General features: G+C 40.8%; 1 protein-coding gene across 1 annotated transcript; it reads right to left on the bottom strand.

The window, feature by feature from the left end:
• Positions 1–34,006: 34,006 nt before the first annotated feature.
• Positions 34,007–65,812, bottom strand: MYL3 (myosin light chain 3; the record flags this gene model as incomplete). The annotated part of the gene is made up of 6 exons (XM_084306875.1): positions 34,007–34,035; positions 35,676–35,753; positions 37,551–37,724; positions 38,857–39,006; positions 44,093–44,120; positions 65,690–65,812. The coding sequence occupies 6 exons, from the start codon at positions 65,810–65,812 to the stop codon at positions 34,007–34,009; spliced, it is 582 nt and encodes a 193-aa protein (XP_084163001.1).
• Between the last annotated feature and the right edge of the window lie 6,277 nt (positions 65,813–72,089).

The following is a 72,089-nucleotide window of genomic DNA, read 5'->3' as shown; positions in this document are numbered from 1 at the left end:
TCTCCAGCAGATATAAAGCTGCACTAATTTACTAATTTGAGGGTTCTTGACATGTTTCATGGTACTTCTGATCCAAAATAGGCATCTCCTTGAATGTGTGTTCAAGTTTCCCTTCAAGTGATAAAAGACAGAAAGGTTATTTTAGTGTGTGGCTTCATCCTGGAAGCAGAAGAATCCTAACAGAATGAAATCAATCCTTCAGTGAACCCAAAAAGTGGCTGCAAAAGAACGTTAAACAATCAGTTATCATGTGTCAGGTTAAGAATTTGGCAAATAATGAATAACTGAAATAGGACATCTAGATTTGGATAAAGGACCTTTGTTTTCAAGGCTAGCTCTGATCTGGCAGTGTAACCATATAAAGGTGATGATGAAGGACTGTAGTTTATAAGATTCAGGTGAAGTTTTCCTGAAGGACAGGTTGGATGGGGCTTTTAGCCTGATCTAGTGAGAAGTGTCCCTGCCTGTGTCAGGGGGGATGGAATTAGATGATCTTTAAGGATGCCTCCAGCCCAAACCATTCCATGATTCTATGATTCCTGCACTGGCACAGGATCTCTGTGCAGCCCCAAGATGACTCAGCTGCCTACACATAGATCATTTGCTGCTTTATGATACTTTGTGTGGGCCCCAGGTACTGCTCCAGGAGGATGCATGTCTCCTGCAAGTCTCATGTCATAACCCTCACCCTATCTTGAAGTTACCTCTAAAGTATCTCCAATGACACAGGATTCCTTTGTATAGATAACCTCATAAGACCCTTAATTTTTGCATTTCTCAACTTGCAATAATAATTCTTATCTTTCACTCTCCTGTAGGTAGGTGAGGAGTAGGGGGAGCAGGGGGAGAGTTTGTTGCAAGGATGCTAAAATTGGTGATTCTGAGGGACTCAAGTACAGGAGGGACTCTTGGCTGCTTCCCTATTCCTTTATCCAGATATAGGCCATGATAATACAGGGATAAAGCACAGGTAAGGTTCAGTGGCATTCAGAAAAGAAGCAAAGAGCTGTTACCAGATATACACTATGGCACAGTGCAGTCAGAAAATATCTTGACACCCCCCCACACCCCCCCCAGAAAATAGTTCCAGCTGCATCTCTGTGTATCAGATGCAGAGGAAAGCGTGGGAAGAACAAGGAGCCAGTGACATTGCTCTGAACCTCACCCCAGGAGGTGATAATCTGCAGCTGGCCTCTAGCTACAGGCTTTGGTAGAGCACCTGCAGGGCTGGACATTGCCTGCAACAGAGCAATAAAAAACAGAGCAATCAATAAAAAGCAGGATCTCCGCTGCACTGCACCAGTTTGCCTGATGAACCTGGAGCTCCAGATAACAATTCCACTTGAAATAGGTAATGATGGTTAGCAAACAGCAGCCCAGTTACCCGAGACAATGCTGAGGGCGGCTTGTGACCGAAGAAAACAGCCTGATCGTGTTTCTCCTCTAACTTTTCCAGACCAGTAACTGCCAAAGAAGAGAAAGAGAAAAAATATTAGAGGGCAAGAGTGAGGGAGGGGGGTGGAAAGACAAAAATGAAAGATGCAAGGAGTTCTAAAATTGTTATACACTGGAGAACTGGAGCAAAACAATGTTTTCAAAGGTCTCCGGTCCTGTACCCAGTGGGACAGATCCAAGCCTTGCGGGAGTCATTGGATAGACTCCCTTTGACTTAGTAGGCTCTGGATCAGACCCAAGGTTCCCATAATAATGGCTAAGCCTGACCTGCCTACTGGGATGCCTTTAGGCTTAACAGAGCCAATAAAAACCTTGTCCTCCCAAGACCATTTTTGTTTTCACGAGGTTAGACTAAAGTTAGCTGCTGGAACCAACACAGCTTCCTCACATCTGGACTGATGTCCTTGCAGCCACAGGCTGCTTTGCCATGTGACAACCCCATCCGAGACTATTTCTGGACACCAGGATACATACAATTATTTCAGCATTAGGTGCCACGTCAACACAGCTGAATGTATGCCACAGCAAGAACTGCCCAGACTTCTGTAGGGCAGATGCTTTCCTTTAATCCTGCCTTCCTGAGCCATGTTGGTGTTAAAAAAAAAGCTCTCAAGAATGTAGCCAGGCACCCTCCAGTGGGTTATTTCCTGAAGGCATGTCTTTATCTCCATTTGCCACATTAGCAGTGTCATCTTTTTCTACCTTTTTAACAGTTGAATTAGGGGGTACTGTGCTCTTATATGGCTCACTGGTTCCCTCAGACCATGGTGTCCAAGTGCTTTGAAATTCAGCTGTTTCCAAAGCGCACAGCAGACCCTCGAGCAGAGAGCCCAAACCATATCACCAGGCCATCTGCTGTTTCTGCAGCTATGCATTAGGAGGCAGAAACATAGCCCTTATAGCAAGGAGAGAGAAGATATCAAAGTTGCCTGAAAAGGACAATCAGGCATGGACTGGAAATCAGCAAAACATAAAAAAAGAAAACAACTTCCCTTCTGTCTCTTTGCTCAGCTCAAGGGTTATTATTCAACATTGTTTGACTGATTTTAGTTCCCATTTCTCTTCATAGAAGATGATTGTTGTTTGTACCTAATATATAAATATATATATAGAGAGAGAGAGAGAAAGAAAGAAAAAAAAAGAAAATTAGGTGGGATTCACGTGGAATACTTTAGGCACATACTTTATAAATTAATCACTTCTTGACTAAATCACTACAAACTATAGAAGATGCTCTCAGTAATCAGCACATGTGGAGATATTTGCATTACAAAGTCTTGAGTGAATTCCACTCTATTAAGAGACATGGTAGTAGCTGCAGTGGTCTGGGAAAGAGGAGCCTCTGGGCTGCTCACACAATAGAACACATTTACAGGCCACAAAATTTGTTTCAGCCCTTGGGAAGCTTTGTCCCCTTTTTCTTCACTGCTCTTCACTAAAGTGAAACATTCTTCCCCGGCATCCCAGCAGTCATCTATCAGGCCTGACTAGATATATATCTGCTATTCATATGGTCACTCTTGGCAATTTGTCTGATTTTACAGCAAGGAATGTTATGTTCATTGAGATATTTATTTCACAGACAAGTCAGTGGGTGACCCTTTCAGGGTTGCATTGCTCCAGTGAGACTGGGGAAGTCAGATTCCTGTCCAATGTAAAAAAACCTAACTGCAGTGAAATCCTTGATTTTGTAGGAACCAAGAATTGACCCAAAGGAACCCCAGAGCCCAGGGAGATGAATCAAGAATTTTCTATTTGGCCACAGGCTATGAATCATACCTGAGTGAGAAAAAGTACCTGTAATTGGAAAATGCATTATTTTGGAATATTCATGATAATTTATAACTTCTTTGTAAACAAATAAATATCTCCTGATGTGTTTTCAGTTGTGAGATGCATCCTTGAAACTGTTCTGAACATCCTAGTAGCGTATAGGCCTGCAGGCCTTCAAAGTTCACCTCCGCATAAATTTTCTCCTGTTGGAAAATGAAAAGAGGTTGTTACAGAGCCATGTCTCACAACTAAGAAATGTGACAATTGTGAAGAAAAACTTCAGTGCCATTCTTCAGTGTTTTTACAACTGACATTTTGATGACACTCAGGTGCTTTCAGAAGAAAGTCAATTTTAATGTTTCTCCAGCCCTGGAAGATATCACCAGACACATGAGATAGGACTGATTAGCAGGGGATCACACACAATATTTTATTTTTATTTTTATTTTTATTTATTTATTTATTTATTTATTTATTTATTTTCTGTTCAGCCCAGGAAGAAAGTTTTTAAACTGGAACGCCCTCTTCTCTAACACTGCCAAAGTGCCTTTTTTAAGCAGCCCATTGATGGCCTCCACTCATGGTCAAAGCCAGTGGTCCCAAACACCCAGTTTGTAAGCATTTTGTCACCTGTATAGTCAGAGGTTACAAAAAGTCACTGCTGCAACAGGAATATCTGGTAGATTGAAAGTGAGATGGGATGTTCTCCATGGCAAGTTGGAGTACAGGTCACAGGATCCACTTATGCAGTGTTTTCATGGCAAACAAAAGAGCATAACCTTTGGTGACACTGTCAGAGCTACACAAAGCGTGTGACTGGAATATGTTCCACTTTATGTCCAAAGCTTCTCTCAATGGGGTCTTTACTTCAGCTATTATTTCTTGGTGCTAATGTGACTGCTAAAAATGTACAACTGCATTCCAAGCTTTGGCCTGAGTTTGAAAAAAGGGTGAACCCAAAGCAAAGTACAGTATGCCAGTTTTGTGTGCTAGTGTATGCGGTTTGGAGAGGAAGAGGAGTTGTTATTACTATTACAATTCTTTTTTTTTAATTTATTTTAAGTACAAATATCTAGCTAAGATCCTCCAGGAAATGAATATGAATGAAAACAATTGAAATCACTGGAGAAACCATCGCTTACAATTTGGGAAGAAAAAAAAAAAGACATACCAAAAATATTCATTTGGCATACACATGCAGTTTTAGGGCATTCCTTCTTGACTGGTCCTAGCAAGATCATTTAGCTTAGTCCAATGTCTGAAGGAAGTAACCAGCCAGATGGGCCAACATGGCTAAAGCGTGTTGAATTACAGTGCCAGAAGTACACAAGGCAAGGATGTGGCTTGCTCCTGAGCCAATTATCACTAATCCCTCATAACAAATGTCTATCCATTATCAAGCCTGGTGCAGAGAAGAGAAATCATGCTTTTCAGCACAATTCCTGAACGGGGCTGGAAGCTTTCAGATAAACAATTACTTTTTCTACAACCCTTTTCTTGTTTACCTGCAATCTTACCCTGTTTTTGCAAGACAATAACAGGATGTGTTGGTGACAATCCAGTTGCGTTTGTGTGCAGCAGATGTTCTGAAGCATCTGCTTCCCAACGCAGAAGGAACTTCCAAAGCTCCCAAGAATGATAATTGCTTGTAAGAAATATCTTTTTAATACAAGTTTTATTTTACCCAGTCCTTTCAGTGGCAGCTTCCTGACACTGAGCTTTATTCTCATTCAATGAACAGAGTGTAAACATAAATAAATAAATAATAAAAAAAAATGTTGAGGCCAAGTCTTACAAAGAAAAGGTCAAGTGCACAAAGGTGTGAAAGCTCCTGGAGGAGCCAAGGTATTACTGGCCACAGCAGCTCAGTGAGCCAAACTGAAAGCTAGCACGCAGACTTGACGTCATCCATTGACTCTTGGTATTTTGAAGGGACAGGATGAGCTAAAGAAATTAGTCTTGGTTATTTACCAGTCTGTAATTTATTAGGCTGTGTCATAGGCAGAGCTCCTCCTTTCAGAATGAGAGCTGGAAAGTTGATGTTTCTCATTTTGGATGCTTAGACTGGGTGTAGATACAGCTATGCAGTATTTCATTAAAAAAAAAAATAAAAAAATTCCCGGGGAAGTGAAAGGCAGAATATGCACCCTTAAGACTGCAGTTTTGAGCCTTCAAGTGGATGTTCATTTAGGTAATTGGGGATTGGTTACTGGGGATAAGGAAACTTACTGGGCTGGAAAGAACTTCCAAATTCTGGAACATTAAAGTGATTTTTTATGTTTGTTTTGCTATGCCTTATTTTGTTTGCTTGTTTTGTTTTGTTTTAATTTTAATTCCTAATGATATGATAAAATATAATGAAAGAAACAAGTTCAAAAAATTCACAAATAACCCACAATGATTTGCTTTGCCAAGGACTATCTTTCCTGTCCTCTTACCATCACAAATTCATTTACAAACTGTGAGTGAGTAGAAAAAAACATTTCCAAGAACTGCTCTGACCTTTGTTCTCCAGATTCCTGGTAGAAACCTGTCTAAATCCTCCAGACCAAGGCAGGCTCCATCCCCCAGTGATGCTTACATAACATGAGGTGGAGTTCTGGCCCAAAACTTCAGCTTTTTTGCTATGGTCCCAGGGAAATCGATTCAGATCTTGAAGTCCAGCTGAACTCCACCCAAATGGCCTGTCGGTAAGTGAACCCACTGAAAGGCTGGAAAGTCAAAGGGTAAGTAGATGATACTTTCACATACACAGGTCACAGAATCACAGAATTTCTAGGTTGGAAGAGACCTCAAGGTCATCGAGTCCAACCTCCAACCTAACGCTGACAGCCCTCCACTAAACCATATCCCTAAGCTCTACATCTAAACGTCTTTTGAAGACTTCCAGGGATGGTGACTCCACCACTTCCCTGGGCAGCCTGTTCCAATGTCTAACAACACTCCTACCTACCTGGCTAAACATCAGCAGTAACTCCTGGGAAATCATCACACCGATTCTGATTTGTCTTGCATGTATATGAGGTGGGTGTAATTGGAATTTGGAGCTGGTTGTGGCTTAGCTCAGCATACCCAGTGCTAAAACCTGCTTCAGCAGGGGACTCTCATGTTTCTATTTTGGACAGTTAACCTTAAATCAAAATAACTGGTTCATTTCCATGAATTCCCACTCTATCTGAAAGTTTGCTATGTTTGATCATTCTCTATGCAGAATTTCATACTAGAATGTTGCAAGTTTTACACAATTTCTTAATAGGTCTTGAAGTTTCCATCTCTACTCTTTCTTGGCTCGTTCCTTTTATTATTTCATTCAAAGTGAATGAAGAACTTGAAATGTAGTTTTCAGATATTTCGTTGATCCATGTCTGCACTGAGATTGCCAAAAGCATGAAGAATATAGATTACTGCTGAAATCTATATGGTGGAATCTACATAGTGGAACACACCGAAAATGTTGGGTAAGCTGAAAAATCCCATTTCTCTTCCTCTTCACCTATTTAATTTCCTTATAAAGTAAATCACCTCTTAACCCCATACTGAAAGGAGCAGGAACAATCTCTCAGACCAGAGCACACCAATGTCTGCAGACAGGACCACATTTCCTATGCACATGCTCTAAATTAACAGCTTGTGCTTCACATTCAGATATCGGAGAGACTTGCAGACAATATTTTCTCAGTAGTTGAGAAGCTAAACCTTCTGAGCTGTGGAAGTATAGTGCTTCAGAGCACTCATCCTAAAGGAAGTTGGTCCTGTAAGAATGCCTTACTCATTGAGAACATGAAATGGAAAATGCATTACAGAGAAAAAGAAAATTGTTCGCATATTTTTGTAGTGGCATTTATAGACTCTTGTCTACTACATCTCTAATATAACACAAAGAAGAAACAAGAAAAAAAAGGTGTATGGGATATAGTCAAATAGCATTTCCCTCTCACATTGCTTCCACAGGTCTGAGAACTTTTGAATTAATTCCCTAATGATGATCTTAAATCATAAAAAGTCACCCTCTTATAAAGTCTTCTGCATGCTGTTTACGACTCTTTAATAGTCAACACATTGTTCTGCTTTTCTTTAGGTAAAAGGAAATTAAACCAGAAATATTTTTGAGATGCTTTGTACTTGAGGCTGAGAATGTGCTGTGAGTGGCATAAGTACATCACTGGTACATGGATGACTATAGAGACTCTTACTTGTAAAAGGCCTGTCCAGCATCTTGCTGGCCACTATTCAGGGCAGAGTATTAAAACATGACATCCAGCATGATTCTGAAGAAATTTTTGCAGAACACTGAGAGTACAAAAACTGTTCTGGAGAGCCACCCATGGGAGTTAAGCTCATGTACACAGCGTGGGTAGCTTAGACACCATTATTTATTTATTTTGTAATTGTTGTTTTGTTTTTTGTTTTTTATAATCTTGAAATCACACTGTAAATACATGAAGACCCATGAATAAGGTACCCTCATCACTACAGTTCATCACATGCTGATTTAGAGCTGGGAAACTGAAGATTGAAGATTGAAGGTTGAAGAAAGTGAAAGATCTAAGTCCTGAATTTAAAGAACACTTGAGGAAGGAATTTGTCTAGATGTTGGGCTCTGAATTCCAGAAAAGGTCTCTGTTCATTGCCCGTGGGAATCTCCTCTTTGACATGAATTCAGTCCAAGAAAAAACAAAAACAAACAAACAAACAAAACATATTAGGATTTATCTTTCATTATCTTATCATCAAATATAATACTTTAAATCTTTAAATGGATAACAGAGATTTATTTATTTTTTCCCCCAGTCTGGGCTGTCCTTGGCAGCAGATGGAAAATCTCTTACTTCTATCTCATATCTGACATTTCTCACCACACTGCTTTTCCTTTTTAGCCTCCTTGTTAAATGCAACTACCTAGCTGTAAATGCCACTGTATTTAAGGCAAGGTGAGCAGATACTCAAATTATAGAAGCAGCAGAGAGAAAATTGAACATATCTTGTTCTTTCTCCAATTTCCTCACCTGTAATCCACACTGTCTTTTGCAAGGCAATTTCATTGTGCACCTTTAGAAGTTATCACATCCCATAAAGAGGATTTCTACTGGACTCATCTCAGTGGGGTCGTTGTCCTGTCACTGGTCTTTTAAGTTTCTCCAGCACAGGGAGTGTTTGCATGCACACATGTGTGTGTAGGTTTTAGGTCTGGAACACTGCTGGATTCCTGTCATGCTCCATGATGACACCAAGTTGTCTAATTCTGCTTTGGAAACAGATAAATGTTATGAACTTAACCCAACTGGGACCAACACACAAGACTCCATGTCTATGCTATTAAATAATAGCATATTATTTAATAAGCCTGTTCTTGGTCCCTGGCTGATACAAATGAACTATCTCCCTCCCACGCCCTAAATAAGTGGCCACAGGCAATCTTCATGCTGGGAATAAGCTCATTTGTGCTATCCCCACTGTGCTCAAGCATTGTCTGGGCATTTGCTCTTGGACACAGGTCAAAGCAATGCTAGGGGCTATGTTAACAATGTAATAGTGTGAGCAGCTGTGGGACACTGCCCACATCCATGACTTGGCTCTGTTAACTTTCTATATAGACAGGCTGACTTCAGCACAAACAAAGTCTAGCTTCACAGGAATAATTTAGGTAGTATCCAGCTACAGTACAACTATCATGCAAGCAGGAGTCCTGGAGAATATTTCTTTTTTCTTGATTGCGTCTCTGTATTTTTCATAGATATAAGTGTGTATACAACTTCTGCAGAGGACTCAAGTGAAAAACAGTTTGTAGAATTTAGGTTTTCTTCTTGTCTTCTGTGCTATTTGATCAGTATCACTTTTAAATTTTTAGTCACACAACATTTAAATAATTATATAAATCATATAAATACTTATTTATAAATTATATAAATACTTATTTAAATAATTTATTCCATTAGGAGTTTCTGATGTGATTGAAACCATTTGAAAATCTTTTATACTGCAAGCTGTGATTCCTATTACAGTAGGTATAATGCAATGATTTGTTGCCATCACATAACAGTCAGTTCATCTCCCATTTTGTAAGGTCCCAACCCACAGAATTATCCTGTTGGTTTTAAACAGCTTTGCCTGAAGAACAACCTCACTGAAATTACGGTGACTTTGGTAAAGAAAGACCTGCAAAAAAAGACACAGAGCCCCAATATCTTACAGAGCAAGAACTTAATGAATTCCCTCTTGTTCTTAATGATGCAAGAACATCTGAAACCTCTATATGCTGTTGGGTCTATTTCTTGTACAGGGAGATTGAAGTGCTCCAAATGAGGATGCGTGGAGCTGGCTTGCTGAGCTTCCAGCTATGATAGATCAGCAGAAACACAGGGATAGTGCTGATTTGAGTCGTCAAAAATATTGAAACACGAAATTTCAGGCTGGTGGAAAATAAACTTCTTTTGTATCAGATTTATAGCTGGAAAATATCTCCTAAATTTCTGTACCTAATCTAATCCAACTGCATTCAGATGAAATGCAGATAAGGAAAGGACCTATATGAGGCCTGAACTGTTATATGGCACCTGATGAAGTAGGAACACGTTTGCAGCAGTTCTGTAAAATCACGTCTGGTACAGCTATAGACTTTCACAGCTCAAGTCACTCAGGCACATCTTTGGAAGATGTGGATATTTCCAGAATTTAGGACCCAGCTGAGCATGCGTTTTGAAGGAGCTGTTTCACATCAAGCTGCTTACAGGGCTCACCAAACTTTTGTGTGCCCCATTTCAAGCTCCATGTACACATTTTGATCTCCAGTCCCAGCTTCAGTCCCTAGAAAAAATCTTCATTTTACCTGTTGGTTTTCCTGTTGAGGAAGGAGAATATCTATAGTGATGCCTTGAAAACACATATAGAGTCCCAGGACATGCTCCTGGTTTAGATCATCCCTAGTTTAGATTTTTCTCCCTAGCTTAGACTTTTGCTGGGACCAATAAATTAAAAGGTATGTTTAGCCTGAAAAAGAGAAGGCTCCAGGGTGACATCATTGCAGCTTTTCAATACTTAAAGGGGGCTTTAAAAAAGATGGTAAACAACTTTTCTCTTGGGCAGATACTGACAGGACAAAGGGAAATGTTTTAAAAGTAAAGGAGGAGAGATTTAGATTAAGAGTTAGGAGGAAAAAAATCTTCACGCAGAGGGTGGTGAGGCACTGAAACAGGTTGCCCAGAGAAGCTGTGGATGCCCCATCCCTGGAGGTGTTCAAGGCCAGGTTGGACAATGACCCGGGCAACTTGATCTAGGGAATGGCATCCCTGTCTATGACAGGGGATTGGAGGAACTGGGTGATCTTTAAGGTCTCTCCCAGCTAAAGACATTCAATGATTCTGTGATTGTTTGTCCCCACCACAAAGAAAATAATTTTCAGGAACTTGCAGTTGCTCCTAGTTTAAATAAATATATATATATAATACCTGTATATATATATATATATATATATATATATCTGAATATATCTTATACCTTATACCTTATACCTGAAGCTATACCTTCTTCCTTGAGATTATAATCAAATCAAATAAAAGGGGTACATCAGAACCTGTGCCATCTGCTCCTCATGGGTTATCTATGGATTTGGTATCTGAAATGTTAAATTCAGATGATTTAGATTCAAATGTTAAATCTTAAACCTCTATAAATTGGCTTGGGATACTGAGGCTTGGAAACTCATGGCTGGCTATACATCTCAGCCTCCACCTTCTCCAAATTATATGCAATTACATTGCAAATGGTGGAAAAATATCATATTCTTCATTAACATTGCACCTGTATTGTTGACTCCAAGTGAAGTACTGACAAAGGCAGTTGAAAGTTACAGTCTTCCAAGACTGTTTTGTTTGTTTTGTTGGTTGAAAATTTTTAATGCAGTGATTTTCCTAGCACAGCTCATCTTCTGATTTTTAAAAGAACTTACAAAACCTTTAACTGAAAATAATAAAATTTCTTAGTGCTTTGAAAATGTATTTTTTATTTCAGTTCCTCTTTTCCCAGGTTTTGCTGTCACTTGCTTCTTTTACTGTCATGGGAAGCATTTAGAGGATGAAAAAAAAAAAAATGGAGAAAAGAAAAACAAATGGGGAAGAAAGACTCCATTTTTGCTTGAGATCAGAAGAAGAAATAAAGAAGGATTTGAATGCAAAAATGCTGAAATATTCCCTTTTAAAGGAAGAGCATTTTCATTTTTGAAGATGTTTGTAAGGAAGAAAAGCACATTAATTCTGGTAAGTGATGGCCATGTCCAAAAACAGTCTAAAACCAGTAGGTTATAAACCTCAGACTCTGCTCAAGGAAATCATAAATACACAGTCGCTCAATCACACTTGAACAAGAGCATCAATCTTTCCCTAGATGTTATGCAGTTTGCAACCTGCTCTCTTCCACCTCCTGCTTTGGTGGCCTATTTTGGTTCTTGACAGGCTGCCTGTCTGGTCAATTTATTCTTCAATTTCTCCATCCAACACCTGTTCTGAATCAAAACATGAAACTCCACAAACAAGCATGCCCGGACCAGACACAAGGAATACTCAGAATTAAAGTGAACGTTCTGCTCCATTAACTTTCATAAATGGACTATGTCCTTTGTTTTTGAACAATATTTGTAATGGCCCCTGTTAGGGATGAAACAATTTTGAATTGAGCTGTTAGTGAATCCCCATGTAATTTGTGTATATTAAAAACAATACAAAAGAAACAAACAACCAAAAACACCGTTTTTTGCTCTTTAGCTGTAAATTCAAGTCTGTCAAGTTACGCCTTTGGAAACAGTCTGTTTTAATTAATGTTGCTTGCTTGAAAGGTGCTTTAGGAGTCATTTGCCACCACAAAAGTGAATAAGTAAAATGTGGAAATAAAATGCTGGAAGAGAACATAAAACTCACCCAGCTGTGAGTGGGTACATGGGGTTTTCTTCATCACATGCTCAAAAGCAAATGCTGAGGCACTGTGTTGAATTTGGGTGACATGGTAGGGCACACTTTAAGTTTGCAGTAAGGGAAACAAAGCGATGCACGAGAAAGATTCCTGAGCACATTCATATGACTGAAAGTGTTCATGTTTTTACTCACATTGCACTTAATTAACTTATCCCATGTCACTGACCCATGGTAAAAAGCATGCATGTTCATAATCTCTCCCAGCTCTGAAACAAAACGTTGCCTGACACTGTGCTAGTGTCTCTATTAGTGCTATGAAATTACTTAAGAAAAGGAAATTTACCCAAAGTTAGGGAGGTACAGGTTAGAAGTGTGTCTTGCAGGATATAGGAAAACTTCTGAGAAATGTTAACCACATGCACCAAATCACTGAACTCAGGGTACTTTCAGCTTGCAGATTCAAACTCAAGTTTTGTGTGAAAATATGCAAATGTCTGTATGAGAAAAGGTTGTGTAAGATCTCATCTCATTGGAAAAATGGTCGATGGATTCAGTGAAAGTTAGAGCGTGGTCCATCTGCAAAGCTAATAGGGATGTAATTCAGTTGTTGAAGTCTAAGTAATTATTTCCATCTAAAATGTCTTTCAGTATCCAAGACACTCATGCGGGGAGGGGGGGGAGACATAGCACAGGTCCTGGCAGACACCTACCTGGAACAGAAACTTCAGATGGGACCCTCCTGAACATCTCAAATGAAGATTCTACATATCGATACAGATGCTTAAGCTGAGATCACAGACAGTGATGCCAATTTCCACACCTGTCCCACATATTGCCCCCTATATTTTGACACATGAATTTGCAAGATGAATTCCTGCCTGAAGGATTAATTCAATTCCCTGAGCACAACATATTAATTGTTACTGAAAATGACTTGGGTTCTCTTGCATGACTTCCAGCTGCAGTTTGGGAAAGCACAGATCTCTTGTACATCCTGTGTCAGTATTGAAGACCAAAACTTTCTTTGTAAGAAAGCAAATATCTTCTTTTCCTTTACCCAGTGTGCTCAAAGAGCACTGGATTCTGAAAACTTTTATAGGAATATCTTTGTTATAGATCAGAAAACTGGTATATTCCTGCTTTTACTTATTTCCCATTTGAATCTTTTTTTAACTGTTTAAAATATCAGAAGATGGGCTTCTTTCTGATGACTCTCAGGAGACCAAAAATAAGTTCAATATCCTGTGTGTATTGCACTTTTGTTTAATGATAGTCACCCATGGAACAATCTGGGAACCTAAAATTCTGTGTCTTGTGATATCTGAGGCACCTTTTGATGCCCAAGATATCTACACAGGGCTAAAAGATGTGACACAAGACCAAGGGGAAACACATGATCATCTAAGTTTGTAACTGGAGACCAAGTGGGATAACTTTAGTCATCTAAAATATAATTAGATTTCTGTGACTAGATAGATGAGTCATTTCTGAGTAGATGAAGAAGTTTTTTATAGCCTGTGTTTTGCAGATGGAGAGGAAAGGCCAAGGGATATACCACATCCAGCATCAGCAATGAATTTTCTGGTAAAGTCAGGTGTCAAATACAGAGCACTGGAGTCTCTCAGTTGTGGTTTGGCCAAGGTTTTGAGGCTGAATTGTATATCCCAAGCACAAAAAAAGTTGTGCTCAGGTTACTGGCAATAGATCTTCATTCCTACTCAGAAAAAGGGTCATGTTCAGTCCGGTTCTGTAAGTGCCTTATGCCTCACCATAGTTTCCTCTGTTGGTTGTGCAGGGATCAGAGTCAGGGAGACTCATCTTGACATAGAGCCATGAATCCCTATCTAAAATCTAAGATACTATGACAGATGTCTAAATTTACCTTTGGTACTGTGGTGAGTGGCCTGAATAGGGATTACAGATCACAGCTTGACTAATATATCCTACAGAAATGTTGATTATCTCCTTACAGAGATGTTCATGTGGGTCCCTACAATTTGGGGGTTAGTGATTAACCTTCATCATGATATTCCCTGTAATTAGGATCCAATACATGTCTAGCCTCAGGAATATCTGTGAAATAGTGTGGTCAGAGTAATTGCAAAGGCATTTTTAGAGGTTTTAATAAGGGCCACTGTATAAAACTTTCCTCTGTTGCTAATTTTGGCTTGCTATATTTTCTCAATTTCTTTATAAAGAAAGCAGTTCTAAATGGTTTATTTTCTGCCTTGCCTCCCTTTCCTGACCTCTCTCTTATTAAAATCATATTAAAAATTAAAAAAATCTGCCTTGAAGAAACTCAAGTCTTCCACAAATTTGGTGAGGTGTTTGCATAAGGGTTAGTTAAGGTATTAACTACCCAGTCAAACTTTATCTATGAGCAATGAGATACTATTATGATTTATTTCCCATTTAACATCTGTGGTTTTAATAGCTGTGAGAACCAAAGAGATACAGTGCAATAGAGAACACACATACACAAAAAAAAAAAAAAAAAAAAAAAAAAAAAGAGAGACTAAAATGTACATATTCCACATATTCCATCATATTCCATGCACATTCCATGCAGCTTGACAGTAAAGTCTCAATTATAGTCAACAGAGGCTAGGACATACGGGCCTAAGGAAAACTTCCTTAAAAATGAAGTGAAGTTCTGGGTTTACACTCAAAAGCCCTGCCTGATTTTATGAAACTCAGACCTCTTAGCATGAGAATACTTCTGAGATAAAATAACTACAACATTTTGGTATGCCGATTGGCATACCAATCTGAGCTCTCATACCTCAGAGCTCTACATGCACCAAGATGTTAATTTGAGGGTCATTTCAGGCACTCTGTATGCTAATGAACTGCCTAATAATATGTATTTCAAGGAAATCATCAGGAAGGTTCAGGATCATGCTGCTCCATTTTATTCCCAGGTAAATCATGCTTTGACCACCAGTAGACATCCAAATAGGCTTTCTTCTTAGTCTTACTCTTGATATTTTGGGGGGTGACTGGGACTTTAAAACGTTCAGGTGATGTAAAAGGTTATTGACACCACCATGCAGATTCAATCACCTGGATTCAAATGACTATATTCAGTGTGTTTATACAAATGGGGTGTCTTGTATCCAGTTATGGTCTACGTAGACCTGAGGTTAAAATCATTTGCCCAAATAGAGGCATCTACTGCCATTTCAGGCACACTGGTTTACCTGAAACTTTCTCTTGTCCCTTGTCATTGGTCCCCCAGGAGGCAGGATACTTGGCCTAGGGAATCTCAAACGGCTTCACATACCTGCACTGAGGAAACGGAACTGACCTTAGATCTTTCTTACACTGGGAGGGAAGGTAGGACACCTGGGGCAGACATGTGTAGGTGGGTCAGCATCTAGATTTGCATCTGACTCTAACCCAATATCTACATTAGGAACCTAATCTTCCTTTGCTCCCTCTATTATTAACAGAGAAAAAAAAAAATGCCTTGAGAAGGCAATACAGAACAATTAATTGGATCCTTCCTCTAAACCACACTTTGAAAGAACCTGTCTGTCTCCACTGCCCACAAGGTAACATTGGAGTATCTAGGATCCTTCTGTTGCCATGATTTAGGCATCTGACTTTTATGGCATCAAAACTGTAGCAGTACATATCCCAGTTGATGCACATATGCTTAGAAAAATCTCTACCAGCTCTCTCCTCAGGGAATGGAAAGTTCTGTTCTTATTTTAGGTTCGTTCCCACCAGCTGCAAGGATGGGATATAAAGCTAAGTACATGTTTGGCTATAACCTTTGTGCTGACCAGGACCGATCCAAATCAATTTCATCAATTTCTAAGGCAGATTTGCCCTGTCCACGGTGGCCGTTGGATCAGCCCTACTAGATCAAAGATAAAGGGAAAAAGAGCCAAAGACAGATTTAGAAATAAAATCAACTAGCCATAGTTACATTCTCAATTAAATTGCTACAGGCCAACAGCTGCTCTTTAGGGAATTTCTAAACTCTAACACATGCCCCTATATTACAGTAGTAAAACCAAGGAATAATGTTGCTCAACAATAGCTTTCCTGTGTGTATTGAAATGGTCCAATATACTGTCATGCTTGAATTTTGTGGTTTAAGGATAAATATATAACTGTGAGGCTTTTTCTTTCTTTTTTATTTATTTACTTTTAATGTTTTATTTTTATTTTTCTGGTCTACCAACCATGATATCAAAGTAAAGGAAAATATTTTCTGAAAAACCCAAACAAGTCACAAAAAAAAAAAAGACATTTCTCCTCATCCTCCTCACTGCCTTACTCCTTCAGGTGTGAAATCAAAAACACACCTTTTCTCCCACAAATACACTCCTCTAAATATGTCAGTACCACACACCTTAAACCAGAGCTGATGGAAGAGGCTCAGACGACAGCAATTTTAGAAGGATCTACCCACACTGAGTCTTGAGTGCCCTATCCATTTGTCGTGGTTCCGCTCGAGTGGGCAGCCGAGCTCCACCACAGCCGCTCTCTCACTCCCCCTCCTCAAAGAGGAATGGGGAGAAAATATGTGAAAAGGGCTCAAGGATTGAGATAAGGACGAGAAAATCACGCAGTAATTATTGTAACGGGCAAAACAGACTCGGCATAAGGAGATAGTAAGATTTATTGCCTATTACTAACAAGCGAGAGAAGTGAGAAAACGAAGGAAAAAACAAACCAAAAGCACCTTCCCCCCCATCCACCCTCTTCCACCTCCTCCCCCCAAGCGGCGCAGGGGAACGGGGGAATGGGGGTTATGGTCAGTCTACAGCACTTCTTCTTTGCCGCTCCTTCTCGGTCACTCTCGTCCCCTGTGCTGTGGGGTCCCACCCACGGGATGCAGTCCTTGATGAACTGATCTGGCGTGGGCTTCCCACAGGCAGCAGCTCTTCCAGAACTGCTCCAGATATGGGTCCGTACCACGGGGTCCATCCCTCAGGAGAAAACTGCTCCAACCTGGCTCCCCTACGGGCAGCAGCTCCTGCCAGATCACCTGCTCCTGCGTGGGCTCCTCTCCACGGGCTACAGGTCCGGCCCAGAATCTGCTCCGGCAGGGGTCTTCCACAGGCGGCAGCCTCCGTCGGTGCAGGGCCACCTGCTCCACCGTGGTCTCCTCCACGGGCTGCAGCGTGGAACCCTGCTCCACTGTGGTACTCCATGGGCTGCTGGGGGACATCCTGCTTCACCATGGTCCTCACCACAGGCCACAGGGGACTTCTGCTCCGGCGCCTGGAGCACCTCTCCCCCTCCCTCTACACTGACCTTGGTGCAAGGCTGTTCTCTCACTCCCTTGACTCTCCCGGCTGCTGTGTGGCGCAGCGTTTTTTCCCTGTCTTAAATATGCTCTCACAGAGGCGCAAAACAACATCGCTTATTGGCTTGGATCTGGAAAACAATGGGGCCCTTCCCAAACATGGGGCAGCTTCTAGATCTTTCTCACAGAAACCACCCCTATGGCTCCCTGCTACCAAAACCTTGCCACGTAAACCCACTACACCATTCCAAAAGGGAGGGAGCCACAGCAAAGGAAGATCAAGTGAGGGAAGAACAACTGAAAGGGCTCATCAGAGCTCAGAAGATAACTTTTAAGTCTTCTGTGGTAACAGCACAAACACCGAGTGTGCTCATGACCCTACTGTGTTACAGGCCTCACCTCAGGAGGTCTCTAAACCTCAAGCTCAAAACAAGATCAGCTATGAGACCAGGCCAAGCTACTATGTCAAGTTTGATTCTGAACAACACAAAAGATGGAGAGTGTACAACCTTCCTTGAACAACTTTTTCTACTGCTTGACTGTCCTCATGGTAAAAATATATATAAATTCCTCCTTGGAGCCAGTCTGAACAACCATAGTTTCACTTTCTGACTGTTATCTGTTGTCCTCCTGCCTTCGTCAATCTGCAAAGCCTGATTCCATACTCATGGTCAACTCCTCACAGGTACTGGCAGGCTGCTGGCTGGTCCCCACAAAGCTTTATCTTCTCCAGAGCACAGAAGCATAGATTCTTGAGCCTCTTCTCACTTCCCTAACCATCTTGGTTACTCTCTTGCTGAGCTTGCTCCACTCTATGTCTTTGCTATAAACGGGCCCCAAAACTGGGAGAGGTAGATGTATTCTACATTTTCACCTGAAACAACAGGCAAACAAAGCTGCTTCTTTCACTGAGTAGATAGATATCTTCCACCCTTTCAAGATTTACTTGACCTAACTTTAGATGCCTGAGATACAAATGTCTAGTTACAAAGCTTTCCTTCACTTACATTTCTCTGCTACCTCCTCTCTGGTGATTTATCTAGACTGTTTCTCAATATCTTCAGATAAAATGAATCGATTAAAGCAGATTGTTTTTAGCTGTCTAGACCCCACTTATGTATCCCATATCTATAAACATTTAGGAAGAAGGAGAGGCCATTCACTGCTGCAATAAATGTTCTAGCCTCCACTAGAGGTTACAATACTGTCTACAGATAATGCTACCCTGCAATCCTATGACAAACTGAAAAGTCTGGAGACTTGCAGAAAAATATACTCACATGCCAACACCATGCAACTGTGAATGGGCTCTCAAATATGCATTCAGATTCATGCCTGACACACTCCTTCCCTTCCACAATTTCCCACTCAATGCCTTCTATAGAAAGCAGCAAAATTCAATGAATAAGAGATGAACTCCCCCAGAGCAACATACAGTACATTTGAACCCTCCTTTATGAAAGAGTTGGTTATTTTGTTTAGAGTGAAATAATGGAGGATTGGCTTTATTCCTATTGACAAATTTGCCTTTTACCAGATCGTAAAGTGCATACATATATTAGTGCAGATCTATGTGTGTGTGTCTAAAACAATGTTAAGCTTCAGTTACCGTTAAAAAAAAAAAAAAAAAAAAAAAAAAAAAAAAAAAGCAGAGTAAAATAGGAGAGTTATTCCTGGAGAGAAGCCAAAAAATACTGAGAAAATTATGGCATGCTTAGACACAGAGGTTTTTCAGAGGTCAAGTAGGTGAGCACTGGGTGGCCAAAGACTGTGGAAATGTCTCAGCAGTTATGAGAGATCCAGCAAACCAGTTCAGCAATTTACACACAACCATGTTGCTCTGCCTTGCTTGAGAGAAGAGGTGATAATGTGGTGCAGAGACAGTGGGATAGAGTTTCATTCCCCCTGCTGCCCACATCATCCCAAGTCCCACCAGGGATGTGGCCCAGTGGGCAGAACCACCAAAAATTAGTCAGAAAGCAACCTAAGAGGTCAGCATGAACTAGCTGTAAATGACTTCTTCTGGCTGCTACCCATGGCTTTCTTTAACTGAGATCTACACCAGCTGCCAAACCCACCTGGCTTTGGGGGGATAAACATGCCCACATTAAGCTCTTAAATAGCAGCAGATGGAGAATGGAGCCGTAAGGTCTGCAGTGTCAAAAGTACAGCTGAGTTAGACTCTCTTTTTTCCCTCCTTTATATTTAGGAGAGACGAGTGGGGATTTTAGGGAATAATTCATCTGAACTACCTTCAGCAGAACCTTTAGGATGAGAAGACTCTTGCTTCAGTTTATTAACTGTATTGAGCAGAACACCTCTCTGACAACAATAAAAAGAATTCAAGGCATCTAGCGCAGGTGGAAATGTTAACTCGTAGTCACGTAAATCCCATAGCAAATACTGTATGACAGCTATTATGTACCGCTGTCCTACAGGATTCTGTCCAAGGACATTTGTTCTGTGCTTTGCCATCCTCAATCAGACCTGACAAATGAAATCTGCAGAGCATTAAAGGATATTATTCTCAGAAATTGCCACATTTGTGTGAGGGGAGATACATTGCCGCGTGTGTAGCAGGCAGAGCAGTACTTCAGCAATTTCTCATTACGTCCCTGTTGTTCAGCCAATTGTTTGCAAGATGCCAATTATGATCCCTGTCTGTATCTTTCATTGTACTGCAGCAGATAATCAGGAATCACTGAAAAAATTATCAAGCCTCTAAATCAACCTGCAACTACTGGAGCTCAGAGAGGTGGGGGAGAAGCATGCTTGGAAAGAATATGGCAAAGGAAGACAGGAATATAAACTGGCTGTGTCAGTGTGTGTCCTTCATGAAAACCAGTAAGAAATCACCAGTTTCAGTACTATCAATATGTATTTGTAATTAAGTCAATAATGGTGTATATTTGAATTTCTATGTATAGGAGTGAGATGAAGCCTTTAGAAGACTTCATGGGTAGAAAGGGACTCATGGCATCTGATTACTGATGTCGGTCCAGATAAACACTCTTACAGATTTTGTGCTTGTCTGTTATAAATGGCTCAGGATTCAAATTAGGATTAAATAAAAAAATAGGATTTATTGAAAGAATATAAAGGAATAGAGGTAAGCAAACCTAATTTTCCCTTCCCTTCCCTTCCCTTCTCCTTCCCTTCTCCTTCCCTTCCCTTCCTCCCCTGGAGAGGTTTTTGAGAGCTCATCCTCTGAGGAAGGGAAGGAGGGAGAGCAATGAACTGCCTTTTGTTTATGTAACCTCCAGGCAGGCTGGGGACAAGATGAGCATCTTGACCTCTTGGAAACAAACCCAGCCAAAATGGAGCCAACGTATGTTTAATGGTAGCACTGGGAGGGGGTGGTGGAGCATTTTTGGGTGTCTTTAGGATCTGTTGTCTTTGGCTATGCTGCTCTGTCGCTAGACACTTCCTGTCTCTCTGAGGTTTTGTTAGTTTATAGAGTATCTGTGTCTGACTTGAGGTTCACACTTCCTTCCCACCCGGGAAATTGGTTCTTGCCATAGTCAGCAAAAGAGAAGAGAAAGGAGAAAAAGAGTCTGAGGCTCCCTGACCTACTACCCCACCTCCATGTGAAGCCTTTAGAGCACTTTTTCCCCAGAACTGTTTCTGGAACTGATGTGCCTTATAGATTACAGACAAGTTATTTCCATTGGTTGGTTGTGAAGACTTCTCTGGGATCCAGCTGCCCTCTTTTCACTGGGCATCTTCTCTTTTACAGGAGGGAGGCCCTGGGACCTCCCAGTTGGTACAGACCAACTGTGTGAAATGGGAAAATAAGCCACGTGAGATGGAGATGGAGTTCAGGCTTTGCTGACCACCAAGGCTGGGCTGAACGTCCCTTATAACCTGTTCTGCTGTGCTACGTTTCAGAAATCACATCTTGCTCAGAATGTTCCTTGGGCACCATAAGCCTATGTTGGCTCTACCATCTCTCACCAACAAGGAAAATAGCAGCCTAACGAGGTGCATGCACACGTACCATACACATGGTTTTGTACCCTGAAAGCATGCTTGCCATACTCATTAACAGGCTCTCAGCCCTGCCTGTATAGCTGCAAAGGGAGACACAGGCCTCTCTACTGAGAAATAGACAAAAAAGAACAGCAAAACCTGTCACATTCCCTCCCTTCCAAAACAGATTTTCACCCATAGATGGGAGCCAGACCCAGACACAGGCACACTGATGCAGATATGTGCAGAACTGGTTGCAAAGCCCCATGTGGCCATATACATGTGAGCACCTAATCCCAGTAAGCACAAGACGTGTGTGTGTCCATAATGGGTGTTTCTACTTCACCTCATATATTGACAACAGTTAAAAAGTGGTTCTCTAGAAAAATGAAGGACATTTCTATTGAAGAGCAGTTTTTTGATGCTAGTCTGCAAGCTGTGATTAACAGCTAATGTCCTAAAACAGCCCAATGGGGAGCTCATTCCTTATTCAGCCATCACAGGGTAGCAGGCAGTAAATGAAGCCAGCTAGTGAAGTCCTCAGTAAATTAATGTGGGGAAGGTCTACCACATGGTGAAGGGATACCTGACAACATCCCTCCCATCTTCCCTATTTTGGGATGGCAGAAATACCATCTTCTGTTCCTTGTGACAGTATTCCTGGGAACAAAACGTCCTCCAACTTGGATTCCCCCTTTTATCCTGTACCTTCTCCCTGCAGGACTGATGAGCAGGAGCAGCTCACTACATCCATGGGGTGATCTTAGACAAAGCTGATCTACAAAACCACGCGGCTCAAATTATTCTGGTGCATTCCCATAAATCGTGGCTGTTTTCTAAACCTGAGAGAATTTTATTTAGCTTTCTAGGTGGCTGCTCTATTTTAAGGGCTGTCTGGGAGTAGCATGAAATTGCCATGCAGCCTGGGGCACACACTTTGCCACCCACAAATCAATATGCCCTGAACCAAATCTAACCCTGCAACTTCTTAAGACAGTTCTTTTGATTTATAATAGAAATAGAAAATAGTCCCCTGTGGCACATATTTTCAGTCTTCTTCTACATTTTTACATTTCAAAGCTTTGTTTTTACGGCAAACTGGGCACTGAGCAGAATTGGACATTTTTAAGTTATGTTCATATTATTTATTAATCTGAGTGCTTTTTTTTCTTTTCTTTTTTTTTTTTTCCTTCCCCTTTTTCAGTGCTTGTGTAGAAAAACCTAGGGTCATTTGGACAGTAGTTAAGCAGTCATTATTTCTTAAAACTTTACCTTGGCTCTGAAGCAGACTCCAGCTTTGAGCTTGGAAAACATCACTTCAATGCACACACACACACACACACCCTGTTTTAAATAGCAGCAATTTGAAATTGGCTCATGTGTGGTGTGTCAGTACCTTCTCACACGTGCTCCCTGGCTCCTAAACCCATTTATCATAAGCACTGTATTGTTAGCTGTGGAGGAAAGGTCCCTTTAGTAAAAACAGCCTGCCCCTTTAGGATGAGGAGAAGCAATGTGGTCTTAGGTGTCCTACAACAGAATCCTCCCAAGCTCTGCAGGCATAAGCCACTTATTCCCTTCCCCAAAAGCTCCCCCTCAGTTGGTGAAGCTGGGCCATGAGTTCATCTCTGTGTGCAGACTGTACCAATAAATGAGAAGCAGTTTTGCCTGTAAAATGATCCTCACAGCTTCTGCTGGCAGAGCTGCACCACACAATGCTCACACTTACAAAAAGCATATATAAAGGGAGAAAAGTGAAGTATAAACAGTTTATTGCATCAGCTCTGGGTTTGAAGGAGTTCACTTTAGCTCCATGGTCATGCTCATTCTGGAGGCCAAAATTCTCCAGTATTTCACCTGCACAAAGTGTGAAAACCTTTAAGCATGAAATGCCTCTAAACAAGGACTTTGAGCATGTGTTTGAAGACCAGAAAGTTTCTAGCCTTTCGCGCAACATTTATTAGGGTGATAAAATGCTTTCACAACCAAAGCCCCCACACTTTGCTGCTGTGTGGGACGTGACAATGTGAGTCAACTGTAGTGTGAAGGCAGAAGAGGTGCAAAATGCCAGAAAGAAAAACATCAGTTTACGAGGGGTTTTGACAATGTTTCTCACACTCAAATTCATCTACGTTCTCCAAATCAGAAGTGGGAATTTACTCTGCCACTTATTAACAATTTGGACCCAGAAAGACATGAAAACTTGGGCTTTACTTTGAAGAATTTTTCCTCAGTCATTTTTCATACAGTTCCTGCACACCATAATGTTGCTTAAAATGGTATATATTTGTCAGTTACTCACTTCTCTGTGTAGTTGTGCCATGAATCACTGGGTAAGCATCATAAACATGCATTTTGATGAGAACAATAGCTTTAAAAGAAACTAGACTGTAAATTCTACAGTGCAAAAATTGTCTCTTTGTTCAGTTTTGTTCTGGCATCAAGTGCAGTGTGGTCCCAGTCAATGGCTGTAATCCTAACCAAGAATCACGATTATTAGGAATTTTAAAGTTAATAGCCATTAATAATGAGAAGTAGCTGCTAATAGTACTTCTGTTCAGTCTGGGATTTGCTCGCCATACATGTGGTATTGGAACATATTAATATTTTGTATTTACTTGCTGCCTCCCGTATGCATTAATTTTTCTCACTCTACTTTCTTTTTTTCCAAAGGGTACAAAACTCCATTTGTGGGACAGCAAAAGTCCTTCCTGGCCTTTTTGGGAAGATGACATTGTTGAACTGAAGAAGAGAAATTAATCTCAGAAGACTTGACGGGAGGCAGAAATCTCTGCAGTCCACTGCTGAGGGGTTTCCACTCCTTCACATCCCTTCACTCCAATCCACTTCCCATGGTGTCTGTGTTGGCATGTGTGTCCCAATTGGACAACCTGAAAGAAATTTCCAATGTCTCCATAGACTAGCACTATGCGTCCTTCAGTAAGATAAGGGCATGAGGATATGTTTGCATACAGGCATTTTGTTAACCTGGTAATATTATTGCCTACACTTCAGAAATGCCTGGCCATTCAGAAATTCACAGGCCACAGATATAACACCATACTATTTACATGCTACCAAGGCTACTCAGTTTATCCCAAGATCCACTCTTATGCAGAGCTACATCACTATTGTAAAATTTACCTTTAAAGTTGGGACCATGTACACAAGCTTCCAAGATCCAGTCTCCTCCCTGCAGCAAACACCAAACCAGCCCAAGCATATCAAACAAGCATGTACTGTCTACAATGCGAAAAAGTCAGCAGAACAGCATTGGAACCCCCAGAATTTTTGTTTATGGGAATATGGAAGATTTTATGTATCTGGGACCTTGGAGAGATTTTATAAAAAATTATTCAAGGTCTGGGTCTGGACAATGATTTGCTTTGGATAGCTCTGCTCTGGAGACAGTAAATTAGCTGTCCAGACTAAACCTGGATTTTAGTTTCAAAATATCCATCTTGGAAGTCCTCTTGCTCACTCCATTTCCACACATCATGCTATAGTGTTGCACAAGTGTGAGTCAGAGTGAACAATGATCCCAAGCAGCTCAGCATGATCATCCACTGATCCTCATTCAGTTCAGCAAAGGAATGATGTTCTAGGCAAGGACAAAAGAAACCAAATTTTATTTACTTTGGGGGAAAAGGGGGGGGAAAAAGTGGTGAACACATGCCATGTTTTCAAGGACCTGTCCTTTCAGATTGAGGTAATCAGAATGAAAACCATCTGATCAAATCTAGAGAAGTCTACATACCTGTGCTGTAAATTCCTTGGGGGGAATTTAAGATCCAAAACTATTTCTGTGTTTTAAAAGTATCTGCCTATGTGTTTCCTGGGGAGAAGACCGTGGACTGACCCTACTACAATTCAAATCAGCAATGACACTTCAGAATTGGGTACACTGTGAGAAAAAATAAATGCCACTGGTAGCACAGAGACATGAGTCGGACAGAGACAATTCAAAAGATAACTGCATTGTTTTCTGCAAGCCATGAGCATTTCCATTCAAGAAACGCTTGGTTCTCAAAGACAGGTTTTGCATGGACTTACTCTGTGGATGTTAATTGTTGCCTGAAACTGTCATGTTCCAAATATCTTTGTTCCCATTATTTACCATCTCTCAGCATTAACAAATGTCAGTGGAGAAGAATTACTCATGAGTTCAGCACTTTCTGGGGAGTTTTTTTCTTCAGCTGAGTTGACTGGGATAGAGGTTTTGTTTTATTTGGCTTTTCTTCTTGCCTAAAAATTGCCTTTGGTAGGTGATATTCTAAAATACAGGCTGTCTGGTAGGAGGAAGGCATGACTGAGCATCATCAGATAATGAGTTCCTCAAAATCAAAACAATCAGCAGAAGCATCACTTTTTGTGAATTTAGTCTGAATTTGGTGTGACCTCATGCAGCCAGAAGGTTTGCATGAAGTGTGAAGGGAGATGCCACATAAACAAGAGGTGCCTTCTTGAGCTGCAGCTACCAGAAAATTTTCAAGTAGTGCCTCAGTTTTTATATAGCACTGCATGCAGGCTGGAAGGGACTGAGTTTCTGCAGAAAGTTGCATGGATTTTCTTCCAGCCCAAACCTTCCTGAACAATTGCAATACTCTCACTCTGTCCAGCAGGCATGGTTTAGAGTTTGCGCTGAGTTTCTTCTCTAATACCAGCTTTACAGAAGCTACTAAAAGTTAACTTAAATTAAGCTAAATTAAATAATATTTAATTTCTGGATACCCAGCAAGAAGTTAGAATGAAAGAGAAAGGTGATTCTGTGATCCCTCACCTATAAGTCTGCCTAAACCAAGTGAATGTCAAAAGTTTTGAGGAAGTTTGAAGAAAAACAGGGAGTTTGCACTGAAACAGAACTTTGTGTTACATGATTATGGTATGTTTGATTTTATGGTATGGCTATGAGATTCTGGTATGTTTTATTTTATTTTACTTTTTTATCTGTTACTAGGCTCCCAAAAGCCTAGTACCATCAAACTAGAAACTTCATTCCAGAAATGTCAAATTACATCTTGAGATACTTTGATTCTGTGTTATCTGGGTGTTTGCGTGCATGCACCTACACACCCATCAGTTCTACCTGGTGGGAGCAGAAGCCCAGCTGCAAATGCTAGTGCCGTCCCAAATTAAATGACACACAGTTGCTTCAGTTCAGCATAGGTCTACCTACACACATACGTACTTTTCTTTCTTCATTTCTCCTGTCTTTTATCTTTGGCATGCATCATAACTCTCCCATGGCACTTTTATTACAGGAAAGTGAAGGAATTCACAGAACAGCTAGTACAGAAACACAGGCATTTTTGGATGTATAAATGAAAACATTCATTTTGCTGTTCTGTTGGGCTTTTGACATATTTCAACAACTTTGCAAGATAAATGTGAGAAGAAGGCTAGATGGACACATAAGAAACTTTAGGGAATCCAAAGAATTTTCCATGTTAAATGAAACTGGGAAAAAATAGCTATGTTATATCACAAGGCACTTGGTGAATTCAGAGCTCACATGGTCTACGTTGTGAAGTGTAGTTGCATCTCTATGTATACACACATATATATATTTAAGATCAGCAGCATATAGTCGGATATTAATTCTACTTATAAGTTTGAATTTTCAGACCTCTTCACATCATTACCCCTCCAAGAATGTTGCTACTACAACCAAATAAATCAAATAAACCTATCACCCTAGCTTTATGGTGAGTGGTGGAGTGAGGAGAGGGTGAAGTAATATATAGGCAAAGTCTATGGAGAAACAATCTTTGTAAGCAAATCAGTCAAGCTTAAAAGTTGAATAAGATAAGTCTCATCCATAATAATCACATGTCAGAATACGCAGAAGATATGCATATTTCTAAGCAACAGCTAGAGCCAGGAGGAATGGAAATGTTCTAGAGCATTGCAAATGACAAGACGCACTCCTAATTAATCCACTGAAATTAATTCAAAAAGCCTGTTCCTGAAGTAGCTGTTTAGGATCACTTTATTCTCAGTGGAGGGAAAAAAAGGTATTTCTAAGTGGCAATAAATCTCATCATAAGAGCAAATCTATTACAAAGTCAAATGGGTCAGCTGTGAAAAACGAACCCCCAAAACAGTTCCAAGAAAAACTTCATAGTCTTTGGGCAATGGCAATATGGATGAAATTCATGCTTAAAATCAGGTGTAATTTTCACAACAGGAATGGCTGAAATAAAAATCAGGGTCAGAGAGAAAAATATTGAAAATAGAAAAATGTTTCATTTCAGAATGATACAGGTGGAACATTTTGATTTTTCACTACAAATAAGTAATTAACTAGATGAAGTTAAAAAAGAGTTTTTAGAGAGTGTCGAATATGTCAAAAACTGAGCTGAAATATATCACTGGGGGAGGGGCAAAGTAGTTTTATTTGATCCCCAAAATGAAATTGTTGATGTATTCATTTGTTTATTTGATTATGAACTTCACTGAAAAAAATATATATATATTAGTATTAACTTTCTCTTTGGCTTCCTGATCAAAAACAGTCCATGCTTCATACCCCACTCTAATCCAAGCTTGGGTGGGTTTAAGGAGAGAGTAATGAAATGCCAGCCAATATCCTTGCTCCATCTGAAACCCCTTCTGCATGACTGGGTGTTGCAATGCAAGTCGCTGCTGGAATGTACTATGTAATTCTGGCAAGAAGTCAATAGGCTCAAACTCCTCAAATAACCAAAGCATGGTACTAAGAAATCAGCAGAGCAGGCAGCAGCCCAGACAGCCAGTCCATTAGCAGCTTAACCACAGCAGATGTAAAGTCACCAACAAAACTCCCTACGGAGACTCCCAAAGAGCCAGATGCTAGTGCTATAAAAAGATCTTCCAGAAACTTGGCATGTCTCCTGGCCACATTTTTTTAAAAGAAACATTCTCTAGATAGGAGGTTATTTTTTCTTAATTCAGGGTTGGGGAGTAGGGGAGAGAAGGAATGGAAGGGAAGGGGGAGATATTGCTTATTTATTCCGGTTTGCTTGTGAGTGAATCTTGCACTTGTGAAAACAAAATTCAGTGATAGCATGTCCTGGGATACAGTGGGCAGCAGGCACTGTTCCAGCCTTCTCCCACACACAGCTTTGCTTATGCACCTTGGGCTGACCTGCATATCCTTCCATGAAGAGCCCTGCCAATGCACTCAGTGAAACACCAGCTGTTATTTCACTCTGTTCTGCTTCACCAGGTTGCTGGCGTGCCCCAGGTGCTGTACTTGGGCAGTCCTCTTGCCTAGCATGCTCATGTGGTGCTCATTAACCCGAGTGGTTGTGCTTAGCCTGGTTGTTGTTGCCCCTCATTCTGCTCCATCAAAGGACTTGAATGCTCACATGCAGCACTGCCAGCCCTTGAAGCTTTCCTGGAATACCCGTGAGCATTGTGTAAGTCCCAGCTGCTGGATTCATGTGATTATATGGGTGTTTCACCTGTGATCAGCAACAACAAAGCCAGTAATAATATCTGACAATGTGTAGTCCTTATAGTACAGAAACGTCTATGCCACTAAGATAAGAATCGAATATAACACAAGCCTAGAACAGATAGACACATAACTCTATGTGTATCTGCACTTGTGTAGATGAATGTCACCCCCATGCCCAGATGAAAAGCTCACTTGCATCTGTGGATGTGAACAGATGTCTTTTGGGGAATGTAGGGTGAAACATTCTGCAAGATTCAGGTATAATGTATCAAGGTCACTGCTTCATGGGAGTCTGAGAGGCAGGCAAGGTGTCCTAATTTTGACTGGCCCATCCCTAAACTAGGTGATGTAGGACTCTATTTAGTGGCAATAGCCCAGCTTGGAGATGAGTTTTGTAGACCATACAACAAGGGAAGGCAGGACAGAAAGGAGATGGTCAGAATGAGCTGATTCTTTTGTGTGGGCATCTGCTAGCAGAGTGTTTCCACTCTAAGCCCTGATGGTGCTCCTCAGCCTTACAAGTGCTAGAGCCCAAGGGTTCTCCAACCATCCCCTACCACTAATGTCACTACTAAACCATGTCCCTAAGCACCACATCCAACCTTTCCTTGAACACCCCCAGGAACAGTGACTCCCTGGGCAACCCATCCCAATGCCTGACTGCTCTTTCTGAGAAGAAAAAACAGGAAAAAAAAAGAAAAAGAAAACACAGGAGCCAATGATGAGAAGGGAAGTAGATGCCCACAAAGTGAGCCCCGAGGAGATGGCCCAGGGATGGTGGTGATTATCTTTGGTGTCTGTCCGCTGCACACTAAAGCACACCTGATGAGATACTGTTGTGATCTCATCAGTGGCCTGTTCAATGCATTTCTCTGTTTAGGACTGATGCTTCCAAGGTAGATTCTCCAAAAACAGTCAGTCATGGTGATGTATTTTCTTGCCTCTTAGTTGCATCTTCATGTACAGTTAACACCTTTCTTTCCTTTTTTTTTCCTAGGAACAGATTTCCACTTGTCAATCTCCACTAGAGTTTTGAATTCCCTTTAGCATTTTATTATTATTATCTTAATACTACATTTAATTTTCTAATTGCAGAATTGCTATCATGATTATTTATATGTACATTTTATTACAGGTTGTGTATTATGTGTTTGATAATTTTGTGATCTCTCATACAAGTACTCTGGTCCTTTAGTAGTGTTCCAATGACTATCTTTCCTCCACTAAGTTTTCAAGATGTCTCTTTTAATAATACATCTTGCTTAAATGGAGTGTTGTTAATTTGGATTTTTTGTTATTTCCTAATGAACTGTACCAGCTTCAGTATTCTTTTATTTTTTCCCACCAAAGGACATAATGGTTGATTGTTGTTGTTGTTGTTGTTGTTTTTCCTTTTCAAATGATTCTCCCCCAGAAAAATGAGCCAACTTATTCTGTTTTTTTTTTGTTTGTTTGTTTGTTTGTTTTCATGCTTCTCAGTTTTCCTTTGCCTCTACTGAGGTTTTTCCCAAAAGCATTTTTTTCCTATTTCCCCTTTCCTCACACAGACGCAGAAACAACAATGAAACCAGGAGACAAATAATCCCATATTTTAATGCACGAAGCTACAGGACTGAGACGTATATCAGAACAATTTCCAGTTTGTATTGGGAAAGACATTTTACTCGTTTCATAAGCCAGACTGTTGAAATGGGAAGATATCCATGTGGAGAACAGAGAAGAAGAATTTTAGCATACATTTCATACATCTTTGTTTTTTGTTGTTGTTGTTGTTTTGTTTTGTTTTTCCTTTTACATCACACATATTAAAGGTGGTATTTTCCAAAGCTGAGAAATGTATGAAAAATTTTGCATTTGTTGCTGATTGATGGATATTCTATTTTTGCCACTTTTCACCAAAGGCCAAGAGTATTCCTTGCACTCATGAGATTTACACAGTTGTTCTAGTTTCTTTTCTCCCTTACTCTCTTACAGATGTTTTTTTTACAAATGCAATAAACACAAAAAGAAAGGTCCAGTTGTTTTGGAAGGAAGAGAGGAAGGGAGAGAATGGTATAGAAGTGACAAATACATTTTTTGATTGACTTAGTGACAAAAATTTGCTCTCCCTTTTCTCCCCTCCCTCTTAAAAAAATTGCTGTTTATATTCCATAACAGAAAAAAAAATAAAAGACAATGCCCAGGTATTCAAGGTTCAGATTCCATGCTTCTGCAGTTTCCTGAGTGTATTGAATCTCCACAAAGGCCATCCTCTTCCCATGAAGAAACAAGACAAAACAAACAAAAAACATTTATCCAAATAACTTCAGGGACGGTACATTTTGTAGCTCTGTAATGGGAATCTGGGCTGAAAAATGAGAAGACATTCCAATACATCGAAGTCCAAGGCCAGCATCTGGGGTTCTCAGTGCCTGTCTTGTCCTAAAATTGAAATTATTTTTAAGCATCAGAGGAAGAAAACGGAAACAAACACTATCATGAATCAGCCTCGGTCATCTTAATATATCTGTACTCAGCTTATAGGCAGCATGGCCTGCAGATGAGAGTCTCTGCCCTATGAAGATGCCAGCTGACCTCAGAGATCACACAACATGACAAAAAATCTATAGTCATTCCCAACCCTGCAGTCTTAACCTCAACATGCAAATGATGGATGAAACATGGGAAGCAGTAATATAGAAAGGTGATAGAAACGTGCCAGATGTGAGGCTAAGGTAAAGACTTAGGTTTACAAAAATAAATAAATAAATAAAGAAATAAACAAACAGTCCAGTTCCTGAGCCACTAGACAGTTTATCCTACTTCTATTTAGAATATCCCTACGCAGAAGGGAAATATGCATTAGGCTCCATGGAAAATTTTCCTTCTTTGTACTGGCAGCTGGACTCAGCATCTATGTCTCGTGTTTGAATGAGGTGACTCACTCTGCATGCTCCATCTGACTGGATCTCCTTTAGGTCTGGAAGCTGAGCTTTTCTGTAGGCATCCTAAGCTGATGGGAGCCAAGGAAGATGATGTCAGCCAGACAAATTCTGGCATATTCCAGGATTTCTCCTACAGTCACATGAGTTCAAGCCACAGAGCAAAATTCACGTCCCAACACCTTGGCACCTAGAGACTCCTGAGATATTCCAGAGTACCCTGCCTGGCCTCCAGTTGTTATTCCAGCAGACACAGATCTGTCGTGGGCTCTGAATCATATCTGTGAAGCCATGGGTATCTCAGACACTTGGAATATCTCAAACACCATGAACCTATAGGTGTGACACTAATTGAGCCACTGTGAACACAGTGTGGGCTGTCTCTCCACCTGTACTGCTCTGCTACTTGAGCTTACATGTTTAAAGTTAACTAGGGTATTTTTGCTGGTTGTATATAAGTAAAGTCAATACAGTGTAGTCACAATAACTATGCTCAGAAAATAAAGAAGCAGAAAGACATAGTTCAGTTCTTATATTAGAATACAGATCTAACTTTCAACTAGTATGTGAATAGACCTGGAAACATAAACCACTATATTATTGAACCGAGAACCATAGTCCGACTTAGTTCAAAGTCAGAGTTTTGGGATTTGTTTGTTATATGCTCTATGGCAAAGGCCATCAGCGTTTCAAGGGTAAAGACTGCATTTATCTTCCTCTAAACATGCCAACAGCAACACAACAGGGAGTGGAAGATGTCACCCCTGAAAGATGCTCATCATGGCTGATTGGCAAATCAGTGGCACATTGGTTCTCGATGAATCGGGGAGCTCTCAGCTTCCTCTCCAAACCCATCACAAGCCAAGACACTCTTTCTGGACCCTGTTCTGCAGCTCCCAGCCTCTTGCCAACTTTACAGCATAACACTGCTCACTTTTCTTCAGTGGCAGACGCTGCCTTAGGTGATTTGGCATCATAATGGGAATACCCCATGGCAATGGATTTAGGAAAGGATTAAGGATTGAAAATATCTCTAAACAATAAGCAAGGATAATGCTAACTGTGGGAATACCCACTATGGCTGTGGGCCAGTCCAAAACTGAAAACTGGGATCTAATGCTGGAAAACTGTGTGTATGTTCAGAGAAGATAAATGTTTTTAAGAAAGAAAACTAGACCATAATAAGAAAAAGCAGTAAGCTTTTTAGACAGTTTACATTTTGGTCAATTATATCTTGGATCAAATGTCCCAAAGTCCTGGATTTGACTCTTACTTAACTCAGTCCCTAGGGTGCCAGTGAGCATAATCAGAAGTCACCACACAGCAGACAGGTCTCAGTGGGATGGGATAATGTCAGCTCCAAAAGCAAAATAAAACCAGGCCTGGTCAAGACTGAGTAGAAAAATAAACCAAAGAAGAAGAAAAATAACCCAGAATGAATCTAGAGGAAGCCACTGCCTTTTCCACTTTATCAGACACTTTGCAGAATAGATAGAGTTGGTTAACTCTCAGGTCAGCCCTTCCCCAAGAGCTAAACCGAGGTAAACAGTGGCAAATGTCATTTCAAAACAGCTGGCAGATTTTCCAGGAATACAAAAATAAACGGTGACCAGACAATACTGGAAATGAAGTTCAGCTCATTTGCAATGGTGAGACTGAGATACCCTTAATGGCACTGTGGTTTGGAGAACACTACTGAATAAAGTCAGAAGATATGCTGGACAAAGCTCATGTCTTTTCCTGGAAAACCAATCCATTTGCCAGGAGAGATTGGGAGCCAGATTTATGGAAGACCAATAATTATCCTCCAAGAGTAGGCTCAGAGACATAGGCATGCATTACTGCTTATCTATTTGTCTTCATATTTTTTGCCCACTCTTTCTCTAGTCAGCTCGGTTCTATCTCATTGCATTTTTAGGAAAAGTCTAGGAGCAAATCCTTGTAAGTGGACATCAAAATGCAAATCCTTTAAAGTTTCTGGTTAATCATCAGGGAATGGGCATTTTTCTTTGGAAATCAAATCCTTTTAGGATATATTATGTTGAACTTCTAAAACAAAGGTGTCCAGATTCACCAGACAATTTCATAAAGTTTACTGATTTGCTGTGCACTTGATAGGATGAAGAAACTCTTCTATTTTTCTTGATCTACTTCCTTATAGTACATGTTGAAAATATTCACACTCCTGGATTAATCATTTACGCATTCCCCCAGCCTATCTCAGATGCCAAAACCAAAATAATAGGATATGAAAACAGTACAGAAGAGACTTACCTGGTATTCAGTTAGCCATGATATGTTTCACAAAAGCTGGAAACAAGAGAAAGAGCAGGATCATATATCAACTCCCCTTCATTAAACCCATTAAGGTCCCACATATATCAGTTAAGTCATTATTTAAATTCATTCTTCTTGCTTCCTCTGATGTAATGAAGACATCATCACTTTGTAAATAACACTCCAGATACCTTGGTGCTAAATGATTTGTAAATCCTTAAGATAATATATATTACAGTGCAGGGTAGTCAGCACTAAGTAGCCAGTGAAAAGGAACATTTGTCAACCCATAGCTTGCTTAATCCCTTAGCTCTGGCTGCAGTATGGTACTGTCTTTCCAAAGTATACAACCATGAGAAATTTTGGGTCATCATCTTGCAAGGTTTCAGCACATTAATACTAGGGCAGGGGGCACTGAAAGTAGCTCTGGAGTGAACTTTCAGAACACACAATAGGTCACCTAGTTAGGTATTGTGACTATACCTCTGCAAGTGAATTCAGGCTTAGAAACAAACAAGTCATTTCAAAGCCAAATGGAATTGTTTTGTGATTGTTGTTGATGTTTGGTTGTGTGCTTTTTTTTTTTTTTTTTTTGCTGGTGGTGGTGTTTTTTGGTGTTTTTGTTTTTTTTTTTTTGCAAAAGGTTTTGGGTTTGGGTTTGATTTTTTTGCATTTTGAAAAAGCATTCATCATTAAAAAAAGTACTCATGACTTTGAAATTCAAAAGGAAAAAGAGAAACACTTACTGCAGCATATTTTTTTCCTTCCCAATAATCTGGCTCTACAATTAATTTCTCTGAATTTGCCATAAGTTCACGGGTCATTTGGGTTGGCTAAATCTACAGATATCTACTTATTGGCTACTTATAAGAAAGGTTTCCCTTAGATCAGATCACTAGCATCTGTAAAACAAAGGAGAGCACCAAGCAAAAACATAACAGACACCATGAAGATGACAGACCAGTTGAATCACCAGACAATACAGCATTCAGTCACTAGGTAACCTTCAAAGAAGGACTCAAAAGTGTACAGTAACATGAAGATCATGTGTTCATGATCTTTACTAGAATATTGTATTGTAATGAAGAGCCTGAAGCAAGTATACTTGCAAGATGCATGAGAGAAACATGGTCCATTTACTCATGAACAAATCCTTTCATTCAGGTTTTCTACAAGCAGTGAAATAAACTGAAAGGTCTTTGGAAGGTCTTGTAGAATTCCTAGGTCAGAGGACCAATGAAGATCCTTGGATATATAAATATATATATATATATTATTTTATTTTATTTTATTTTATTTTTTGCTGAGATTTTGAAAGAAAATTTAATGATTTTCTGTAGGGAGCTCTCAACAGAGTACCTGATTTTGAGAAGACAAGGAAATATTGGGTGTAGGTATTAAAAATAGGGAAGAAAAAAAAAATAAATCAAAATAAGACCTATGCCTGCTTCCTGAAAAGGCCTTGGCTATTCAGCTATGGAAAATGCAAGTAAACTTACTACAGATACAACACATCAGGTGAACTATAGAGTCTCAATTAATCTAAAATCTGGAAAAGCATGCATACTTATTATGGGAGCAAGATTTTCCTTGGATTTAAGTCTTCACAGAAAAAATTGCAACAAAACCTTCTAGTACATGACCACTGTTCAGGCCAGACTGGTTTTACTTACCTTCATAGTTGATACAACCATTGGCATCTTCCTGACCAGCCATTAGTTTATCAACTTCCTCTTCAGTCAACCTTTCACCTGGGGGGAAAGCAAAATGACTCTTGAGTACCTCTGAGCCCTTCTAAAGCATTTCTAAAGAACAGTTCAAAGAACCAGAGAATACAAAAGAGTGAGACAGAAATATGGGAGAAATTCTCTTCAGCTAATTTGTGGTGCTGACTGCTAGGAAAGCTTCTTTTGAAATTGCAAACTGAGAAAATTAGATCTGAAAACAGACAGAATAAGTATGGAAACCCACATACTCTTTCTTCTAAGAATAGGCTTTCTCTAAGTGCCAAATCCTTAAGGCTTTTGTCAGTCCTTAACCAAGTCCTCACTAAACAAATTCTCAGTAAAGTCACTCTCTAGTATGCCTATGAGTTTGAGGTTCTGTGATTCTGTGATTCAGGAATATTCCAAGATCAGTTTGGGGATCTCTGAATTGAATGAATGATCCATTTAATTTAATTTAATTATCTAAATATTAGGCACGTATTTACCCATAAGGCTTCATTCTGCTTGAACAGAGGAATCAATCCAATAGAACTCTCTATTCTGATATTAAGCACTGACAAGATCAAACGACTTCTAAAAAGGCATGGGAAACATTTTAAGGTAATATCAGCTGAAATATTAGAAATGAAAATAAAGTTCATTGGATGTGTCCTACTACTTATGTTTTGCTTTTACATCATTGATCTCTGCCACAGAGGAACAAGTCCTCAGCTGATGTAAACCTCTGAAAATTCAACTGATTTGTTCAAAATCAAACAGAAAAACATGCAAATTTACAGAATACTTGGTTGTGCCTAGGATTTGAGCAATACTAAAAAATACCATTCTAAATATAATTGTCTTTCAGATTGAAATACTTCCTAAAAATGTTGGAAAATCAGATATTGCCACGTTATTCTGGATTATCGGAAACAGAAGGACAACTTCAAAGTCATTTCTTTTAGTGCAGTGAAACTATCAAAACTGCCAAGAATGATTACATTGCCTAATGTAAGCTTAGGTAGGATATCAGTCCTGACTTTTTGTTGTTATTGTTGTTGTTGCTGTAGGTGGTGGTGAGGATTTCTTGTTGTTGTCTTGTTTTTCTTTCTTTCTTTTTTTTTTTTTTTTGGTCATCACTGAATTTGATTCCCAAAATGATTCAAAAGTATCAGTGATGAAAATGAATATAACATTACTTTTTATAGCATTATTATTACATATGTCAACAGAGAAACATGTGTCATGGAATGGAAATCCCTGAGCATAAAAGATTTGTCTTTTTGAATCAATATCCCAGGTCAAAAATGATTGCTGAAATCCTTTTATCTAAGTCAAATCTCTTTTAAAATAGGTCATCCTTTTTTAAAAATAGTGGACAAACCCTACTAGAAAAGGCTGATCTTGAGAAATGCTTACTGAATTCAGATGACAACATTTAAGTGCCTTCTAATCCAAATTTGAAACCTGTCATTAAGTTACATTAAATTTTCTGATTGTTATTCATGCTGTTTTCGTCACTATTCATGAAAAACAGAGTTTCTGAAGTCAGGATTTGAGAAGACAGTGAAATACTGATTCCTCCTTTAAAAACAGAGCTTTTGAATTTCAGAGACAATTCTGTTAAATACATGACAGTTTAAAAAGGTGCAGAAAAATGGAGACATATATTGTAGGAATAGATGGGTTTTCCATTGTTTGGATAATTTTATTTTTATTTTTGTCTTTATGTCTGAGGACAATATAATGACTGAAGTCTTGCCCAGTCATTTTGAGCAGAAAAATCGCCACAAGCTGTATGGGAAAGACCTGGGTGATGAAATTGGATAAGGTTCACCTTACCCAGAGTAGCTAAAACGTGGCGGAGTTCAGCTCCCATCACTGTTCCATTTCCCTCCTTGTCGAACACACGCAGACCTTCCACAAAGTCCTCATAGGTGCCCGTGTCTTTTGTCTTGGCAATATGCTGGAGCATGGGCAGGAAGGTTTCAAAGTCAATCATCTTGGAGTTCATGTCTAGAAAGACACAGATGGAAATTAAAGTTTTGGAGGATTCTGGGAGAGCTGGGGCATACACTATGGGCAGGTAACAGGAGTAGGAGAATCATGGCAATAAATTCTGGCTAAAAGTGAGAGAAGCACATAGGAATATTATAAGTACAGATGGAGTAACGGATAGTCAGAGATGGAAAAAGAGTTCCGGCAAGGACAAAAATATGTTTTTAACAGACCAATAAATGGATATCTCCTAGTATCTGACATATGTAAATGGCAAGGACAGAAAGTGGAGTTAGAATTTTAAAGCTTTTAATGCAACATAAAAATATGAACCTAAGCAAAAGACAATAAAAGAGGAGGCCAATCCTGATATGAAATCATCTTTGCTTTACATCTCTGTAAAATAGAGGTGCTTAAAACCATACTGGGACAGGAACTTCAGAGTGAATAGAGGATGGCAGGACTGGGTGAGTCCTGTTTTCCTGATTCTTTGCCTTCCAAGAGCAACACTGGATGTTATAGTCCCTTTTGACTGCTTGTCCCACCCGCCACTTTGCCATTTCCATATCCTGACACATGCCAGTTGTTGAATATGGGCCTAATTGTCAGTTCCCACTAACCTCAGCAAAAGGAAGAGATGGAGAAGTCATCTAGAATATGCCTGAATGTGGATATGGTCCAGGAGAGATTTCCTTTGCTCTGAACACATATCCTGTGCATGGTGAATGTTGAAGAGAGATATAATCGCAGTCATTACAGTGCATCTAACATATACTTTGCTAGAACAAACTGTGTCCTTACTTTCAATCTATCCTTTTGTTTCTTTAGATGTCTTCAAAGTATCTGAGTTTTTAGTAAACACAAGTGAATGTCTGTCAGCAAAGCAATTTCAAAAGGTGAAAATATGTAACTGTAAAATGTATTAACACACATTGGCCATCAAATGAATTCAGTCTCCTAAAATGAGACAATTATATTGACAGACAGATCTATTTTTTCCTTCACTACTTTTCTGCTACAGATTTTTAGAAGCTGTTCCATACCCTTCAGTGTTTCACATTTAATCTTTCCATTGAAAAAGAAGACCTCATCAGCTTCATTATTAATTCTTGGAAAGATCTTTTTCAAAATGAAGACAGAGGACACCAACCTTCTGGTTTGGGTCTGCCAAGCACTTTCATGACCTCAGCCTGGGTTGGATTCTGCCCCAAAGCTCTCAAGACATCTCCGCACTGTGCGTATGTGATTTTCATCTCAGATTTGGGAGTCCGGTCAAAGAGTGAGAAGGCTTCCTTAAATTCTGAAAGACAAAAAGATAGAAAGAAATGCATGCCATGTTCTGTCAGATTAAGTCAAAGCAAGCCTAGACCTTCCCCCTAATTAACTCAGTGTAACCCCTTTATTTTGCAATTTGGGAACAAGTTTGATGAGCTTTGCTGTCACTGTTATCAGCAATGTTTGTGTTCCTCCTCCCCTGCATTTTCCGGTTCAACCAGAGAATGGAATCAGAGAGGTCAAATGCTTTTCTCATGGTATTTCCGTCTTAGTGAACATCAGAAAGTGCAGAAAACCTCACAGAGATGGTTGGCCTTGAGATCTTTCCAGTTCAGCAGGAGCAGTGAGGATGGCACAGAATTCAGTAGCAGTTCTGCTCTTGAGCTAACTGGATATTGTATTCAGCATTACACACTTGGAGAGCACTGACAGCCCACAGATGAAGGAGCACCTACATTAGCAGGTAACATGATATGCCATGATCAATTAGTGGAATAATCACACAACGGTATGTTGTTGGTGGGGGAAGGTGAATGTATATTGAAAACTTGTAATTGGTCGCTTATGTTTAATAATGCCAAGGAACAGATCTCAAAGAATCCTCTGATTTTTCTTTCTCCCAGCACCAGATCCAATTGTGTCTGGAAAATTCGGGTTTGGTTGTCAGCTACTGAGCCCAGGCCAGATCTCATATGTGGAAATGCAATCTTTCTCTCCAGTGCTTTCACACTTGCCTGCTTCCCGTTTTGTGCCCAAGCAGAGCCCTTCCCTTGAAAGACAGCCAGACCTCCTCTGCTACATCTTTGTGGGCATATCCTCGTCTCTTCTACCCAAAGACTGAGTCCTTTACCCCTGCAAGCAGAAATACCCTGACAAGAGCAGTGGCACGGGAGAGGATCCCTGTTCTTCCACTAATTAATGGGGGCAGGCAGGGTGCCAGGGTAGACCCTCAGACACTCGAGTTGCCCAGGTCTGCCTCTCCCTTCTGGAGCTGCAGACACGTTGCAGACAGGAACAGCTCAGGGTGCAAGCTGCTGTCCTTTATCAAACACACTGCATAGTGCGTGGTCTATGAGTGATCACAAACATCCCTTTGGATTTAAGCTGGGAATCCCTGAATCTGCACCTTGTCCTGCTGTTACTCTTCTGAATTTTTCCTCCCACTCTCTGAACACAAGGCTATCTTTCTTTCCTAGATCTTGACTAATTCATTTATTCAGCCACTTATTCTGCACACTGGATTTTCTCCATCTTTCTCTTCTCGATTCCTTATCCTCTTGATTATTCCCTTCTCCCTGTTCTTTCTTTATCTTCTTATTTCCCTTTCTCCTCCTTTCTTCCAATGCTGCTGTTTTTCCTCCCTCCCTCCTTCCTCCCTTCTTTTTCATTTTTATCATTCCATTCATATCCTATTCATTTCCTTCCTCATCCAATACTTTCAAGGAGGTATCCAATCTTCTCATTTCAGATTAATCAACACTCCCCTTGTTTTCTTTGCATTCTGCTCTCTGCTTTCCCTTGTTTTCTCTCCCTGCCTCTCTCTCAGAGGATCTTGGCCTCCCCTGTCCCCAGCTGGAGCCCAGGTCCCACCAGCAGCCCTCACTCCAGCAGAGGGCAATAGTGGATTTTCAAGGGCTCCTTGCTGACAGGAGAAGGGGGACAGAGCCCACTCTGAGCAATCTCATTTCCTTGGGGGTCTCAGCAGCCAAGGTGGATGGGAAACACAGTAGTTACTCATCTGCCTGCCACCTACCTAATCCAGGATCCCAGCTGCCTGAGCACCCTTTGCTCCACCTCCCAAAGGCTCACAGTTCCTCACAGTCACTGACAGCTCACGTCTCTCTCTCAATTTAAATTCAGACGTAATCATCTCTGACCAGAGCATTGGCCTGTGGGCTTGGAAACTCCATTTTGTCAACATGCAGAAGCCTTTCTGCTTTTATTTTTTTATTTGCTTTTGCATTTGCTGGCTTAATGCAAGTTTCCATCAAAGCAATGAAACCAGCACAGCTATGGTCTCCTTTGTCCTCTCTCTAGCCATTAAACCACTGGCAGGAGCAGTTTATATTTTCATATGCCTAATTACTACCTATCTTCTCAGTTGAATAGCTCATATTCTTCTCTTTTCAGAAGAGGCCAGGAATTCAGTTTAATAAATATACATTGCCAGAACCACTGAACCTCACTGGCAGGGTAGACAGGAGGAAATGTAAGGATGGATATGTAACACGTGGCTTCACCCAAAGACCATCCTTCCTCCTCTGATGGTAACATCTGGGGGGTTACCCTAGCACTGACTCCTTGCAGCGAAATAAGTCTGGCACAGCAGCATCTTTTCCTTAGCAAAAGAAACAGGTTCACAGTATCCTAGAGGGTACAGATTGGAAAGGCCTTAAAAAAGTGTGTTATCTCTTTGTTCTCCACCATGGAATCAGCAATATCTAATATATAGTGTGGATTTCATATTGAGCTAATTTCAACTGACTAACGGGTAAGTATCTAGTCCTAGTGAGACAGCTAGATCCCCATCTGGTAAACAGAGAGATAATGTTATTATACAGTAGAGGGTTAAAAAGAAAAAGAAATTATTATTATTATTATTGTTGTTGTTGTTATTATTATTATTATTATTATCATTATCATTATTATCATTATTATTATCATTATTATCATCATTATTATCATTATTATCATTATTAATAAACACCATAAAGGTATGACAGGTGACTTTGACCTCCTGATGACTTTCTCCAAAAAGTTTGACAGACCTAAAAGTGCAATACAGATCTGAAAATGAACTCAGTACAAAAATATTGCAAGTGAAATGTAGAAAAAAGGGAGAGATAGAGATATTGTAAGTCTGAGAAAGGAGAGAATGGGGAGGAGAAAACAAATTGAAAAGGCAATAATCTAGAGCTCCCATGAGTCCCACTTCTCAAGTCTGGCTAGCAGCCAGTATAACAGCTATATATTATGGCAAGTGGTGTTTGTTTCCTGACCTGTGTTTTTAACACAAAATAAAACAGTCTCAAGAACTGGGATGATGATTGCCCACTTCGTAAAACTGGTAGCTCACTTCCTGACAAGGTTTTCAAAGGTGCACACCAGCATAGAGGACAGTGCACACTAGGGACAACCTGGGAGCAGCTGCCGGCCATGCCACAGATATAATGCCATGCCTGAAGCATCTGAACTCTATCTAGGAGTGAGTATCTGTCTATCTTCAAGCAATCTGTGTGTCTCCTCCTCCTGTATGAACCCAAGAACTTTCTAAAGGTCAAGCTAAGGAGAGGAGAGAAAAAAAAAAGAAAAAAAAAAAAAGGAAAAACAAAACAAAACAAAAAAAAAAAAGAACCAGAAGAGACAGAGAGGAAAGGCATTGAGGAACTGACAGATAAGTAGTGCTTTTCAGCTCGTTCCCCAGGTGACATTCAGACCGTTAAGCACTCTTTCCAGTGATTCACGGCAGAACTGATGAAACATCTGTGGGGTTAACTGTAGGTGTGTTTAGTGTCATTCCCTGGTGCTAGCACACAATATAACTTTCTGTTATCCTGCTGTGGCTGACATGCAGGTCTCCCCGCATTTTTCACACGGATGATGTTATCTGCTTCCTGCCTCATGGCTTTCCCTTTGATGCTACAAGGATATCCTATTTCACAAATCCCAGATTCCCAGCTTTGCTCAGTGTGTACAGATACATCAGACGGCAGCAGAGGCTGCTGTAAAGAAAGCAAATGCACATTTCTGTTTCTAGAGATATTCTACATCTGCTCCAGACTTTCTACCTTCTATGGCAGCCCTGGAATTGTTCCAGATTTGCCTTTTCCAAGCCATTTCAATGAGCTGATTGCTTTTTTTTTTTTTTTTTTTTTTGCTTTTTTATTTTATTTTTTTTCCCCAGAATTGTCCTATTATTTTCAGAGTTTCTGATTGAGCCTCTAGGGCTTATTCTCCTCAGGGGAGGAGAAATAAGGCGTAGACACTAGGAGGGTCCTATCCAATCCCCAAGGCATTGTCTGATCAGCAATCCAGCTGTTCTGTGATGCTGGAATAGCTCAAAGGTCTGTGGCTCAGAACTAGGACTCTCCTGTCATTCTCCCATGATTTTGGGACTGGAAAAGGGGAAGTTTCCTCAAAACTAGTAGTTGCCTTCAATCATGAGTTATTTTTGACCTGTTGTTAGAAGATCAGAACTAAAGTCATGAAGTGGGGATTGAAAATCCCAAGGTAATATTGGAAGTTTGTAGCAAAGCCTCAGTCTCTGAGGCATTAAGACATTTGGTTCCAGTTCAAAAAATCCTTCCTTCTATATCTCCTTTCTCTGAATCAACCTGACTGGATGGTCTGTGATTTTTTTTTTCATTTGTTCTCATTAATTCATTTTCTGATACCATCTTTCATAGGCTCTACCAAGCTCTTCCAAGGGTTTAGAGACCAAAGCAAAACTCTGCCAGATGTTTGACTCCATCTATCAATTATCCTTTAAGTAACAAGCGGACTGGTAGTTGAGGGAAAAGAGGACAGCTGCAGCAAATAGTGTTCCCAGGACTTCATGCATGAGGTTTCAGTATCATTTTCTTGGGCTGGGGCAAAGGGCTCAGAAACTAATGCTGATGTTTTCCTTTGAAAGAAAAACCATCATCACTGTCATTATTTGATGGTTTCTGGAGAGCTGTCACAAAACTGTAACAAATTAAATTCTGATTGAATACAGGGAAAAGTTCTCAAAAGCATGGTCAGGAGACTTTCTCTTGAAAGTACTTATATTTTATTGGTGGGTTTTCTTAACTAAAAAGCATATCTTTGGACTGAGGTTTGGAGGGGTGAATTGTTTATTTCATTTTTGAGTTTGCCTCCTTGGCAGAGGAGCTGATGTTTCCTTTAGTGAAATAAGTGCCTAATTTGCACGGAGCATGACTTTCCTCCTTTTCCTTTGACCAACATAACAGAGGATTTGGAGGAGGGACAGGATAGGGACAGAACCATGAGTTAAAGCACAGCTATCTCAAGGGAGCTCCAATACCCACACCCATGTACTTCCCAGTGCACTTCAGCACCTCCCAGTGATGGCATTTACTCTGCATAGAAGAGAAACAAATCTTCCTCACCTTCAATCTGATCAGGGGTGAATTCAACCTGAAAGAGACAAAAAATAACAAGCAGATGAAAACAGAAAAATGAAGCAAATAAGGAGAGCCCTTGCTTAATATCCCTGTATGGATGCTTGAAATGACGGAGGCATAAATCCAATAAAATAATTTTATAGAACCTGTAGATATCTCTTCTTTCCTCCTCTAATTTCCTTACCAATCAGCCCCACCTTTAGCACAAAACAGCTGCAGATACCCTTTTTCCATTCTTTTCCTTCTCCTGTGTTTCTTCTGTAACCTCTTTCCCCTATCCTTACTTACTCCCCTACCACTGATGTCCTCTCCAGAGTCCATTGCTATAACCAATCTGCTGCTGACAGATGTGACAAGGCACAGTTTACCACATATAATTACAATAAATTGCATAAGATGGCTGGAAAGAAAAAATAAAACCCAGACATTAACACCCTAAAGGGAAGGATGGTGCCCTTGGATGCACCCCTTCTAATCAATTCCTTGCTTGTGGATGTGGTCTTAACTTTATAATATAATATTTACATTATATATTTATATTTTTATATTATATATTATATATTTTTATATATTTATATAACTTGTGCAGTTTTTACCTCCTTCCAAATAAATTTGTCAGAGAAGCAGGGAGATTGATGCTCTAAAAGAAAAGCTCCACTCCCCCCAGTAAATACTTTTTTCTGCCTACAGGGAGTCAGCTACACCCGTCTCTTGTGGAATATCAACATAATTGGCATCTATGTTGATGGGGATATTCCTGTAAAGCAAGAAGACTGACAGAATGACTTTATGGTAAATACACAGATGAAGAGAAACTGTATTTTGATATGCACAAATTTGCATGGAAATATACACATATAAATATATTGGGGATCTACTTTTCTTTTTGGAGCTGTCCACCTCTCATTGTTTAATACCATATTTTATTCTTTGCCAGCAAAGCAGCCAGCATCATAGTATAAATTTCATTCTTCACTCAAAGTGAAATACAACGTGACACAACCCTTCATCATCTAGTTGGGATTTCTCACTATAAAGGGTGGAACTGCTGTAGCTCTCTATCCCTGCTGCCAGGACGTCCATGACATGGCATGGCAACACCAATTCTAAATCAGGATATTCTATGATTCTATTATTCTGTTATTTCTTTCCTCCACTAGGCTCTCTGTGGACAGCTCCCAGGTGGTTTTCTGTCTCCAGATACCCTGAGCCGCACAAGGAGCTCTAGCAATTATAGGATAGGACAAAATGAGTATCTACCGGGCAGCTGCAGACAGCCCCAAACTCACTCTACCCATACATAACATTGCCCAGTGAGTAACTCTGTGCTGATGGGGATCTCCTTCCAGGCAGCTCTGCTTTTTTTGTCATGATTGGTGGCTGAGAAGGTCCCTGACCCTCTTGCACGGTATCCTGCATCAGCTGCTGGAGTAGCTGGAGATGGCCACTATTGAAGACAGGGTCTTTGGTGCAGAGAGATTTACTGGTTTCATCTGTCTTGGTATAAAATGGCAGAAGACAATTACTTAGGCAACTCATTTAAGCACTGAAACAGTTCTAATCCCTGGACCTATGCATATTCCCTCCCAGCGCTGCCTATCTCTCCATGCCATAGTGTTTCTGAGCATATTCTGGTTCAGGAGAAGAAAAACAAGAAAACATCTGGTGGTCTTGGAAGAAAAGACTCATGACTAATCCTGCAATTGTTGAAAACCAGACCACTGCTTTTGTGCCTGCCCCGTTCCGTCCTTATCTGAACTAGCTCATTCAGGGGATTATCACTTTGTTTGCAATTCTCAGTCACAATTTACCTTGAACAAAATCCAATTAATAACATAGTTGCCTAAGAAGCAGCCAGGAGGCTGTCTGGAAGGAAGCATTTAGGAAACACTAGTAAGGAGTCCCCAAAAGAACAGTGATGCTCTTTCTTTTTCTAACACACACATGGATCCACACAATTATTTTTTTTTTCATGAAGATTATAATCACCTATCCCAAATCTACACACCTCATTTTAATTATAAGTAAATGCCCATTTGGAAACACATTTATACATGTGCATTGTCAGCAGATGGCCTTGCAATCAGTGTGTCTAATTATATAAATCTTTGAGAATTTGACTGAATCTAATTGCATATTGAGTTTATTTAGGCATCAATAGCCCTTGTGGGTAAAACAAGGCCAGAGCTGTTGGCAATTCATATTTAAATCACTGTGATGGACTGTTTCTGGGGAAGAATTCATCTCAGCTGCACTTAGATGTAGTCAGAGAGAAGTATCAGCCATCTCACGTTCCATTTATACCAGCAGAGAGTAATGGAGACTTCAAGGGGGTTATCAGACTTGCTTTAGGTGTGTGTTTGGGGAGGAGATGGATCATGCCCTCATTTTCTCTGAGTGGATCAATCAGTTCTACAACAAGGACAAAAAGAGCACAGAGGGAGATGTCCTTTCCTGATCTGGTGAATCCCACCCAGAAAGCATGAGCTGGCCCTTTGGCAGGCTGCAAGCTAAGAGAAACTGCCAGAGTGGAAAAATAAATAAATAAATAAAACAGATGCCTGCAAATTCCCATGGCTGGATCAAAGGGAAGGGTTGAGCTGAAAGGCTGAGCATGCCTCACCTCTAATCACAGCCCCTAGCAAAACACCACTCAGAGCTGGAGGACCATGCATGACAGCTGACAGGGCAGTGGCAAAGAGTTTGACCAGACCTACCACCCAGGCACGGCTTCCTCTCAAGAAAGCTGCAGAGATGTGTGGGTGGTGGCTGCTGCTATTTTCTCCTCTCTCAGCACATACCACCATGGAGTTGAAGGGAAAGGCAAGTCATCATTTAGCTGGCCACAAGGTATCATTGAGAACGGATGGAATGAACTCGGGCTATATTTAGATTGAAGATGGTTTGGTTTTCCCTCTCCTCTCCCTCAGAATGGAGTGGAGCACACAAGACCAAAGCCATCTCCATGCAGTAACAGCAAAGGCTCTTATGTATGCAAGACCACTGCCCAAAGACCCCAGACAAGAGACATCCAGAAGACAGGCTGTAAAAATGGGGTCAGATTTAGATAATCAGTGGACAAAGGACCCCCAGTGCGTTGCAGCCACAGACAGTGTCCCCATATCCCTGCTCAGAGGCAGTTCTGCTTCTGCTGGTCTATTGCAGCAGGCATGCTATCTGGTGAAAGCCCCCACCAATAGTTCTGATGCCCAGACCCACCCATCTCCCCAGGCATGTACCCAGCTTTACAGCAGCTCAGACAACAGCATATGCCTCTTCACCCAAAGCTGGAGGCTGCAAAAGACTAAGTGTGACTTCGCTTTCCCAGATAGGCTTCATATTTTCCAGTTCATTGGAGGTAAACTAGGATGGCCGCCCTTGGGGGCTTGATTGTTTGTTTGTTTGCTTGCTGACACTACAGAAGAGTTAAGTTTCCTCTGTTGTTTTTTTTTTGTTGTTGTTGTTTTTTTTTTCTGTTGGCCACTGTGGTTTTAGGGCAAAGACATTCTAAATGAATGCCAAGCACCCACACCATCAGAGGCAGAGCTGCTGACTGCTGGCCTCTTTCCTCTTGTCCCCTGCCCTGATCTGGGGACTGTGTTTCATGTTCCATGCAGACACCGGGCAGCTGAATTAAATCCTTTTCATACCAATTGTTATGCCAGCTTCCCTGATGTTTTACCAATCCTGGCTTCATTACCTGGTCACCAGTGGCATCAGTTATGGCCTTAATGCTCCTGTCCCCTTTGCCTAAACAATGACATTAAGCTGTTTTTGTCCCAGAGAGACCAAGAAGGATAAGTGCACCCCTTGGCGCCACGAACGTCATTCACAGCTTCTTATCTCGGGGACTTTTTTTATAAACCCACAGTATCTCAATCAAACACATAACTCTGTGCATGACAAGCCAGTAATAGCAAAGTTTGAAAGAAGTCCTATTAATAAAACCATTGCTAACCAACATCCGAGAGGTTATCTGGGGAGAGGTATTTAGACAATGCAAGAAAAGAGCCCCTCCAGAAAAATAAAGCAATGTTCTTCTTGTTTCATGGCACTCTGAGGAATCCCAATACAAACAGAAAGGTTTGTACTTAGCTGTGGCAGAGCTACTTTTGGATAAGGAAAAGTGTTCTTTTTTTTTTTTTTTTTTTTTTTTGATTTATTTATTTTTATTATTATTATTGTGCTTTTGGGAGGCCGATTTAGGAAGCAGAAATGCAGCAGATGGAAAGAGGCCCAGAAGACCATCAAGATCAGTATCATTGTGTTGAGATTGCATTTGTATTTCATAAGCATGTGGGGTTTTTTCCACTAAGACCTTTTAAACCTATTAATACACATCATCTCCATTGTACTCTCTCCCGTCACTTATGCATAGAGCAATTACAACGTACATAAACTCCTCCACTGTCCATGGACAAACCTTGACACATGGTCAAGTCTCATTCCCTTGCTTTTTTTTTCTAGCCACTCCTGATTTCTCATCATCTCTGGCTTCTGAAACTCTTTTGGTACGTCTACATTTAGTTCACGAGCTTCCCAAGGACTTTTTTGTTTGTTTCTTTTCTGCTTATGTTCTGGTGGGTAAGAATGCATCACACAGCATAGACACTTGATCAGGACATGAGCTGTGACCCTGGGCAGTACCAGATCCACTTGGCCTCCATGGGGGAGGGTTAACATTGAAAGTTTTGCAGGATAGAAGCCCAGACATAAAATTCTACCCACACTCTCTGCAGTTCTGTGGTTGGTCCCCAATGCTTTCAGAAGAGAAATAGCTTCAGGTTGACCTGAAATTACAATTGTTGTTTTTTTTTTTCTTTGTTTGTTTGTTTTTGTTTTGTTTTTGAATGTCAGAAAATATATTTTTTGGAGTTCAAGAGCTGAACAGTTGACCTTTTATAATATCTAGCTACACTGATAATGAAAATGAAGTTAGGATAGAAATTAACCTTTATCTGTAGCTGCATAGGTAAAGATTTTCAATCAAAAAAAGTATATTATTTACTTCAAGATCAGGAAAAATGAGTGAAAGTCTTAATCAAGGTCATGCAGAGGATGATGCCACATAAGGAAGTGCAAAACCACATTTGTCTCCAGCACACACTTTTATCTGACAGAATATGGTTACCTCGAATCTTTCTTTTATCTGGGTTTCCTAAGAGCTGAAAAAATAGAGCGTTATACCACAACTTTTGCTACTATATCTTCAGCAGACTTTATGGCTTCAAGGTCCCTATTTCAGCCTGAAATAAATCTGGATGAGGTCTGCCGTGGCTTTTTATTACCTCTGGAAGTGTATATAGAGGCCTTGTGTGAGGAGCAGTGTCTGGTTTGGGATTAGGAAACACTGGTTTGGGTCTCGGAGTCACTCCATGAGATGTTCAGAGCTGTTACAGAGTTGGAGAAGGGAAGCTGAGGTAAGTGCATGACACTAAAAGTGATGCGAGGCTGAAGGATTACGGAGAGACAAGAGATCAGCAGTGCAGCCATGCTGAGAGGTCAATTTGGGGAACCCACGTGGCTCCTCCATGAGGAAGGAATTACAACACAACCCTGAACTTCTATAGCTCACACTAAATCTACTCTGCCAGAGTGTGGTGCTCTGAATCCCTGCTGAGTGAGGAACCACAGCCTGATACGTCTGCAGAGCACGGGTTCAGCTTTGTCCCATGCAGTGACTCAGAGCAGCCTTCCCTTTGGTGCTGATACCCTGTGTCCTCTGCCTGAGCCAGAGCTCTGGGTGACAGTCCCCTCTCAGGACATCATATCCTCCTCATTTCTTTGTTTCCTGTAAATACCTTTTTGGCTTTAATGAACAGGGCACTTTCCAGCCACCGTTCTCTTCCAAATCTGGCAGCAGCCTATAAACTGATAGTTCCTTTTTTTTTCTTTTTTTTTTTTTTTGGATGGGGAATGCGTTGCCACAGTTTTCCAGAGCACAAGGGGAAATTCCAGAGCCTCAACAAGAGAATGACACAGATGCTCTGGAGAACAGAGACAGCTTCTGGCAACCGGCAACACCAGAAATATAAAACATTTTGTAGACTGACTGTTCTCCCTGTAGCTCCACGGTTTTGGATTCTCCAGCCATTTACTGACAGCTGGCCTCCCGCCTTCTCTGCAGCCCCCCCTTCACCAGCCTCACCAGCAGATGTTTGTTCAGATGTTCTCAACTGTATAAGAAATTATAAAAGCTAAAAAATACCCTCTGTTAAATCCTGGAGGGGAGCTTGGGGTGTAAGAGAGGTCAGACTTTGCCTGCACTGTCTGCTTGCAGTAGACAGTAGCTCTTGGGTTGGGTCTCTAATGGGGAAGAGAAAAGTCCCAAGGATGCAGCTTGTGGACATCATTACAACAATTCCTGGGGGCTTCAGACCCTCAAACCTCCTTGGCAATGAGGAAATAGGCCCATCTCCCAACCCAACAGGCATGGAGACAGGTAGATTCCCCCATTCCACACTTAATTCTGGGTCAGCACTGCATTTGTACCCCTTACAGTAAAAGCACCTTAAGATGGAAGGTCTCAAAGAGGGCAAGTAAAAGCAGTCAACAGACAATTTATTTGGTGGATACGATAGGTTGCAAAAATGTCCAGGAAGAGTCAAAAACTTCTGTATTTAGTTTGGTAAACAGCTTAAGTAAGAAAAAAAAAAAAAAAAAAAAAAAAAAAAAAGAGAGAGAAAAAAAAAAGGAAGCATTATTATTATTATTATTATTACTCTTATTAATTTAAGATAAAAGCCTTTTTCCTTGGCTTTCATTCCCAAATCAAATGTTTTTCTCTTGTAAATATTGGCAGGTTTTTCTTTTCCTTTTCTTTTTTAATTCAAGCATTTTTATATTGAAGTGGCATATTTCATGTAAAACTGAATCCCAGTCCCCCACACTAGATTACTCCAGGCCCTACCAAAACAATTCTTTTCAGGCTGAACAAACTCATTTCGAGTTGCCAAATGAGAATTTTTGTGGGTTTTTCTTGTGTCACTGAAATCTCCTCCTGAAAATCCAAGCTGTTTTCTTCTAATATTTTAATTCCCCCACCAAGCTTGCAAACAAGCACCCTTTGCTGAACCAGTTTTCCTCTCAGATGACACGGTTGTGTAAGCCCTCGGCATTGCTGATTGACACACCAGTCATGCTTGTAGTGGATGAGGCCACGGGAGGCGTTCTGCTGGCCTAAATGAAAGGATCTTGATGGGTGTAGGGCAAGAAGTAGCAGAAGGCGCCTTCAAGGCAAAGTCTCCTGGAAGCCCAGGAGTCGGGCTTGGAGGTGGAAGCTGAAACCCTTCCTCTTCAGACATAAATAGCCTTGGCAAAGTACCTCCACCATCAGCACTGGCCACCACAACCATCTACCATGTTTTTCATCCTCCAAGGTCTTGTCTGGCAGGCTTTGGCAGCCCAGTGGCACATGCAGAAAAGCCTTGGTGTCTTGGGTAGCAAATATTGAGGTTTCCCTTGACATAGCCTGACACCACCATACCACGCTCGTACTAATGCTCCAGCTCATACAGCAATACGTTGCAAACAATGCTCAGCCCCAGAGCTCATTGCTTGAGCTCTCCAGGTGTCATTTTTTCCCCTGTTATTGGCACTGCAGCCGTCACCACCCCAAGCCATACCAGGGATGGGATGCCACCAGCCTCCAGCTCCCAGCAAATGCAGTCCATCCCCATATACTTGCAGCTCCTGCAAAGTCAATTGGCAGCTGGACCCTTTTAAAACATCACACTCCTTGCCCTGAAACTGTCCTGAAAAAAATAGGATTAAGCCACCTCTGCCAGACACTCATTGCGATAACACACTGGCAGCGGGGAGAGTTCAGCTTTTGTTTCTCGAAGCTGGCAGGCGCAGCATGCATACCGCTCCCAAAATAATCACACTGTAACTCAGCCCCAGTTTCAAATGGGCCCAAAGTTCCCCGTAGCAAATCCATGAGTGCAAACTAATCTGTCAGTGGGATCCACTTCGTTTCATGCTGGGGGTGGGGGGAGTTGTTTTTCTCTCGCTCTTTTTTTTTTTTTTTAAATTATTTTCTGAAACAGGACATTATTCATTGTGAGATGAAAAAAATATAAATCATAGCGTGCTCTGATCTCGCGGTGCAACCGCAGCCGTACTGGATGTTCCTGCCCGACCCCAGCATCGCCAGGGAGCTCCAGTCTGAAAAGCTGAGCCCCAGCTGGGGGCTGGTCAAGAGGATGGAAATTTTGAAGCCTGACCTTCCATCGAAATTTGAAATTCTGATTGAAAAAAGGAAGAGGGAGAAACCCTTCCCTTCTCCCTCTCATCACCACGAGTTGTTTTCTTTTCAATTCACTGCAGTCTGCTGGGGTCCTTTGCTTGATTTAGAGGTTTATTAACTTACACAGAAGGAAGCCAAGTCTAAAATTTCCTACAACCACAATTGGAGCTGATGTTTCAAAAGTTTTGTTTTGTTTTTTTTTTTTTAGTCCACTTGCAGCAGTGTCAAGGTCCAAGATCTGATCGCATTAACAAGTGCTCTGACCCATGGCTGTTTTCTTGGGGCTTTGCAGCAGAGTTTCACTCAAGACCCATGAGACCTGTGAAGGTTCCCCAACCTCAGACCCAGATGCCCTTTGGGACCCATTGCAGCCACTTCTTGCCTGGTGGAGGAGGCGATGACGTTGGATGCAGTCAAGCCTGTGCTCAAGAGGCAGTGTTTATAAGGTGCTGTCACCAAGCAGCATGGCACACAATGACATTTAATTTACAGACAGATGGGGGGGCCATTTGGGGTAGTTTCTTTGTGCAATCATTAAATCATAGAGAAACAGCACTTCTACCCCTTGCCAGGCTATGACTGTTACCTACCAGTCAGCACCAGCCACAAACAGTGAAAAGTTATTTTCCTTACCAACATTTTTTTTTTTTCAAACATTCAGTGGTTATTGTCAGGCTGCTCTTAACCATAGCTGGGTTCTTGGTGAGCCTGTTTTTATCTCCTTGCTCCCCGGTGCTGTTTTGTTAAGGCTGGGTGGCTCATAAACCAGTTTGTTTTTCTAAGGCTGTTCACAGGAACAGGCTTCTCGCAGGAGATATTTCACCCACGTCTGCCCAGTGGCTGGGATGTTCTGCTGCTTCCCAGAAAACACAATTGATGGATTGTTTCTGTTTCTATTCTGGGCTTTGGATGCATTAATTTGCTGGAGCAAACAGCTTTCACAGAATGGATCAGACCCAGGGGTATGGCTCTCCTACACCTGTTGGAGGGCAAGAGAGGGGGCACTGGTCTCCAAACCGGCCATGCAGGCACCTTGCAGGTATGGTTTGTGCTTACACATGGAACGGGCATTTGGATAAAGAATATGAATTGCACAGGGGCATAAATGGATGTAAACATTTGCTCTTCTACATATATGTTTGCATATATGTACATATCAATTTATACATACTTATGAATACACACAGGCATATATATGCACACCCTCATTTCTGTCATGTATATATGCTTATGCATACATGCATATAGCATGTATGTATATACATACATACCACATGCAAGTAAAGTATGCACAACTCACATTCACAACCAGACGCATACATTAACTCCTGAGCCACCAGAGAAAAACAGAAGTGAGGGATGATCATTTATAAGGGACCACCATAAATCCAGAGGCAAGGATCTCCCTTGGCAAGTGTTTTTTCCAGCTATGCTTAAAAAGTAAATAAATAAATAAATAAATAAAAATGCCCAATCTCTCAGTAGAAGCCAACATAGATTTTTCAAAAAGTAAAACACAGGTATTGATCTGGGATAAATCAGCACAGGACGTGGGTGGCTGGAGGGGTCTATGCTGATTGACCTCCACTGGGAATCAGTTCATAATGGGAACAGCATTCACAAGCAAAAGCCACCAAAACCCTTCCATATCCTTATCATTAGTGGCAATAATACACCATTCCCTGGCTAGGGCAGGGGTTCTGGGAAGCAGCTATCTCATCAAAGGGAGCTGGGCTGCGTGCTGACCACATACCCTGAGCCCAGCACGATGCTTTCAGTTTAAATTTAGTTGAGTCCCTCTTCTCCCCGGCTGTTTTTTTTTTTTTTTTAGGATTCAGATTGCAGATAGGACAGGGGAGGGAACAATACCATGCAAGATGAATGCGTACAATGTAATGTGAAATTAAGTTCAAGAAGGAAATTTGCTTAAGAGTAAAAAAAAAATGCTGGCGATTATATTGGCATTGCCCCTCTACTAATATTACATCTATTTCCTTTCCCATATTTCTTTCCACTTCTTTCTACTGCCAGCATATGATAATTTTATACATATATATATAAAATGAAATATTGTTAGGAAATATGCTTTGACATTGCTTTGTTATTGCTGTTTTTAATAATACCTGAGCTTTAACCAATCCTTTTGCTATTTGGAAACCTTACAGCAAAGTCTAAGCAAACAAACTAGTCCAGGAGCTGTGGGAGGAAAGAGGATGAAGGTGGAGGAGCTTGCTATTAGTCTGACATCAGAAAGCTCCATAGTTTGAAGCCATTCAGAGCCACTACAGCTTTTAGAGGGGGCTGGGGTGCTTTGGAACCCAAAGTGCCAGTGCCTGCGCAGCGAGGTGGGCGCTGGCTTGGGCTGAAGCCATGTGCATGGAGAAGCAGAATTTCCTATGCTTCTGGGCTTTGTGCAGAGCTAATTGGTCTCCCCACTTTGGGCTAGTCCAGATCAGGCACCGAGTGCATGCCTCTGATGCAAAATCAGTGTAGATACACTGCCTTGTCCTGCTGCCATGGGGAAGAGCTCTGTATCAGCTTTTAGGTATTTGCATCACCTGCACTCTTCTAACACCTCCAAGCCCTTCACAGAAATCCGTCTCAGAGCTGTAATTATCACTATCTCCATTAGCTGCTGGAGTGTAGCAGTGAAGGGATAGGTCTCTATCCAAGGTGACTGCTCCCAGGGGCACCGCTGGGGCATACACAATGATTTTTAAGGGCTCTTCAATCAGGGAGCTGCATTTCAGCCACCCACACTAGGAGTGTTTGGCTAAGGCTCTTTGTAGGCATCTTTAGAGACTCGTTGCCCTTGGCCAGCATGGTAGGGACTTCATGACACTTTGGGAACAGTGCAGTCACCGACCTGCCCCTGGGAAGGGATGGGTGCAGGACCAGGAGGGAAGGCAGCTACTCATCATTTAGTCATGTCCTCAGCCCATCTCATGACTTGTGAGGCTTCACTTCCTGCAGGGAATGATATTTTTTTGGTCACTAATGGTATTTTCCATCCTATCAGCACTGACACCAGGGCAAAGTCCACCTGGGCACTGCTGCCTGAATGCTAACATCCTCGCAAAAGTTAGGAGAAAACCAAAGTTTTTGTTAAGAGCTACTCTCCTCCCTGCCTCCACCCCAGCTACTCTTAACATTTTTCTCCCTTCTCCAAGTTAAGATTTAGCTGGTTTACGAGAGAAATAAATAATCTGTCTCTACAGTCCAGCTTTCCAGCAACTTGGGAAAAGTTAGCACTTTGGCCAGGGCCTTCTCCATGCTCTGAGCTGTGCATTTAATTTAAATTTAATAGTTATTGCACGTTACACAAATGGTGATTAAAACCATATTGATTGAGGTTTAGCAGTTATGTGAGAAATGCAGATCTTATTACAGAGCTGCTCCGTATCCAGAGTGTGCTTTTAATAACTCCCTGCTATCCAGGGGCAGATTGGAGAGAGGAAAAGGACCAGAGAGAAAAAGGCAAAGCTGGGAGGCACCGTTGGGAGGGATGATGGCCAGGCTGCTGGGTAGGGTGGTTCTCCCCCTGTTCCCACCGTGGGCAAACACCCAGAGCACAAGACCTGCACAGCTATAGACTGTGCAAACAATTTCACAGAGCCCTTATCCACGCCACGTGCTGGAGAAACAGACAAACACCCTGGCTGAGATCTCAGAAGATAAATTTCTGTGGCAGGATGCATTGCCACGAGGGCTTTCTAGGTCAGGACCTGCTACAGAAACACTTGAAAACCCCAGAAGCTGTCCAAACAGGGCTTATTTATTATTCTCCCAACCCATCCTTTCGAGAAGCTGCAAAGTACATTTGGTGGCAAATTAGAAATAAACAGCTCTCGTGTTCTAGCTGGTCTGAGATAACGACTGAAAAGACAAAACGACCCAGAAAAATAGTAACTGCATTTAAACCACCCTGCTGAGGGCAGTGCAAAGCCTTTCAAACCTGCTCTTGGCTTGGCGCAGTTCTGAGGGGCATTTGCATGCCTAAAGGCTGGGGAATGCTGCAGGGAGACCAGGGGCACACAGACATGAGGAGAGCACAGACAGAGAGAAATGGAACATGCAGGGTACACGGGGAAATGTGAAGGAAGTGAGAAAAAAACACCTCTAGCCACGTTTGCAGAAAAGCTTACTTTTAGTTTTTGGTGGTTAACACCCTCTACAAAAATCATCTTCTTTTCACGAGATAAAAAAAAGCCATGTTCAAAAAATTCTACTGTGCTCCTGGCACTCAGCGATCCAGATACAAACTCAGAAAGCTGCACGTTTTACTGCTAAGGCCCAGAGATTCACTAATGCTGCAACTCTGAGTTACTTCAAATTTTAAAAAGAGTATATGAATCTTGACAGGTTTTCATCTGAATATCCCTTAGATAAGGCCAAGCTGTTTACAGGTTTGGATTTGTACGTCTCTCTGCCACAGACTTCAGACATTGCAGAAAAATTATTGTTTGGCAGCTGCACAACAAAGACTTGGAAGAGGAAACTGCCCAGAATCATTATTTTTATTTTTTTTTTAAATCATACTACTATGTATTTTAGGGTGCCACTGAGCAATTTCCAATTTTTCAGGGAAAAATTCTTTTTCATTAAGAATGAAAACAGCTTTTGGTTTTGTGTTTTACTTGATGACAGTTTTAGTTGGAAATGAGGGAGAAAAAAATATTCCAGATTGGTCAAAAAGTTCCCTTTTGCCCAAATTGTAGTAATTTCAACCATTAAAAATTTCTGGGTATTTTTTTTATATATATACAAAGGAAAGAACCCTCTAAAATTAGTAGCTGCTTCAGATCAAAAGAATCTAAACAGAGGATTAACTAAAAAAGCTGAAACTGGTAATTTTCTTGATCCTTTTCATATTCTTTTGAAAACCCTTTGCAAAAATCTGTGTGTGTTTGCAAAACACTCCAGTGTCACCAAACTGCACTTGCCAAATCTCCCCGAAAAACATTTTTACGAGAAATGTCGCCCAGCTCTGCGAACAAGAGAGATACACAGAGATAGCCAGACTTTCACTGGCCCAGAAAATCCATCTGGAAAGCAACTTCAATTTCCAGAGCTGTTTGGTTTTGGCCTTAAGAATGAGTGGAATACACCACAAAGAAACCCTTTTGCTGCATACGAGTGCATGCTTCCTCAATGTCTATTTCTTCACCCTTCTAGTTCAAGACAGCATTTTGGTAGCAGCTGGTGAGGAACGTCTCCTGTTTACAGGCTGAAAAACCAGAAGGGACAAAATATGATTATCATCCTCCATTTCTCTCCAGGGGAACCAAGGCACAAGCAGATATTTGATGAGTGAGCCATGATCTGCCATGGTCTGCAAGAAAGACAGAGGATGAACCAAGGCTCTATCCTCCAGATCACCTTCCCTCTCCACTTGCTGATCTCACAGTCTCTTTTTCCACCTGATCTGATTCCCTTTCCCCTTTTTTCCCATCACAGCCCTTCAAAACCTGCCATTTCACAGTTCTGCACCCTGCCCCTTGGGGATGCCCCCAGCCACAGGGACTTGAGTCATCCCCCATCCTGCCATCCAATGCAACATTTCACCAGGTCAAGGCCACAAATTGTTTCCTAGTGTTGAAATACCCCGTTTGCCTTTCAGGCACTGCTGCACTTCTGCAAAGCAAGCTGCCAAATTCATGTCAACCTGGGCCAGCTGCTCCAAAGGGAAGGACAGAAGGGAGAAAGGTGCTCTCTGTGATATTAAAAGCTGCCCCACAATGGCAAGTCTGGCTGGGAATGTCCCACGCTTCCAGAGTGACAGACTGTGATAAATAAAGGAGAGAATAAAAGAGCAGAGCTGTCTTTAGAAGTGTGCTATGGCAGCATGGCATTTTAACTATGCTTATCACTGGGGTCCATCCAGGAGAGCTTAAAGAAATTGCTACTGGAGCATTATAAGCATGAACAGCACCTGGTTTTGTGTACACGGCAGGGTGTCTCAGCCACTGACTCTTGAGAAAAGGCTTGAAGTAGCTGCATCCAACAGACCCTCACAGCTAAGGAGGTTCTGGAGAGGGAACAAAGGCTGCTGACAGTCCTGACAGCAACCTCTGGCTGAGCTTCAGCTCCTCGTGCATCACCAATGGCACACCTCTGAACCTCCTGCTATGCAGCAGGAACAAGGCAGAATGGGAGAAAGTGTCATTTATAGAGGGAAAGTCCCATGCCATGGACCTCAGCTGTCCCAGAGCAGAGGAAACCCCTCCAGGAGGATGATCCCCTTCCAGTTCCCACCTGCAGGAACTGCTGTCCAATGTGAGCTGAAGTCCCCAGCTCAGATCTTTCCTAGGAAGAACCACTGGTACTGAAATTGGATTCCCCACAGCTTCATAGGGATGATAGATTGGGAGGATGTGGGATTTTCTTTCAGACATGGTAAAGAGAGTTCAGGATCCTGAGGATCTCATTCTTTCCTGGGCAGCCCAGAGACAGTATTTTGGAGTTGGTCCATCATTTCTTTTGGAGCAGAGACTCGGGTAGAACAGCGAACATTCAGCAGCCAAAGTCTATACAATGGAAAAGTTCCCAAACCTGCAGAAGACCAAATCTGCTGAGCTATATGGTGTTATAGATGCCACACAGTTTTACCAGTTTGTGACTGGCACAGCCCAGGTCTGGCAGTGGGCTAGTGATGAGCCCAAAAGTTTGCAGCTCTCTTGAGGCAGGGCACAAATATGAGATGGCAGGACTCCTTAGCTGCCACCCAAACATGACTCAAGTGTCCCTACCCTTCTATGGGCCCTCTTTACCACCACCTTATTTGATATACCTAAAATGCTAATTTTAGGGTGAAATTAATAAACTTCTGTAAATGTCTCTTTCTCTTTAATGGGAGCCTGAAGAAACTAGCTCCGTCCTGTATATTTAACTTGTAAATGCCTGAAATACGGCAGATGAATGCACTTTTTTAAACTTTCTTTCTTATTGGACTCAAAATGCTTTCCCCTAACCAAAATCTTTGGGCTCAGTAGAGCACATCCAGATCAAAATCAGAATACAGAATGTCAAATCAGATCATTAAATAATCTTAAGCTCTATAAATTAGCTAACTATATAACTAAAGTAGATAGCTATATAACTAGATACACTCAGTGACATTAAATGCTAAAAGGTCATGTCAGAACCTTTGGCCTTCCTCACTCACCCTCATATTTCCATTTGGTATAGGCTGAGCAGGACAGAACACCCTGCCCAGCTGGGGTTTGAGTAGAGTTGAGTAGAATTTATTCTTTTCTCATTCTTGTGCCCATCACAAAGATATCTGGGCACTTTGGTTCATTAATGTTCTTGTGCAAGAGGGAAATGAGGGTACCTGTTAGTTAGTCATGGAAAATTTTTAACAACTCAATCACATTTTCCAGTGACTCTCTGCACTTACATGAATTGTTTATTAAGCTCCTGTGTTTAAGATAGTAACTCAAACTTATGCAGCCAAAGCTTTCAGGCTGGAGCTCTTTTTTCTTCACTATAACCAGCTGAGAGATATCTCATCTATGCTAAAAGTCCAGATTTCCTCACTAGAAGTCAGACTTGACTTCAATTTTCAAATAAAGACTCATTCTATCCTAAGAAAAATATCTGTTATTTACAATAAGTGGCATGTGAAATATTATTCTAGAGTTAGGGGAGTTTGTGTTATTGTTATGCTGAAAAGGAGTTTGTCTCTCTGTGTCTGAAGATATCTGCCAGATCAATGCAATTTTAGAGCACATGCCTAGAAGGCATTTGCAGCACACTAAATTAAAAATAAATCACAATAAACTTGCAAAAGTTCTCACACCTTGCCAGAGCACTGGTCCACAGCAAGAACGGTGAGTCAGAGGAAAATCCCATAAAAAAATCGAAAGTAAAAACTTCCCACTGACTCCCAGGAGTTTGCAATGGGGTCTTTTGTCTTTGCTGAACTTTCATTCATTTTGGCCTGGGGCCTCCTCAAAGCTCACTGCTCAAATTTCTCTGCGCTTGAAAGGCTCAGAAGAAACCACTGGGAGAGAAAGAGGCCCAGCATGGGCTAAGTTTAGCCTGGCAGGTGTCTGCTCACTTCAGAAACCTTCAAATATGCAAGCACAGGAGGGAAATTGCTCTCTAAAAGTAGTTCTACTGAGATGCACTGCAGGCCAATAATAACAGTGGTGATGACAATGGGAATATGTCACACCTGTGAGGAATGAAACCGAGGGGAAAAATAGGTTGGAGAGCGAGAAAGATGAGAGGGTGTTGGGAGGTAGAGCCCATGTGGAGGCCATGTACAGCTGACTCGATGCCTGATCTTGGAGGCTCAGGCATGCACATGGACAGAGTTCCTACTTCTTTCTCCAGAAAAACGTGACCAGATTCCCAATGCGATCTTCAGACATCCTGAAAAGTTTCAAAGTGACCAAGACTGCATCTTCCCTGTGTCTTACTATAACATAACATTATTTCACCTTACAGTCTGGACATGGTACAGGTACGCTATGTGGGATATCTAGGCAGATTTTCTTCTGAATCAGACGTGTTCTTATTAGTTGGATGCCTTCATTATGTCTCAAAGCATCATTTCCTCAAAGACTATGAGAAATGGGCCCCACAGTGATTGCTGTGCTACACGGGTGGCTCAGGGACAGCAGAGGGAAGAGGTTCATCAATATGCTAAAATTTTAATCATGCCTGTCTTACCTTGGGCCCAATATATATTTTTTTTTATTTATTTTTTTTCTAGCAAGAAAAGGCCCCCCCTTTCCAGTGCAAGCCCTGTTGTATCATGCTTTCCAAGGATCTGTGTTACAAAGCACCCTGCACTCCTGCCACCAGTCAGCCATGAGTTTACCTGTTGCTGAGCCTCATACAGAAATTGGAGACTCTTATTTACACACAAAAAATCCTTCTTCCTCCAGAGCTACACTCAAAACCACTCTTAAACTATATAAATTCAGAAAATCAGGGCATGTGCATCACAACTGCTGATTGCACACACAAATGCCCCAAAAACATGCCTACAAAACCTGTGTCTCATAGGCGTGCCTCAACACAAAGGAGTCACATGTAGCACTGCCTTCACTGTTGTCACACTCAGATATTCAGTAATTCAGATATTACTCCCATAAACTGAATTTCTTTAATACAGCCACATTTTAAAGAGAGTCATTTGTTTTCTTTCTCTTGCACATCAATGCAACATATTTACCCCACAAACAAAATCCTTTTTAGACACAAAGTAACTCTTGCTTTTTAATTCCCCCCATCTCTAAGCCCTTCTCACACATATGTTCAATGCCAACTCATAAATTTCTCCTATGTTCATACTTCCTCTGGAATATAGTCCTTGCAGTCACTTTAGCCCCAAACAGATTCTTCAGCCATGTACACAAACTGTTCTGACAATCCCACCTAGAGGGCATTTGTTGTTGAAATGCCATTTGCCTGCTTATTTCCCTTCTGGTTGCTCCCATCCCAGATGCCCTTACATTTTTTCTTGCAGAAAAAGACACTTTTATTTTTGACTGTCCCTGCAGATGTTCGGAAGCCTGCAGAGCTTCTCGAAGGGACCAGGTTTCACAAGGCTCCAAGACCAATGCTCCACAAAAATAAGCTCTGACTGTTTTTTCCCCAGGCACCCATATTACTGCATGCTGCTACAATAAGCATATCAAGTAATGGCACAGGACAACGTGGCTATTAAGGTTAACTCTATATAGCAAGCCGTGCTCCTTCCAGATTCTCACACAGGCCAGCTGTCTCTGTGTGACCTTTTTGTACCCAGAACTTTGGGAACATTTCACCTCAGCTAACTTTGGTTGCTGAAATGTTGGCACCCAGCTACCTGTTTCATCCCCTTCTTTAATGGATCACCATCTCCTGAAGCTAATCCAATCTATACCTATATAGGTGCTGAGCATGAAGGCAAACAACAAGCCTTTAGAGAGTTTTTCTCTGCTGGTTATAGATGACATTTAGGGTCAATGACCTACTTTGCAATGGTCTTTCCCATTTTTTGTGTTCATTGCATTAAAAGATTTTTCCAGTTTTGTGTTAGCCTAATTGTTTTCAGGAGAGAAGAATTTAGTTCTGGCAACATGTGCCCCCCTAGACAGCTTTCAGTTGGGAATGAAGGATACCTATATGGAAACGACAATCCTCTTGCTACATAATCTCCCAAGGACAATCTGTTCTCCAAAGTGAAGCTCAGAGGTTGTTCTAGTTAAACACTTTCTTAAAAAAAGCATTCCCACAAATTCAGCCAAACTCTTACAGAAAAACAAACAAATGGAAAACCAAACAAACAAATAAACAAACAAATAAATCCACTTTTCTGTGAGTTTTGAGCAACATTTAATCACATCCCATCTATTAAAAAAATTGTAAGTATTTAATCAAGTCCTATGGAGATGTTAAGTTAAAATCTTTACAATAAAACTTTAGAATAATTCTACTTACTTAAAGGTACCCCACATCTAGGTTAATTCAGATCCCCATACAGACCCTAATCTTGACCAAGAAACACCAAAAGAAAAGATGAGAGAATCTTATATGATTCTGGAGTGCAAAATCAGGCCGATGGACCACTGTCATGACAGCATATTGCAAAAGTGAGGTAAAATTAAATGAGAATTATTTAACGCTTCCATGGAAATATTATAGTTTTGAGACTTTTTAGTCTCTAAAATCAATTAAAAAAAAAAAAAAAAGTTTAAAACTCCAAAAATAAAATTGCAAAATAATGTCTGAGAACGAATATTGATAATTGAGACCTTTGCATCAAAACACAGATTTTGATCACTTTTAACATTTTGTTTTGACATAAGTTTGTTTCTCTTTATGTTTTTTAGTGATAGATTGACTTGAACTGGTTTCACTCTGGAATGCAGAAATGGGATATTTGGAGAACTTCAAATCTCATTAATTCTTTTTTTTTTTGTTTTCAAATATTGTACAATGATCTAGGGAGGTATTCTGATCTACACCAGATGGCCTGAGCTCCACCAGAGCTAGGTTTATGGAACAGGAAGCAGTATATTTGCCAGACCCAGCCCCAGTGAGTAAAAAGCTTCAATTTTAACAAAAGCATTTTTGATGAAAAAAAAAATTAATTGAAAATTCCCATGAAAATTTCTTTAGAGAATATCATCTCCCCTTGCTATGAGTTTTGGGAAAAAAAATACCCCAACCCCAGACCATGAATCTGCTAATGTGTTCCCTGGTCTGAGTATGTATATTCTAGGTAATAGCATACTCTCCACAAAGATGAAGAGATATTATCAAGGGAGCACTGGATTTACTTATTTTTTAGAAAATCTATACATATTTTTTAGTGCTTTAGAAACCATTAAGAGAGTCCATAGTTTCAAATTGTACTGGAGGGAAAAATAATAATTTGGATGGATAACTGTAGAATGAGTAGTATTTTTAAAAAAAAAAAACACAGACGTGGATTGATTTCAAATCCTATTTGGATGAAAATTTATTTGATGATTTTTAAATTGCTGTGACTACAAAGACGAATATCTATTTTTTGTGTGTGATCTTTTTTATTCCTTTTTTTTTTTTTTTAATTTATTGCAGCTCAACTCTTTACTGGACTTAGCTGCCCTTCATACCACAGCGTCATAGTATCCTATGTGAATATTGCCATAAAGTCATGGTATTCCAGCTGAAGGTGTCAATGTCCTTTAAGAGAAGTTATTGCAGTTGCCCCCTCCTCCTTTTACAGTGCAGGAATGTTAAGTACAGGGACAGTAACAAAGATCTGCATACCACCATGTACAATTTGTCCAAGGTCATAGTGAAAGTCCTGCTCACAGCCCACAGATGCTGATGCCAAGACTCCAAAAACTTGCCCAAAACTGAATTCCTGGTAGTGAGACTTCTTCTTTCTGGTTTTTACTTAAATATTTATAAATACTTAAACTGAAAGGTTTGCAAGGTCCTTATGATTTACATGCAGACATCACCAGGCATGAGAAAGAAACCTGTGAGATGCTGCAGAGCTCCCCTTAATTTCTCCAACTTTAAGGATTTCTTTTGCTTTGCAAAGAAATCTTACCGTGCTTCACAGCGTCTATCTGCCACATGGTATTTACTGTGCAAATAGTATGGGAAAGCCATTCCTAAAGATATGCACAGGGGTTTCTGATATTCTCTGTGAATATGTGTGGTGCACAAGAAGCAATGGGGAACTAGTTATTTTTAGATCTTTATTTGCTTATTTCATTGTTATAAATCAAGATGTCATTTTTCGATGGTCCATTTCATGGTTATTTTCACAAGAATATGCTACATTTTTTCCTTGTCATTCTTTGAGGGAAACCTCTTTTTTTATACACACAAAAAAAAGTGTCTCTGACTTACCTGTTGAAGAGACAATTATTACGGTTAAAAACAGCTGAAAGGGAAACAGCTCTCCAGCCTCATTTCAATGGAATTACCTAATTCACAACTTCAAAACCTGGGAAGTTTCCTACATTTTGGCAGTTCCCTGTCAAAGGGGTAAGTCACTGAAAAGGCAAAGTAATGTTAGGCAGGCAGCCCAGAGACTGATTTCCACGGACTAAAGTAGTGGCCTAAATACTGTCAAAAACCTGTTTCAGAAACACCCTTGCAAACATAATCTTGCCACTACATGTTAGCAAGAGTTCTGGAAGCCCTGCTGAGATCAGCAGTGGCTCTTTCCAGTACAGACTGCACTAAAAGAGGGGGAGAAGGAGAAGGTTCATGTCCTTTGGGGGAATCCTTGGGACAGGCCCTGCAAACAACAGATCATTTGGGAAATCTGTTATTTTACTCGAGTTTCTCTGACTTCCAAAACACATACACACACACACACAAACACTGAGGAAGCCTCAGGTTGGTGATGTCTACCAAAGCGAAGGACTGCAGGAAGGCAGCAATGAATCCAGAGAATGTTCTGAGCCCGCTCCAAGTGGCCTTGGCCAGTGGCTAACCAATGGCCAGCCCTGAGTACAGTCAAATTTTCTTGGCACCTACCCATAATATTCCCTGCAGATGAACGTTAGGTTCCCCATTAAGGCCGTCAAAACTTGCAAGCAATTAAATTTTCTACTTTGTGTATTAGAAGGGACAAACAGGTCTGGACATCCTCACAACAAACAAAATTCAGCTTTTGGGCTCTCCGTTTAGCAGAGCCCTCGGTGAATTTGCTCCAACTCCTTCTCTACCTGTGGCAATCACCTTTACTGTTCACCTTCTGCCCAAAACCAAGCACTACTTTGGGTGAATGTCATCTCATAGCACTGAATGCACCATCAGCATCACCACCAACCCAAGCCCCACCAGCCCTGGCTGCTTCCTCCCCTACCAGGTTAAAAGATACATACTTTGATAGAAGCTGGGTTAAATTCAACTTCTTTTTTGGGTTCTGGTTCTGCCGGTTTAGGTGCTGGTTTGGGCTCTTCCTTCTTAGGTTCAGCCTTCTTAGGTTCAGGCTTCTTTGGGGGCATGCTGGCTTGCTGGTGGGCTGCTTTAGGAAGGGAGAGAAGGAGACAGACAGGAAAGTGGTGGCTGCTGCAGGATAAATCACCAGTGCACACAGGTCTTTATCTCTGTCCAGTCTCCTGCAGTCACACATTGTATCACTCTCAGACCTGTCACATGCCAGAGTTTACAATAGGGCCCCTGCTATAAAAGGACAAGACATTTACCCAGCTATTTTAGAGCCATCCGATAGGGCATTGTAATGAATTAGCACTTAAATGGAAAGAGTTGGGGGATTTTAGGGCTGAGGCTGGCACTGGCTCAAGTATTTTTGGTGTGCGTTTGCACACGTGTATGTGTGCAAGGGGGAGGTTGGGTTACGGTCCCGTTCCCAGTGATGGGTTTTGGCCTCCCCAGGGCTGTGCTGACGCCTTCTCAGCTCACCTGCTGCAGACTATCACTCTTTTTAAGGCTGGATGGCACCCCTGGCTTTTGTTGTGCCGTGGTCCATCAAAAGGCAAGCCCTGGCTTATATTTAGATATGAGGATGGAACAATATAGGATATTGACCATCATCATAACAGCTGCAGGGAAGAGTTCATGTCCCAGATCACACAATGGTCTTTTCCAGGCAAGGTGCAAAGAATCAGTATTGCTTATAGCAAAATGCATGCAACAAGCAGGGATACGCACACACACATGCACACACAGTCTGGGAAAAATAACACTGGGTGTCTGTAAGTACAGCCTCATGGCTGAGATTTTCCAAACTATTTTAGGGACTTGAATGCCAAATTCCCATTAAAATAACTAAGATAAGGGTATCCATTCAAAGCTTTCCTAACCCCAGCCTTACTTAAATAACCCTTTCAGAGCCAGCTGGAGTTAACAGTTTTCAGATCGGTGTTTGTTTATGTCTCCACCACAGCTTCACCAAGAACATTTGGAGAACACCAGGGAGTCTGAGGAAGGGTTGCTCTTTGGGTCTGAATACCACGGAGTACACTTCCAGGCACATTGACTATTGACACGAGCCCTCGGGAGCAAGCTGGAGAGGTGTTTTGGTGGTTTGGTGTTTCAGGGACAGCCTGGAGAATGGTATTTTCCCCTGCAGCCTGTCACATTCCAGGGAACTTGATTCTGGTCCCCTCTGTAGAGCTGGTCATAGAGAAAGGATGTCTCTCCACGAGAAGCTGTGCAGAGCCCTGGCTGTGTCCTCTGCCGGACTGTAGTCCTGCCAGCTCTCTTCACCACAGCCAAGTCCCCACCCTGATAGACCCCAACAGTCCTGATCCACGTGTTTTCATGGTCACCTGGGGAAGGATTTTCTGACATCAATTTATCAACCTATTGATCTCCTAAAACTCAGTGCAGCCAGGGGAGTGGTTCAGCTTCCCTATGCTAAAAAACTACATTTGGTCCCTGGGTTTGTTTAGAGATGCAACAGAGATGCACCAGCTGATCCCACCCAGCCTTCAACTGCCATTGCAGGTGACATTTGTCTCCCATGGGGTTTTCACCAAACTGTACACCTGCCAGTCCCATACACATCTCAGATGACAGAGTAGATACCAGAAAAGGCTGAAGAAACCCCTATGTAAGCTGTAAGCAAATTAATCCCATCCCTTGTGACTTACTGAACTACAGGACACCCACACCCTCTTTGAGAGGCCACTGTAGAGTGATGCATCTCAAACGATGCCAGCTACTTGCATTTAAGTGGTGACCAGGGATAGAACAAGAGGCAATGAGCACAAACTGAAGCACAGCTAAACATGAGGGGGCACTGGGGCACTTCTTTCCTGGGAGGGTAACAGAGCATGGGGACAGGTTGCCCAGAGAGGCTGTGGGGTCTCCTTCTCAGGAGCCATCTGGACACATTAATGCCCTCTAGGGGACCTGGTTTGAGCAGGGAGGTTGGACTAGATGATCTGCAGATGTTCCAACCTCAACCACTCTGTGATTCTGTAAAAGGTTTTTGTTGCATTTATTTCTACAGTGAATTCAATCATGGCTGGAGGAAAGTAAGAGTTTTCTATCCAAGGAAACACCAGGGAGTAACTTCACCATGTTTCCAATACGGATTTCTTGATTGTCCTTGCAGAAGACAGCATAACCCCAGGAAATTCTGCGCTCTTCTAATTCAAAGCAGCAGAACAGCAATGCAAGTTAGCTTGTGCCCTTGGAGCACACAACCACCAGAAGAGCATCTGAGCAGGCACCAGCTTAAGCTCACAAGTGTGTTTTACACATGTGAAAAAGCTACCAGGTCTTAATCCCGAACCAAAAAAAAAAACCAAAAAAAAAAAAAAAAAAGGCACTGGAAAATATCAGACAATTAAGATGTCAGCAGCAGTTCAACAGCAGCACGGGATCTTGTCACCTCCACCTCTGCAAGATAAGAAGAAGCTGAAGAAGCTATATTAACAAGGAAGGTCATATTCCACTTTCTTTTCTGAATTCCACACATCAGCCATGGCTTGTTAGGTTGGATTTTATTTGTTTGTTTGACATTTGTTGGTTTTTGCTTGTTTGTTTGTTTTGTGGGTTTTTTCCCCTTCAGCTGTTCTCAATGAAAAACATATTAGGGACATTGGTAAGGAAGACCCAGAAAGGTGGCTGAAAAATCACCACAGTCTGATTCACAGACAAAGCTTGTAAAATTCAGTAGTCTTACAGTCATACGAAGATTACCTGAATATGTTTTGCATATATTCAATATAAAGTATATTCACGATATAGATGGCTCAACACTGCTCAGGAAAAAAAATAAAAAAAAATAAAAAAAAAAAAAGCATTTTGCACTTCTGTCAAAATCAAAACTGTTGGAGCATCATTTGCCACCTATTGTAAATTGTCAGTTCTTTTTTTGAGGGGACATTTTTGGTAATGCAAAGAATTCCCAATTAATTATTCGGATTTTCATTCATTACCCTGTCTGTGTGTTCTTCTTCTAGACCCATGGTACTTGCCATCCTAGCTTTTGGTTTGTTTATTCATATAAGCCTATCAATTACCCAGATACCCTCACCAATTACACTATTTCTCACACCTCAAGGTATCTTTTTGCTTTGTTTCTTCGTCACAGTGTAGTGTAGATGAAAGGCAATAGCTTAATCTTTGTGATTTCTGCATGTATGAATGCATTTAAATATACAATGATAAGGCAAAATAGGGAGGTGTTGTGAGTTTTAAGTACCTGTAGGCCTGGCAAACCACTGCTGGAAGGGTGTTTTGGATCAATTCCATAAATTAAAGACACTCCAATGCCCTGCAAATCCTTCTGTAAACAGCCAGATCAATGCAACTAATCCTGTCCTAAGTAGCCAATTTATCTCTTCCATGAGGGATCCCAAGAGTCCCAGCAGCTGGAAGACAAAAAGACAAAAAAAAAAAAAAAAAATTGACCAAAAATTCCTCTTCCTATTAATAGGTTTTGAAGGGAAGAGGGGTAGAATGTGCTTTTCAATTTTTCAGTCATGATCACAACAGATGTTAGTGGCAAATCTCAGTGCCAAAAAGCTGTTTTAAAGTTGCCATGGAGTCCTACATAAGAGGCTGGGCTAGCTGTGAATTTTCTGAGATTGTCTTGATCGTCAAGATATGATAAGTTTCTCCTGAGAAATGGACTGGGATCTTCTTCAAAGAGAGCAGAGCTCATCAAGAAATTTCCCACAGAATAAATAAATAAATAAATAGACTTATGAACAAAAAGAAAAAAAGAAATATATATACATGAAAATGAAATATTCTGTTCAAAATACAAATCATTTAAATTTGGGAATGTCGCCACATCACCTTATGATTCACTTGTCCTTGATATGTCTGTCCCTCAGGTCTTAATGCATTTACTGCAATTTGCCACACTCCCCCTCAAATCAAGCAGAGGAGATTGTACAGACAGTGTGAACCGCCTCTTCTTGAGAAAAATTAGGACCTGAGAAAAGTTAACAGTTTTCATAAAATATTTTTGTGGAATGTTTGAACTGAACTATTTAGGGCCAAAGAGTATTAACTTTCAGATATTTATCTTCTCAACAAAATTAAATCTTCCTTCCCCCCTCCCGGTTGTTATTTTCCCCCCTTAAAAATAAAAATAAAATAAATCTTTGGGTTTAATCTTCAATTCTGTCTTGAAAAATAACCATTAGTGGAAGCCCTCCAGACATCTTTAAGTAAGAGGTTGAGAGCACGTCAATGATGTTCTCACTCGAACCAAAAGCTGTTGTGCAACTTTTCCCAATATGGAATGTTGTCCCTAGAGTTGTAAGACAGCCACGGCTTGAATGGCATCCCCAGAGAACAGAGGAAAAGTGTTTTTAGAATATTTGAGATGAGAAAACTATTTATTTTTCTGCTTCTTCAGTCCCCTGCTCAGCAGATACATTGTCAATTCTTGGACAAAGAAAGAAAACTGAACCACATCTGCTCATATGCTACTCAATCTCTGTACTTTAGTTTATATAAGTTATAAATAAGAAGTCAGATATTTTCAAATAGCAATGACATTTTAAAGATAGCTAGGAATAATAATTAAAAGAAAAAAAAAATGGACAGGGAATTTTAAAGAAATGTCTTTTTCTCTCCCTATTTTTGGTCAATTGTACAGCTGTTCAGTTTTTCCACCTGTGCCTTAAGACCTGGGAGGTTAAAGCAAGATAAGATGCTGGAACGAAGAGCCGAATGGGTTCTGTTTGTGTGGAGAGAGAAGGATCTGATGGGCTAACTGAGAGAGTGTTTACTTGATGGGAAGCTGATGAGAGTAAAGGTGATGGAGTATGGAAATTAAGGTAAAAGTGATTTAATTTTTTATTTTTTTCCCTGTGATTTCTGCTGTTGCTCTCATAATTCTAGGATGAATCATCTGACCTATATTTCTGCTGGTCCCTATAGGAACATCAGCTTGAGAGACAAGCAAAGGCCTGCCTTTGGACCAACTCTTCAGCTGCTATAAATCAGTGAGTTCCACTGACTTCAAGGGAGCTATGCTGATTTATACCAGCTGTGGATATGGACCAGAATAGTAGATTGTCTGGCAGCAACCATCATTTACTTTTTGACTATTGGGATCAGGAGAACACATGTTTGCTGTTCATCATTAAAAAGACAAACAAAAAAAAAAAAAAAAAAGGAAAAAAGAAAAAAAAAAAAAAAAGAAAGAGAAAGATAGAACAAAAAAGAAAAACTATAAAAAAACTGCATCTATGTAACACTGAAGATACCAACACTGGTAACACAAAGCTCAATGAGAATGTGCTCTTGCTCCTGAAGAGTTATGGGATTTTATGGTAAATCGGTGTATATTGTATCCTATTTGAGTACCACAAGACATGGAGGAGAAAGAAAAAGCTTTGTACATTACACCTTCAGCAAACTGAAAGTCTTGCTGAAAAATCTGTAAAATGCTGCAAAAATCAACAGAATCCTTCAGGTCTTTGTTGAAAGGAAAAAAAGTGTTAATTGTTATTTAAAAGGACTATTAAACAGTCATTTTGCTGGCTTCATGATAGCCCACTTCTTTAAGCTATTAAACATTGTGGGACAGTGATGTCATTTAACTTTAGCATCAGTGAAATTCCTACCTTTTAAATGAGCGATGAGCTATGCCTTTTCTTCATCAAAATGAAGAAGTACTCCCAGACAATGATTCTTTCCAAATTTTGGTCTATAAAACACGTAATATGAGTGTCCTTCTGGAATTGTCTCTCTATATATATATTGGCAAAGGAAGTTTCATGAGTTCAGAATGGAGCCTTAGTTTTCAGATGTTTAAAGTGAAGAAATTCCACATTTCCATACTCTTACAGCCCATTTCTTGCCCAGGAGGATATTGCAATTTTCAATTTTATTTTGGGAAAGGTATAAAAATAATGCATTCCTTAATTTCTAAAGGGAAAAAATACCTACCCCCAGCCTCCATCCATCATAGGTTTTTCTGCACTTGTTTCTGGGACTTAAAAAAAAAAAAAACATAAATATTCTGAGAACTGTTCTTGTTTGAATAATTATGAGCTACAAGCAAGTCAACTGATGTTCTTCTCAAGGACAAAGTAAAACATCAGAGACTGACAGGTTGAGAACAGGTTTCTACCCATACTACTATCACTGTTTACTTAGGATACAATTGACCTTGCCCTAAAATCCTAGAGTGGATGCTGAAGGCAGAAAAGGTAGATGCAAATCAATTTATCCACAAGTCTCTTCCACCACAACTATTTCAACTTTTTTTTTTTTTCAACTTTACAAAATCCATTATAAGGAAAATCAGATACATGCAGCTGATTTCAGTGGGGCTGTGGCATT

This window comes from Netta rufina, assembly GCF_964035555.1.
Source record: "Netta rufina genome assembly, chromosome: 2".
NCBI classification, from domain to species: domain Eukaryota; kingdom Metazoa; phylum Chordata; class Aves; order Anseriformes; family Anatidae; genus Netta; species Netta rufina.
This window is presented reverse-complemented; position numbering and strand designations above follow the sequence as displayed.